The following is a 70733-nucleotide window of genomic DNA, read 5'->3' on the forward strand; positions in this document are numbered from 1 at the left end:
AGGTAGGTGGAGTTGTTTTGGCAGTGGAAGAGCTGTGCTGCTGCTTCGGTCAGTTGCCATTCACCAGCACACTCCCTTCCCTAGGTGTCATATCCACTTTCAGACATATGTGCTGCCAGAGCACTTGGTTTCCATGGCAGCGGGAAATGGCTTCGGCACTGAACTTGTCTTTGGCTGTGGAGTTTTGAGCGCCTTGAGTGAGGAGCTCCATGTTCGTTTTGTGTGGGTGCTGAAGCTGCTTGATTCCATCCCACTGGGCTCAATGGGCATGGGACCGGAAGTGACCCAACAGGGTTTCCTAGATAGCTGCCAGGACAGCTGATGGTATGTGAAGTTCATGAGGCAGGTGGAGTTGTTTTGGCAGTGGAAGAGCTGTGCTGCTGCTTCGGGCAGTTGCCATTCACCAGCACACTCCCTTCCCTAGGTGTCATATCCACTTTCAGACATATGTGCTGCCAGAGCACTTGTTTTCCATGGCAGCGGGAAATGGCTTGGGCACTGAACTTGTCTTTGGCTGTGGAGTTTTGAGCGCCTTGAGTGAGGAGCTCCATGTTCATTTTGTGTGGGTGCTCAAGCTGCTTGATTCCATCCCACTGGGCTCAATGGGCATGGGACCGGAAGTGACCCAACAGGGTTTCCTAGATAGCTGCCAGGACAGCTGATGGTATGTGAAGTTCATGAGGCAGGTGGAGTTGTTTTGGCACTGGAAGAGCTGTGCTGCTGCTTCGGGCAGTTGCCATTCACCAGCACACTCCCTTCCCTAGGTGTCATATCCACTTTCAGACATATGTGCTGCCAGAGCACTTGGTTTCCATGGCAGCGGGAAATGGCTTGGGCACTGAACTTGTCTTTTGCTGTGGAGCTTTGAGCACCTTGAGTGAGGAGCTCCATGTTCGTTTTGTGTGGGTGCTGAAGCTGCTTGATTCCATCCCACTGGGCCCAAAGGGCATGGGACCGGAAGTGACCCAACAGGGTTTCCTAGATAGCTGCCAGGACAGCTGATGGTATGTGAAGTTCATGAGGTAGGTGGAGTTGTTTTTTGCAGTGGAAGAGCTGTGCTGCTGCTTCGGGCAGTTGCCATTCACCAGCACACTCCCTTCCCTAGGTGTCATATCCACTTTCACACATATGTGCTGCCAGAGCACTTGGTTTCCATGGCAGCGGGAAATGGCCTGGGAACTGAACTTGTCTTTGGCTGTGGAGTTTCTAGCGCCTTGAGTGAGGAGCTCCATGTTCGTTTTGTGTGGGTGCTGAAGCTGCTTGATTCCATCCCACTGAGCTCGATGGCCATGGGACCGGAAGTGACCCAACAGGGTTTCCTAGATAGCTGCCAGGACAGCTGATGGTATGTGAAGTTCATGAGGCAGGTGGAGTTGTTTTGGCAGTGGAAGAGCTGTGCTGCTGCTTCGGTCAGTTGCCATTCACCAGCACACTCCCTTCCCTAGGTGTCATATCCACTTTCAGACATATGTGCTGCCATAGCACTTGGTTTAAATGGCAGCGGGAAATGGCTTGGGCACTGAACTTGTCTTTGGCTGTGGAGTTTTGAGCGCCTTGAGTGAGGAGCTCCATGTTCGTTTTGTGTGGGTGCTGAAGCTGCTTGATTCCATCCCACTGGGCTCAATGGGCATGGGACCGGAAGTGACCCAACAGGGTTTCCTAGATAGCTGCCAGGACAGCTGATGGTATGTGAAGTTCATGAGGCAGGTGGAGTTGTTTTGGCAGTGGAAGAGCTGTGCTGCTGCTTCGGGCAGTTGCCATTCACCAGCACACTCCCTTCCCTAGGTGTCATATCCACTTTCAGACATATGTGCTGCCAGAGCAGTTGGTGTCCATGGCAGCGGGAAATGGCTTGGGCACTGAACTTGTCTTTGGCCGTGGAGTTCTGAGCGCCTTGAGTGAGGAGCTCCATGTTCGTTTTGTGTGGGTGCTGAAGCTGCTTGATTCCATCCCACTGGGCTCAATGGGCATGGGACCGGAAGTGACCCAACAGGGTTTCCTAGATAGCTGCCAGGACAGCTGATGGTATGTGAAGTTCATGAGGCAGGTGGAGTTGTTTTGGCACTGGAAGAGCTGTGCTGCTGCTTCGGGCAGTTGCCATTCACCAGCACACTCCCTTCCCTAGGTGTCATATCCACTTTCAGACATATGTGCTGCCAGAGCACTTGGTTTCCATGGCAGCGGGAAATGGCTTGGGCACTGAACTTGTCTTTGGCTGTGGGCTTTTGAGCGCCTTGAGTGAGGAGCTCCATGTTCGTTTTGTGTGGGTGCTGAAGCTGCTTGATTCCATCCCACTGGGCTCAATGGACATGGGACCGGAAGTGATCCAACAGGGTTTCCTAGATAGCTGCCAGGACAGCTGATGGTATGTGAAGTTCATGAGGTAGGTGGAGTTGTTTTGGCAGTGGAAGAGCTGTGCTGCTGCTTCAGGCAGTTGCCATTCACCAGCACACTCCCTTCCCTAGGTGTCATATCCACTTTCAGACATATGTGCTGCCAGAGCACTTGGTTTCCATGGCAGCGGGAAATGGCTTGGGCACTGAACTTGTCTTTGGCTGTGGAGCTTTGAGCGCCTTGAGTGAGGAGCTACATGTTAGTTTTGTGTGAGTGCTGAAGCTGCTTGATTCCATCCCACTGGGCTCAATGGGCATGGGACCGGAAGTGACCCAACAGGGTTTCCTAGATAGCTGCCAGGACAGCTGATGGTATGTGAAGTTCATGAGGTAGGTGGAGTTGTTTTCTGCTGTGGAAGAGCTGTGCTGCTGCTTCGGGCAGTTGCCATTCACCAGCACACTCCCTTCCCTAGGTGTCATATTCACTTTCAGACATATGTGCTGCCAGAGCACTTGGTTTCCATGGCAGCGGGAAATGTCCTGGGCACTGAACTTGTCTTTGGCTGTGGAGTTTCTAGCGCCTTGAGTGAGGAGCTCCATGTTCGTTTTGTGTGGGTGCTGAAGCTGCTTGATTCCATCCCACTGAGCTCAATGGGCATGGGACCGGAAGTGACCCAACAGGGTTTCCTAGATAGCTGCCAGGACAGCTGATGGTATGTGAAGTTCATGAGGTAGGTGGAGTTGTTTTGGCAGTGGAAGAGCTGTACTGCTGCTTCGGGCAGTTGCCATTCACCAGCACACTCCCTTCCCTAGGTGTCATATCCACTTTCAGACATATGTGCTGCCAGAGCACTTGGTTTCCATGGCAGCGGGAAATGGCTTGGGCACTGAACTTGTCTTTGGCTGTGGAGTTTTGAGCGCCTTGAGTGAGGAGCTCCATGTTCGTTTTGTGTGGGTGCTGAAGCTGCTTGATTCCATCCCACTGGGCTCAATGGGCATGGGACCGGAAGTGACCCAACAGGGTTTCCTAGATAGCTGCCAGGACAGCTGATGGTATGTGAAGTTCATGAGGTAGGTGGAGTTGTTTTTTGCAGTAGAAGAGCTGTGCTGCTGCTTCGGGCAGTTCCCATTCACCAGCACACCCCCTTCCCTAGGTGTCATATCCACTTTCACACATATGTGCTGCCAGAGCACTTGGTTTCCATGGCAGCGGGAAATGGCCTGGGCACTGAACTTGTCTTTGGCTGTGGAGTTTCTAGCGCCTTGAGTGAGGAGCTCCATGTTCGTTTTGTGTGGGTGCTGAAGCTGCTTGATTCCATCCCACTGAGCTCAATGGCCATGGGACCGGAAGTGACCCAACAGGGTTTCCTAGATAGCTGCCAGGACAGCTGATGGTATGTGAAGTTCATGAGGTAGGTGGAGTTGTTTTGGCAGTGGAAGAGCTGTGCTGCTGCTTCGGTCAGTTGCCATTCACCAGCACACTCCCTTCCCTAGGTGTCATATCCACTTTGAGACATATGTGCTGCCAGAGCACTTGGTTTAAATGGCAGCGGGAAATGGCTTGGGCACTGAACTTGTCTTTGGCTGTGGAGCTTTGAGCGCCTTGAGTGAGGAGCTACATGTTAGTTTTGTGTGAGTGCTGAAGCTGCTTGATTCCATCCCACTGGGCTCAATGGGCATGGGACCGGAAGTGACCCAACAGGGTTTCCTAGATAGCTGCCAGGACAGCTGATGGTATGTGAAGTTCATGAGGTAGGTGGAGTTGTTTTTTGCAGTGGAAGAGCTGTGCTGCTGCTTCGGGCAGTTGCCATTCACCAGCACACTCCCTTCCCTAGGTGTCATATCCATTTTCACACAAATGTGCTGCCAGAGCACTTGGTTTCCATGGCAGCAGGAAATGGCCTGGGCACTGAACTTGTCTTTGGCTGCGGAGTTTCTAGCGCCTTAAGTGAGGAGCTCCATGTTTGTTTTGTGTGGGTGCTGAAGCTGCTTGATTCCATCCCACTGAGCTCAATGGGCATGGGACCGGAAGTGACCCAACAGGGTTTCCTAGATAGCTGCCAGGACAGCTGATGGTATGTGAAGTTCATGAGGCAGGTGGAGTTGTTTTTTGCAGTGGAAGAGCTGTGCTACTGCTTCGGGCAGTTGCCATTCACCAGCACACTCCCTTCCCTAGGTGTCATATCCACTTTGAGACATATGTGCTGCCAGAGCACTTGGTTTCCATGGCAGCGGGAAATGGCTTGGGCACTGAACTTGTCTTTGGCTGTGGAGTTTTGAGCGCCTTGAGTGAGGAGCTCCATGTTCGTTTTGTGTGGGTGCTCAAGCTGCTTGATTCCATCCCACTGGGCTCAATGGGCATGGGACCGGAAGTGACCCAACAGGGTTTCCTAGATAGCTGCCAGGACAGCTGATGGTATGTGAAGTTCATGAGGCAGGTGGAGTTGTTTTGGCAGTGGAAGAGCTGTGCTGCTGCTTCGGTCAGTTGCCATTCACCAGCACACTCCCTTCCCTAGGTGTCATATCCACTTTCAGACATATGTGCTGCCAGAGCACTTGGTTTAAATGGCAGCGGGAAATGGCTTGGGCACTGAACTAGTCTTTGGCTGTGGAGTTTTGAGCGCCTTGAGTGAGGAGCTCCATGTTCGTTTTGTGTGGGTGCTGAAGCTGCTTGATTCCATCCCACTGGGCTCAATGGGCATGGGACCGGAAGTGACCCAACAGGGTTTCCTAGATAGCTGCCAGGACAGCTGATGGTATGTGAAGTTCATGAGGCAGGTGGAGTTGTTTTGGCAGTGGAAGAGCTGTGCTGCTGCTTCAGGCAGTTGCCATTCACCAGCACACTCCCTTCCCTAGGTGTCATTTCCACTTTCAGACATATGTGCTGCCAGAGCACTTGGTTTCCATGGCAGCGGGAAATGGCTTGGGCACTGAACTTGTCTTTGGCTGTGGAGTTTCTAGGGCCTTGAGTGAGGAGCTCCATGTTCGTTTTGTGTGGGTGCTGAAGCTGCTTGATTCCATCCCACTGAGCTCAATGGCCATGGGACAGGAAGTGACCCAACAGGGTTTCCTAGATAGCTGCCAGGACAGCTGATGGTATGTGAAGTTCATGAGGTAGGTGGAGTTGTTTTGGCAGTGGAAGAGCTGTGCTGCTGCTTCGGTCAGTTGCCATTCACCAGCACACTCCCTTCCCTAGGTGTCATATCCACTTTCAGACATATGTGCTGCCAGAGCACTTGGTTTAAATGGCAGCGGGAAATGGCTTCGGCACTGAACTAGTCTTTGGCTGTGGAGTTTTGAGCGCCTTGAGTGAGGAGCTCCATGTTCGTTTTGTGTGGGTGCTGAAGCTGCTTGATTCCATCCCACTGAGCTCAATGGGCATGGGACCGGAAGTGACCCAACAGGGTTTCCTAGATAGCTGCCAGGACAGCTGATGGTATGTGAAGTTCATGAGGCAGGTGGAGTTGTTTTGGCACTGGAAGAGCTGTGCTGCTGCTTCGGTCAGTTGCCATTCACCAGCACACTCCCTTCCCTAGGTGTCATATCCACTTTCAGACATATGTGCTGCCAGAGCACTTGGTTTCCATGGCAGCGGGAAATGGCTTAGGCACTGAACTTGTCTTTCGCCGTGTAGTTTTGAGCGCCTTGAGTGAGGAGCTCCATGTTTGTTTTGTGTGGGTGCTGAAGCTGCTTGATTTCATCCCACTGAGCTCAATGAGCATGGGACCGGAAGTGACCCAACAGGGTTTCCTAGATAGCTGCCAGGACAGCTGATGGTATGTGAAGTTCATGAGGTAGGTGGAGTTGTTTTGGCAGTGGAAGAGCTGTGCTGCTGCTTCGGGCAGTTGCCATTCACCAGCACACTCCCTTCCCTAGGTGTCATATCCACTTTCAGACATATGTGCTGCCAGAGCAGTTGGTGTCCATGGCAGCGGGAAATGGCTTGGGCACTGAACTTGTCTTTGGCCGTGGAGTTCTGAGCGCCTTGAGTGAGGAGCTCCATGTTCGTTTTGTGTGGGTGCTGAAGCTGCTTGATTCCATCCCACTGGGCTCAATGGGCATGGGACCGGAAGTGACCCAACAGGGTTTCCTAGATAGCTGCCAGGACAGCTGATGGTATGTGAAGTTCATGAGGCAGGTGGAGTTGTTTTGGCACTGGAAGAGCTGTGCTGCTGCTTCGGGCAGTTGCCATTCACCAGCACACTCCCTTCCCTAGGTGTCATATCCACTTTCAGACATATGTGCTGCCAGAGCACTTGGTTTCCATGGCAGCGGGAAATGGCTTGGGCACTGAACTTGTCTTTGGCTGTGGGCTTTTGAGCGCCTTGAGTGAGGAGCTACATGTTAGTTTTGTGTGGGTGCTGAAGCTGCTTGATTCCATCCCACTGGGCTCAATGGACATGGGACCGGAAGTGACCCAACAGGGTTTCCTAGATAGCTGCCAGGACAGCTGATGGTATGTGAAGTTCATGAGGTAGGTGGAGTTGTTTTGGCAGTGGAAGAGCTGTGCTGCTGCTTCAGGCAGTTGCCATTCACCAGCACACTCCCTTCCCTAGGTGTCATATCCACTTTCACACATATGTGCTGCCAGAGCACTTGGTTTCCATGGCAGCGGGAAATGGCTTGGGCACTGAACTTGTCTTTGGCTGTGGAGCTTTGAGCGCCTTGAGTGAGGAGCTACATGTTCGTTTTGTGTGAGTGCTGAAGCTGCTTGATTCCATCCCACTGGGCTCAATGGGCATGGGACCGGAAGTGACCCAACAGGGTTTCCTAGATAGCTGCCAGGACAGCTGATGGTATGTGAAGTTCATGAGGTAGGTGGAGTTGTTTTTTGCAGTGGAAGAGCTGTGCTGCTGCTTCGGGCAGTTGCCATTCACCAGCACACTCCCTTCCCTAGGTGTCATATTCACTTTCAGACATATGTGCTGCCAGAGCACTTGGTTTCCATGGCAGCGGGAAATGTCCTGGGCACTGAACTTGTCTTTCGCCATGTAGTTTTGAGCGCCTTGAGTGAGGAGCTCCATGTTCGTTTTGTGTGGGTGCTGAAGCTGCTTGATTCCATCCCACTGGGCTCAATGGGCATGGGACCGGAAGTGACCCAACAGGGTTTCCTAGATAGCTGCCAGGACAGCTGATGGTATGTGAAGTTCATGAGGCAGGTGGAGTTGTTTTGGCACTGGAAGAGCTGTGCTGCTGCTTCGGGCAGTTGCCATTCACCAGCACACTCCCTTCCCTAGGTGTCATATCCACTTTCAGACATATGTGCTGCCAGAGCACTTGGTTTCCATGGCAGCGGGAAATGGCTTGGGCACTGAACTTGTCTTTGGCTGTGGGCGTTTGAGCGCCTTGAGTGAGGAGCTCCATGTTTGTTTTGTGTGGGTGCTGAAGCTGCTTGATTCCATCCCACTGGGCTCAATGGACATGGGACCGGAAGTGACCCAACAGGGTTTCCTAGATAGCTGCCAGGACAGCTGATGGTATGTGAAGTTCATGAGGTAGGTGGAGTTGTTTTGGCAGTGGAAGAGCTGTGCTGCTGCTTCAGGCAGTTGCCATTCACCAGCACACTCCCTTCCCTAGGTGTCATATCCACTTTCACACATATGTGCTGCCAGAGCACTTGGTTTCCATGGCAGCGGGAAATGGCTTGGGCACTGAACTTGTCTTTGGCTGTGGAGCTTTGAGCGCCTTGAGTGAGGAGCTACATGTTCGTTTTGTGTGAGTGCTGAAGCTGCTTGATTCCATCCCACTGGGCTCAATGGGCATGGGACCGGAAGTGACCCAACAGGGTTTCCTAGATAGCTGCCAGGACAGCTGATGGTATGTGAAGTTCATGAGGTAGGTGGAGTTGTTTTTTGCAGTGGAAGAGCTGTGCTGCTGCTTCGGGCAGTTGCCATTCACCAGCACACTCCCTTCCCTAGGTGTCATATTCACTTTCAGACATATGTGCTGCCAGAGCACTTGGTTTCCATGGCAGCGGGAAATGTCCTGGGCACTGAACTTGTCTTTCGCCATGTAGTTTTGAGCGCCTTGAGTGAGGAGCTCCATGTTCGTTTTGTGTGGGTGCTGAAGCTGCTTGATTCCATCCCACTGAGCTCAATGGGCATGGGACCGGAAGTGACCCAACAGGGTTTCCTAGATAGCTGCCAGGACAGCTGATGGTATGTGAAGTTCATGAGGTAGGTGGAGTTGTTTTGGCAGTGGAAGAGCTGTGCTGCTGCTTCAGGCAGTTGCCATTCACCAGCACACTCCCTTCCCTAGGTGTCATATCCACTTTGAGACATATGTGCTGCCAGAGCACTTGGTTTAAATGGCAGCGGGAAATGGCTTGGGCACTGAACTTGTCTTTGGCTGTGGAGCTTTGAGCGCCTTGAGTGAGGAGCTACATGTTAGTTTTGTGTGAGTGCTGAAGCTGCTTGATTCCATCCCACTGGGCTCAATGGGCATGGGACCGGAAGTGACCCAACAGGGTTTCCTAGATAGCTGCCAGGACAGCTGATGGTATGTGAAGTTCATGAGGTAGGTGGAGTTGTTTTTTGCAGTGGAAGAGCTGTGCTGCTGCTTCGGGCAGTTGCCATTCACCAGCACACTCCCTTCCCTAGGTGTCATATCCATTTTCACACAAATGTGCTGCCAGAGCACTTGGTTTCCATGGCAGCAGGAAATGGCCTGGGCACTGAACTTGTCTTTGGCTGCGGAGTTTCTAGCGCCTTAAGTGAGGAGCTCCATGTTTGTTTCGTGTGGGTACTGAAGCTGCTTGATTCCATCCCACTGAGCTCAATGGGCATGGGACCGGAAGTGACCCAACAGGGTTTCCTAGATAACTGCCAGGACAGCTGATGGTATGTGAAGTTCATGAGGCAGGTGGAGTTGTTTTTTGCAGTGGAAGAGCTGTGCTACTGCTTCGGGCAGTTGCCATTCACCAGCACACTCCCTTCCCTAGGTGTCATATCCACTTTGAGACATATGTGCTGCCAGAGCACTTGGTTTCCATGGCAGCGGGAAATGGCTTGGGCACTGAACTTGTCTTTGGCTGTGGAGTTTTGAGCGCCTTGAGTGAGGAGCTCCATGTTCGTTTTGTGTGGGTGCTCAAGCTGCTTGATTCCATCCCACTGGGCTCAATGGGCATGGGACCGGAAGTGACCCAACAGGGTTTCCTAGATAGCTGCCAGGACAGCTGATGGTATGTGAAGTTCATGAGGCAGGTGGAGTTGTTTTGGCAGTGGAAGAGCTGTGCTGCTGCTTCGGTCAGTTGCCATTCACCAGCACACTCCCTTCCCTAGGTGTCATTTCCAATTTCAGACATATGTGCTGCCAGAGCACTTGGTTTCCATGGCAGCGGGAAATGGCTTGGGCACTGAACTTGTCTTTGGCTGTGGAGTTTCTAGGGCCTTGAGTGAGGAGCTCCATGTTCGTTTTGTGTGGGTGCTCAAGCTGCTTAATTACATCCCACTGGGCTCAATGGGCATGGGACCGGAAGTGACCCAACAGGTTTTCCTAGATAGCTGCCAGGACAGCTGATGGTATGTGAAGTTCATGAGGTAGGCGGAGTTGTTTTTTGCAGTGGAAGAGCTGTGCTGCTGCTTCGGTCAGTTGCCATTCACCAGCACACTCCCTTCCCTAGGTGTCATATCCACTTTCACACATATGTGCTGCCAGAGCACTTGGTTTCCATGGCAGCGGGAAATGGCCTGGGCACTGAACTTGTCTTTGGCCATGGACTTTTGAGCGCCTTGAGTGAGGAGCTCCATGTTCGTTTTGTGTGGGTGCTGAAGCTGCTTGATTCCATCCCACTGAGCTCAATATCCATGGGACAGGAAGTGACCCAACAGGGTTTCCTAGATAGCTGCCAGGACAGCTGATGGTATGTGAAGTTCATGAGGTAGGTGGAGTTGTTTTTTGCAGTGGAAGAGCTGTGCTGCTGCTTCGGGCAGTTGCCATTCACCAGCACACTCCCTTCCCTAGGTGTCATATCCACTTTGAGACATATGTGCTGCCAGAGCACTTGGTTTCCATGGCAGCGGGAAATGGCTTGGGCACTGAACTTGTCTTTGGCTGTGGAGCTTTGAGCGCCTTGAGTGAGGAGCTACATGTTAGTTTTGTGTGAGTGCTGAAGCTGCTTGATTCCATCCCACTGAGCTCAATGGGCATGGGACCGGAAGTGACCCAACAGGGTTTCCTAGATAGCTGCCAGGACAGTTGATGGTATGTGAAGTTCATGAGGCAGGTGGATTTTTTTTTTTGCAGTGGAAGAGCTGTGCTGCTGCTTCGGGCAGTTGCCATTCACCAGCACACTCCCTTCCCTAGGTGTCATATCCATTTTCACACAAATGTGCTGCCAGAGCACTTGGTTTCCATGGCAGCAGGAAATGGCCTGGGCACTGAACTTGTCTTTGGCTGCGGAGTTTCTAGCGCCTTAAGTGAGGAGCTCCATGTTTGTTTTGTGTGGGTGCTGAAGCTGCTTGATTCCATCCCTCTGGGCTCAATGGCCATGGGACCGGAAGTGACCCAACAGGGTTTCCTAGATAGCTGCCAGGACAGCTGATGGTATGTGAAGTTCATGAGGTAGGTGGAGTTGTTTTGGCAGTGGAAGAGCTGTGCTGCTGCTTCGGTCAGTTGCCATTCACCAGCACACTCCCTTCCCTAGGTGTCATATCCACTTTCAGACATATGTGCTGCCAGAGCACTTGGTTTAAATGGCAGCGGGAAATGGCTTGGGCACTGAACTTGTCTTTGGCTGTGGAGTTTCTAGGGCCTTGAGTGAGGAGCTCCATGTTCGTTTTGTGTGGGTGCTGAAGCTGCATGATTCCATCCCACTGGGCTCAATGGGCATGGGACCGGAAGTGACCCAACAGGGTTTCCTAGATAGCTGCCAGGACAGCTGATGGTATGTGAAGTTCATGAGGCAGGTGGAGTTGTTTTGGCAGTGGAAGAGCTGTGCTGCTGCTTCAGGCAGTTGCCATTCACCAGCACACTCCCTTCCCTAGGTGTCATTTCCACTTTCAGACATATGTGCTGCCAGAGCACTTGGTTTCCATGGCAGCGGGAAATGGCTTGGGCACTGAACTTGTCTTTGGCTGTGGAGTTTCTAGGGCCTTGAGTGAGGAGCTCCATGTTCGTTTTGTGTGGGTGCTCAAGCTGCTTAATTCCATCCCACTGGGCTCAATGGGCATGGGACCGGAAGTGACCCAACAGGTTTTCCTAGATAGCTGCCAGGACAGCTGATGGTATGTGAAGTTCATGAGGTAGGTGGAGTTGTTTTTTGCAGTGGAAGAGCTGTGCTGCTGCTTCGGGCAGTTGCCATTCACCAGCACACTCCCTTCCCTAGGTGTCATATCCACTTTCACACATATGTGCTGCCAGAGCACTTGGTTTCCATGGCAGCGGGAAATGGCCTGGGCACTGAACTTGTCTTTGGCCATGGACTTTTGAGCGCCTTGAGTGAGGAGCTCCATGTTCGTTTTGTGTGGGTGCTGAAGCTGCTTGATTCCATCCCACTGAGCTCAATGGCCATGGGACAGGAAGTGACCCAACAGGGTTTCCTAGATAGCTGCCAGGACAGCTGATGGTATGTGAAGTTCATGAGGTATGTGGAGTTGTTTTGGCAGTGGAAGAGCTGTGCTGCTGCTTCGGGCAGTTGCCATTCACCAGCACACTCCCTTCCCTAGGTGTCATATCCACTTTCAGACATATGTGCTGCCAGAGCACTTGGTTTCCATGGCAGCGGGAAATGGCTTGGGCACTGAACTTGTCTTTGGCTGTGGAGTCTCTAGGGCCTTGAGTGAGGAGCTCCATGTTCGTTTTGTGTGGGTGCTCAAGCTGCTTGATTCCATCCCACTGGGCTCAATGGGCATGGGACCGGAAGTGACCCAACAGGGTTTCCTAGATAGCTGCCAGGACAGCTGATGGTATGTGAAGTTCATGAGGCAGGTGGAGTTGTTTTGGCAGTGGAAGAGCTGTGCTGCTGCTTCAGGCAGTTGCCATTCACCAGCACACTCCCTTCCCTAGGTGTCATATCCACTTTGAGACATATGTGCTGCCAGAGCACTTGGTTTCCATGGCAGCGGGAAATGGCCTGGGCACTGAACTTGTCTTTGGCTGCGGAGTTTCTAGCGCCTTGAGTGAGGAGCTCCATGTTTGTTTTGTGTGGGTGCTGAAGCTGCTTGATTCCATCCCACTGGGCTCAATGGGCATGGGACCGGAAGTGACCCAACAGGTTTTCCTAGATAGCTGCCAGGACAGCTGATGGTATGTGAAGTTCATGAGGTAGGCGGAGTTGTTTTTTGCAGTGGAAGAGCTGTGCTGCTGCTTCGGTCAGTTGCCATTCACCAGCACACTCCCTTCCCTAGGTGTCATATCCACTTTCACACATATGTGCTGCCAGAGCACTTGGTTTCCATGGCAGCGGGAAATGGCCTGGGCACTGAACTTGTCTTTGGCCATGGACTTTTGAGCGCCTTGAGTGAGGAGCTCCATGTTCGTTTTGTGTGGGTGCTGAAGCTGCTTGATTCCATCCCACTGAGCTCAATATCCATGGGACAGGAAGTGACCCAACAGGGTTTCCTAGATAGCTGCCAGGACAGCTGATGGTATGTGAAGTTCATGAGGTAGGTGGAGTTGTTTTTTGCAGTGGAAGAGCTGTGCTGCTGCTTCGGGCAGTTGCCATTCACCAGCACACTCCCTTCCCTAGGTGTCATATCCACTTTGAGACATATGTGCTGCCAGAGCACTTGGTTTCCATGGCAGCGGGAAATGGCTTGGGCACTGAACTTGTCTTTGGCTGTGGAGCTTTGAGCGCCTTGAGTGAGGAGCTACATGTTAGTTTTGTGTGAGTACTGAAGCTGCTTGATTCCATCCCACTGAGCTCAATGGGCATGGGACCGGAAGTGACCCAACAGGGTTTCCTAGATAGCTGCCAGGACAGTTGATGGTATGTGAAGTTCATGAGGCAGGTGGATTTTTTTTTTGCAGTGGAAGAGCTGTGCTGCTGCTTCGGGCAGTTGCCATTCACCAGCACACTCCCTTCCCTAGGTGTCATATCCATTTTCACACAAATGTGCTGCCAGAGCACTTGGTTTCCATGGCAGCAGGAAATGGCCTGGGCACTGAACTTGTCTTTGGCTGCGGAGTTTCTAGCGCCTTAAGTGAGGAGCTCCATGTTTGTTTTGTGTGGGTGCTGAAGCTGCTTGATTCCATCCCTCTGGGCTCAATGGCCATGGGACCGGAAGTGACCCAACAGGGTTTCCTAGATAGCTGCCAGGACAGCTGATGGTATGTGAAGTTCATGAGGTAGGTGGAGTTGTTTTGGCAGTGGAAGAGCTGTGCTGCTGCTTCGGTCAGTTGCCATTCACCAGCACACTCCCTTCCCTAGGTGTCATATCCACTTTCAGACATATGTGCTGCCAGAGCACTTGGTTTAAATGGCAGCGGGAAATGGCTTGGGCACTGAACTTGTCTTTGGCTGTGGAGTTTTGAGCGGCTTGAGTGAGGAGCTCCATGTTCGTTTTGTGTGGGTGCTGAAGCTGCATGATTCCATCCCACTGGGCTCAATGGGCATGGGACCGGAAGTGACCCAACAGGGTTTCCTAGATAGCTGCCAGGACAGCTGATGGTATGTGAAGTTCATGAGGCAGGTGGAGTTGTTTTGGCAGTGGAAGAGCTGTGCTGCTGCTTCAGGCAGTTGCCATTCACCAGCACACTCCCTTCCCTAGGTGTCATTTCCACTTTCAGACATATGTGCTGCCAGAGCACTTGGTTTCCATGGCAGCGGGAAATGGCTTGGGCACTGAACTTGTCTTTGGCTGTGGAGTTTCTAGGGCCTTGAGTGAGGAGCTCCATGTTCGTTTTGTGTGGGTGCTCAAGCTGCTTAATTCCATCCCACTGGGCTCAATGGGCATGGGACCGGAAGTGACCCAACAGGTTTTCCTAGATAGCTGCCAGGACAGCTGATGGTATGTGAAGTTCATGAGGTAGGTGGAGTTGTTTTTTGCAGTGGAAGAGCTGTGCTGCTGCTTCGGGCAGTTGCCATTCACCAGCACACTCCCTTCCCTAGGTGTCATATCCACTTTCACACATATGTGCTGCCAGAGCACTTGGTTTCCATGGCAGCGGGAAATGGCCTGGGCACTGAACTTGTCTTTGGCCATGTAGTTTTGAGCGCCTTGAGTGAGGAGCTCCATGTTCGTTTTGTGTGGGTGCTGAAGCTGCTTGATTCCATCCCCCTGAGCTCAATGGCCATGGGACAGGAAGTGACCCAACAGGGTTTCCTAGATAGCTGCCAGGACAGCTGATGGTATGTGAAGTTCATGAGGCAGGTGGAGTTGTTTTGGCAGTGGAAGAGCTGTGCTGCTGCTTCGGGCAGTTGCCATTCACCAGCACACTCCCTTCCCTAGGTGTCATATCCACTTTCAGACATATGTGCTGCCAGAGCACTTGGTTTCCATGGCAGCGGGAAATGGCTTGGGCACTGAACTTGTCTTTGGCTGTGGAGTCTCTAGGGCCTTGAGTGAGGAGCTCCATGTTCGTTTTGTGTGGGTGCTCAAGCTGCTTGATTCCATCCCACTGGGCTCAATGGGCATGGGACCGGAAGTGACCCAACAGGGTTTCCTAGATAGCTGCCAGGACAGCTGATGGTATGTGAAGTTCATGAGGCAGGTGGAGTTGTTTTGGCAGTGGAAGAGCTGTGCTGCTGCTTCAGGCAGTTGCCATTCACCAGCACACTCCCTTCCCTAGGTGTCATATCCACTTTGAGACATATGTGCTGCCAGAGCACTTGGTTTCCATGGCAGCGGGAAATGGCCTGGGCACTGAACTTGTCTTTGGCTGCGGAGTTTCTAGCGCCTTGAGTGAGGAGCTCCATGTTTGTTTTGTGTGGGTGCTGAAGCTGCTTGATTCCATCCCACTGAGCTCAATGGCCATGGGACCCGAATTGACCCAACAGGGTTTCCTAGATAGCTGCCAGGACAGCTGATGGTATGTGAAGTTCATGAGGTAGGTGGAGTTGTTTTGGCAGTGGAAGAGCTGTGCTGCTGCTTCGGTCAGTTGCCATTCACCAGCACACTCCCTTCCCTAGGTGTCATATCCACTTTGAGACATATGTGCTGCCAGAGCACTTGGTTTAAATGGCAGCGGGAAATGGCTTGGGCACTGAACTAGTCTTTGGCTGTGGAGTTTCTAGCGCCTTGATTGACGAGCTCCATGTTCGTTTTGTGTGGGTGCTGAAGCTGCTTGATTCCATCCCACTGAGCTCAATGGGCATGGGACCGGAAGTGACCCAACAGGGTTTCCTAGATAGCTGCCAGGACAGCTGATGGTATGTGAAGTTCATGAGGCAGGTGGAGTTGTTTTGGCAGTGGAAGAGCTGTGCTGCTGCTTCGGGCAGTTGCCATTCACCAGCACACTCCCTTCCCTAGGTGTCATATCCACTTTCAGACATATGTGCTGCCAGAGCACTTGGTTTAAATGGCAGCGGGAAATGGCCTGGGCACTGAACTTGTCTTTGGCTGTGGAGTTTTGAGCGCCTTGAGTGAGGAGCTCCATGTTCGTTTTGTGTGGGTGCTGAAGCTGCTTGATTCCATCCCACTGAGCTCAATGGGCATGGGACCGGAAGTGAGCCAACAGGGTTTCCTAGATAGCTGCCAGGACAGCTGATGGTATGTGAAGTTCATGAGGCAGGTGGAGTTGTTTTGGCACTGGAAGAGCTGTGCTGCTGCTTCGGGCAGTTGCCATTCACCAGCACACTCCCTTCCCTAGGTGTCATATCCACTTTCAGACATATGTGCTGCCAGAGCACTTGGTTTCCATGGCAGCGGGAAATGGCTTGGGCACTGAACTTGTCTTTGGCTGTGGAGTTTCTAGGGCCTTGAGTGAGGAGCTCCATGTTCGTTTTGTGTGGGTGCTCAAGCTGCTTGATTCCATCCCACTGGGCTCAATGGGCATGGGACCGGAAGTGACCCAACAGGGTTTCCTAGATAGCTGCCAGGACAGCTGATGGTATGTGAAGTTCATGAGGCAGGTGGAGTTGTTTTGGCAGTGGAAGAGCTGTGCTGCTGCTTCAGGCAGTTGCCATTCACCAGCACACTCCCTTCCCTAGGTGTCATATCCACTTTCACACATATGTGCTGCCAGAGCACTTGGTTTCCATGGCAGCGGGAAATGGCTTGGGCACTGAACTTGTCTTTGGCTGTGGAGCTTTGAGCGCCTTGAGTGAGGAGCTACATGTTAGTTTTGTGTGAGTGCTGAAGCTGCTTGATTCCATCCCACTGGGCTCAATGGGCATGGGACCGGAAGTGACCCAACAGGGTTTCCTAGATAGCTGCCAGGACAGCTGATGGTATGTGAAGTTCATGAGGTAGGTGGAGTTGTTTTTTGCAGTGGAAGAGCTGTGCTGCTGCTTCGGGCAGTTGCCATTCACCAGCACACTCCCTTCCCTAGGTGTCATATCCACTTTCACACATATGTGCTGCCAGAGCACTTGGTTTCCATGGCAGCGGGAAATGGCTTGGGCACTGAACTTGTCTTTGGCTGTGGAGTTTCTAGCGCCTTGAGTGAGGAGCTCCACGTTTGTTTTGTGTGGGTGCTGAAGCTGCTTGATTCCATCCCACTGAGCTCAATGGCCATGGGACCGGAAGTGACCCAACAGGGTTTCCTAGATAGCTGCCAGGACAGCTGATGGTATGTGAAGTTCGTGAGGTAGGTGGAGTTGTTTTGGCAGTGGAAGAGCTGTGCTGCTGCTTCGGTCAGTTGCCATTCACCAGCACACTCCCTTCCCTAGGTGTCATATCCACTTTCAGACATATGTGCTGCCAGAGCACTTGGTTTAAATGGCAGCGGGAAATGGCTTCGGCACTGAACTAGTCTTTGGCTGTGGAGTTTCTAGCGCCTTGAGTGAGGAGCTCCATGTTCGTTTTGTGTGGGTGCTGAAGCTGCTTGATTCCATCCCACTGAGCTCAATGGGCATGGGACCGGAAGTGACCCAACAGGGTTTCCTAGATAGCTGCCAGGACAGCTGATGGTATGTGAAGTTCATGAGGCAGGTGGAGTTGTTTTGGCACTGGAAGAGCTGTGCTGCTGCTTCGGGCAGTTGCCATTCACCAGCACACTCCCTTCCCTAGGTGTCATATCCACTTTCAGACATATGTGCTGCCAGAGCACTTGGTTTCCATGGCAGCGGGAAATGGCTTGGGCACTGAACTTGTCTTTGGCTGTGGAGTTTCTAGGGCCTTGAGTGAGGAGCTCCATGTTCGTTTTGTGTGGGTGCTGAAGCTGCTTGATTCCATCCCACTGGGCTCAATGGGCATGGGACCGGAAGTGACCCAACAGGGTTTCCTAGATAGCTGCCAGGACAGCTGATGGTATGTGAAGTTCATGAGGCAGGTGGAGTTGTTTTGGCACTGGAAGAGCTGTGCTGCTGCTTCGGGCAGTTGCCATTCACCAGCACACTCCCTTCCCTAGGTGTCATATCCACTTTCAGACATATGTGCTGCCAGAGCACTTGGTTTCCATGGCAGCGGGAAATGGCTTGGGCACTGAACTTGTCTTTGGCTGTGGAGTTTTGAGCGCCTTGAGTGAGGAGCTCCATGTTCGTTTTGTGTGGGTGCTGAAGCTGCTTGATTCCATCCCACTGGGCTCAATGGGCATGGGACCGGAAGTGACCCAACAGGGTTTCCTAGATAGCTGCCAGGACAGCTGATGGTATGTGAAGTTCATGAGGCAGGTGGAGTTGTTTTGGCAGTGGAAGAGCTGTGCTGCTGCTTCGGGCAGTTGCCATTCACCAGCACACTCCCTTTCCTAGGTGTCATATCCACTTTCAGACATATGTGCTGCCAGAGCACTTCGTTTCCATGGCAGCGGGAAATGGCTTCGGCACTGAACTAGTCTTTGGCTGTGGAGTTTGTAGGGCCTTGAGTGAGGAGCTCCATGTTCGTTTTTGTGTGGGTGCTGAAGCTGCTTGATTCCAACCCACTGGGCTCAATGGGCCATGGGACCGGAAGTGACCCAACAGGGTTTCCTAGATAGCTGCCAGGACAGCTGATGGTATGTGAAGTTCATGAGGCAGGTGGAGTTGTTTTGGCAGTGGAAGAGCTGTGCTGCTGCTTCAGGCAGTTGCCATTCACCAGAACACTCCCTTCCCTAGGTGTCATATCCACTTTGAGACATATGTGCTGCCAGAGCACTTGGTTTCCATGGCAGCGGGAAATGGCTTGGGCACTGAACTTGTCTTTGGCTGTGGAGCTTTGAGCGCCTTGAGTGAGGAGCTCCATGTTCGTTTTGTGTGGGTGCTGAAGCTGCTTGATTCCATCCCACTGGGCTCAATGGGCATGGGACCGGAAGTGACCCAACAGGGTTTCCTAGATAGCTGCCAGGACAGCTGATGGTATGTGAAGTTCATGAGGCAGGTGGAGTTGTTTTGGCAGTGGAAGAGCTGTGCTGCTGCTTCGGGCAGTTGCCATTCACCAGCACACTCCCTTCCCTAGGTGTCATATCCACTTTCAGACATATGTGCTGCCAGAGCACTTGGTTTCCATGGCAGCGGGAAATGGCTTGGGCACTGAACTTGTCTTTGGCTGTGGGCTTTTGAGCGCCTTGAGTGAGGAGCTCCATGTTCGTTTTGTGTGGGTGCTGAAGCTGCTTGATTCCATCCCATTGGGCTCAATGGGCATGGGACCGGAAGTGACCCAACAGGGTTTCCTAGATAGCTGCCAGGACAGCTGATGGTATGTGAAGTTCATGAGGCAGGTGGAGTTGTTTTGGCACTGGAAGAGCTGTGCTGCTGCTTCGGGCAGTTGCCATTCACCACAACACTCCCTTCCTTAGGTGTCATATCCACTTTCAGACATATGTGCTGCCAGAGCACTTGGTTTCCATGGCAGCGGGAAATGGCTTGGGCACTGAACTTGTCTTTGGCTGTGGAGTTTCTAGGGCCTTGAGTGAGGAGCTCCATGTTCGTTTTGTGTGGGTGCTGAAGCTGCTTGATTCCATCCCACTGGGCTCAATGGGCATGGGACCGGAAGTGACCCAACAGGGTTTCCTAGATAGCTGCCAGGACAGCTGATGGTATGTGAAGTTCATGAGGCAGGTGGAGTTGTTTTGCACTGGAAGAGCTGTGCTGCTGCTTCGGGCAGTTGCCATTCACCAGCACACTCCCTTTCCTAGGTGTCATATCCACTTTCAGACATATGTGCTGCCAGAGCACTTCGTTTCCATGGCAGCGGGAAATGGCTTCGGCACTGAACTAGTCTTTGGCTGTGGAGTTTGTAGGGCCTTGAGTGAGGAGCTCCATGTTCGTTTTGTGTGGGTGCTGAAGCTGCTTGATTCCAACCCACTGGGCTCAATGGGCCATGGGACCGGAAGTGACCCAACAGGGTTTCCTAGATAGCTGCCAGGACAGCTGATGGTATGTGAAGTTCATGAGGCAGGTGGAGTTGTTTTGGCAGTGGAAGAGCTGTGCTGCTGCTTCAGGCAGTTGCCATTCACCAGAACACTCCCTTCCCTAGGTGTCATATCCACTTTGAGACATATGTGCTGCCAGAGCACTTGGTTTCCATGGCAGCGGGAAATGGCTTGGGCACTGAACTTGTCTTTGGCTGTGGAGCTTTGAGCGCCTTGAGTGAGGAGCTCCATGTTCGTTTTGTGTGGGTGCTGAAGCTGCTTGATTCCATCCCACTGGGCTCAATGGGCATGGGACCGGAAGTGACCCAACAGGGTTTCCTAGATAGCTGCCAGGACAGCTGATGGTATGTGAAGTTCATGAGGCAGGTGGAGTTGTTTTGGCAGTGGAAGAGCTGTGCTGCTGCTTCGGGCAGTTGCCATTCACCAGCACACTCCCTTCCCTAGGTGTCATATCCACTTTCAGACATATGTGCTGCCAGAGCACTTGGTTTCCATGGCAGCGGGAAATGGCTTGGGCACTGAACTTGTCTTTGGCCATGTAGTTTTGAGCGCCTTGAGTGAGGAGCTCCATGTTCGTTTTGTGTGGGTGCTGAAGCTGCTTGATTCCATCCCATTGGGCTCAATGGGCATGGGACCGGAAGTGACCCAACAGGGTTTCCTAGATATCTGCCAGGACAGCTGATGGTATGTGAAGTTCATGAGGCAGGTGGAGTTGTTTTGGCACTGGAAGAGCTGTGTTGCTGCTTCGGGCAGTTGCCATTCACCACAACACTCCCTTCCTTAGGTGTCATATCCACTTTCAGACATATGTGCTGCCAGAGCACTTGGTTTCCATGGCAGCGGGAAATGGCTTGGGCACTGAACTTGTCTTTGGCTGTGGAGTTTCTAGGGCCTTGATTGAGGAGCTCCATGTTCGTTTTGTGTGGGTGCTGAAGCTGCTTGATTCCATCCCTCTGGGCTCAATGGGCATGGGACCGGAAGTGACCCAACAGGGTTTCCTAGATAGCTGCCAGGACAGCTGATGGTATGTGAAGTTCATGAGGCAGGTGGAGTTGTTTTGGCAGTGGAAGAGCTGTGCTGCTGCTTCGGTCAGTTGCCATTCACCAGCACACTCCCTTCCCTAGGTGTCATATCCACTTTCAGACATATGTGCTGCCAGAGCACTTGGTTTCCATGGCAGCGGGAAATGGCTTGGGCACTGAACTTGTCTTTGGCTGTGGAGCTTTGAGCGCCTTGAGTGAGAAGCTCCATGTTCGTTTTGTGTGGGTGCTGAAGCTGCTTGATTCCATCCCACTGAGCTCAATGGGCATGGGACCGGAAGTGACCCAACAGGGTTTCCTAGATAGCTGCCAGGACAGCTGATGGTATGTGAAGTTCATGAGGCAGGTGGAGTTGTTTTGGCACTGGAAGAGCTGTGCTGCTGCTTCGGGCAGTTGCCATTCACCAGCACACTCCCTTCCCTAGGTGTCATATCCACTTTCAGACATATGTGCTGCCAGAGCACTTGGTTTCCATGGCAGCGGGAAATGGCTTGGGCACTGAACTTGTCTTTGGCTGTGGAGTTTCTAGGGCCTTGAGTGAGGAGCTCCATGTTCGTTTTGTGTGGGTGCTGAAGCTGCTTGATTCCATCCCACTGGGCTCAATGGGCATGGGACCGGAAGTGACCCAACAGGGTTTCCTAGATAGCTGCCAGGACAGCTGATGGTATGTGAAGTTCATGAGGCAGGTGGAGTTGTTTTGGCACTGGAAGAGCTGTGCTGCTGCTTCGGGCAGTTGCCATTCACCAGCACACTCCCTTCCCTAGGTGTGATATCCACTTTCAGACATATGTGCTGCCAGAGCACTTGGTTTCCATGGCAGCGGGAAATGGCCTGGGCACTGAACTTGTCTTTGGCTGTGGAGTTTCTAGGGCCTTGAGTGAGGAGCTCCATGTTCGTTTTGTGTGGGTGCTCAAGCTGCTTGATTCCATCCCACTGGGCTCAATGGGCATGGGACCGGAAGTGACCCAACAGGGTTTCCTAGATAGCTGCCAGGACAGCTGATGGTATGTGAAGTTCATGAGGTAGGTGGAGTTGTTTTTTGCAGTGGAAGAGCTGTGCTGCTGCTTCGGGCAGTTGCCATTCACCAGCACACTCCCTTCCCTAGGTGTCATATCCACTTTCAGACATATGTGCTGCCAGAGCACTTGGTTTCCATGGCAGCGGGAAATGGCTTAGGCACTGAACTTGTCTTTCGCCGTGTAGTTTTGAGCGCCTTGAGTGAGGAGCTCCATGTTCGTTTTGTGTGGGTGCTGAAGCTGCTTGATTCCATCCCACTGAGCTCAATGGCCATGGGACCGGAAGTGACCCAACAGGGTTTCCTAGATAGCTGCCAGGACAGCTGATGGTATGTGAAGTTCATGAGGTAGGTGGAGTTGTTTTGGCAGTGGAAGAGCTGTGCTGCTGCTTCGGTCAGTTGCCATTCACCAGCACACTCCCTTCCCTAGGTGTCATATCCACTTTCAGACATATGTGCTGCCAGAGCACTTGGTTTAAATGGCAGCGGGAAATGGCTTCGGCACTGAACTAGTCTTTGGCTGTGGAGTTTTGAGCGCCTTGAGTGAGGAGCTCCATGTTCGTTTTGTGTGGTTGCTGAAGCTGCTTGATTCCATCCCACTGAGCTCAATGGGCATGGGACCGGAAGTGAACCAACAGGGTTTCCTAGATAGCTGCCAGGACAGCTGATGGTATGTGAAGTTCATGAGGTAGGTGGAGTTGTTTTTTGCAGTGGAAGAGCTGTGCTGCTGCTTCGGGCAGTTGCCATTCACCAGCACACTCCCTTCCCTAGGTGTCATATCCACTTTCAGACATATGTGCTGCCAGAGCACTTGGTTTCCATGGCAGCGGGAAATGGCCTGGGCACTGAACTTGTCTTTGGCTGTGGAGTTTCTAGCACCTTGAGTGAGGAGCTCCATGTTCGTTTTGTGTGGGTGCTGAAGCTGCTTGATTCCATCCCACTGAGCTCAATGGCCATGGGACCGGAAGTGACCCAACAGGGTTTCCTAGATAGCTGCCAGGACAGCTGATGGTATGTGAAGTTCATGAGGTAGGTGGAGTTGTTTTGGCAGTGCTGCTGCTTCGGGCAGTTGCCATTCACCAGCACACTCCCTTCCCTAGGTGTCATATCCACTTTCAGAGATATGTGCTGCCAGAGCACTTGGTTTAAATGGCAGCGGGAAATGGCTTCGGCACTGAACTAGTCTTTGGCTGTGGAGTTTCTAGCGCCTTGAGTGAGGAGCTCCATGTTCGTTTTGTGTGGGTGCTCAAGCTGCTTGATTCCATCCCACTGAGCTCAATGGGCATGGGACCGGAAGTGACCCAAAAGGGTTTCCTAGATAGCTGCCAGGACAGCTGATGGTATGTGAAGTTCATGAGGCAGGTGGAGTTGTTTTGGCACTGGAAGAGCTGTGCTGATGCTTCGGCAGTTGCCATTCACCAGCACACTCCCTTCCCTAGGTGTCATATCCACTTTCAGACATATGTGCTGCCTGAGCACTTGGTTTCCATGGCAGCGGGAAATGGCCTGGGCACTGAACTTGTCTTTGGCTGTGGAGTTTCTAGGGCCTTGAGTGAGGAGCTCCATGTTCGTTTTGTGTGGGTGCTGAAGCTGCTTGATTCCATCCCACTGAGCTCAATGGGCATGGGACCGGAAGTGACCCAACAGGGTTTCCTAGATAGCTGCCAGGACAGCTGATGGTATGTGAAGTTCATGAGGTAGGTGGAGTTGTTTTGGCAGTGGAAGAGCTGTGCTGCTGCTTCGGGCAGTTGCCATTCACCAGCACACTCCCTTCCCTAGGTGTCATATCCACTTTCACACATATGTGCTGCCAGAGCACTTGGTTTAAATGGCAGCGGGAAATGGCTTCGGCACTGAACTAGTCTTTGGCTGTGGAGTTTCTAGCGCCTTGAGTGAGGAGCTCCATGTTCGTTTTGTGTGGGTGCTGAAGCTGCTTGATTCCATCCCACTGAGCTCAATGGGCATGGGACCGGAAGTGACCCAACAGGGTTTCCTAGATAGCTGCCAGGACAGCTGATGGTATGTGAAGTTCATGAGGCAGGTGGAGTTGTTTTGGCACTGGAAGAGCTGTGCTGCTGCTTCGGGCAGTTGCCATTCACCAGCACACTCCCTTCCCTAGGTGTCATATCCACTTTCAGACATATGTGCTGCCAGAGCACTTGGTTTCCATGGCAGCGGGAAATGGCTTGGGCACTGAACTTGTCTTTGGCTGTGGAGTTTCTAGGGCCTTGAGTGAGGAGCTCCATGTTCGTTTTGTGTGGGTGCTGAAGCTGCTTGATTCCATCCCACTGGGCTCAATGGGCATGGGACCGGAAGTGACCCAACAGGGTTTCCTAGATAGCTGCCAGGACAGCTGATGGTATGTGAAGTTCATGAGGCAGGTGGAGTTGTTTTGGCACTGGAAGAGCTGTGCTGCTGCTTCGGGCAGTTGCCATTCACCAGCACACTCCCTTCCCTAGGTGTCATATCCACTTTCAGACATATGTGCTGCCAGAGCACTTGGTTTCCATGGCAGCGGGAAATGGCTTGGGCACTGAACTTGTCTTTGGCTGTGGAGTTTTGAGCGCCTTGAGTGAGGAGCTCCATGTTCGTTTTGTGTGGGTGCTGAAGCTGCTTGATTCCATCCCACTGGGCTCAATGGGCATGGGACCGGAAGTGACCCAACAGGGTTTCCTAGATAGCTGCCAGGACAGCTGATGGTATGTGAAGTTCATGAGGCAGGTGGAGTTGTTTTGGCAGTGGAAGAGCTGTGCTGATGCTTCGGGCAGTTGCCATTCACCAGCACACTCCCTTTCCTAGGTGTCATATCCACTTTCAGACATATGTGCTGCCAGAGCACTTCGTTTCCATGGCAGCGGGAAATGGCTTCGGCACTGAACTAGTCTTTGGCTGTGGAGTTTGTAGGGCCTTGAGTGAGGAGCTCCATGTTCGTTTTGTGTGGGTGCTGAAGCTGCTTGATTCCAACCCACTGGGCTCAATGGGCCATGGGACCGGAAGTGACCCAACAGGGTTTCCTAGATAGCTGCCAGGACAGCTGATGGTATGTGAAGTTCATGAGGCAGGTGGAGTTGTTTTGGCAGTGGAAGAGCTGTGCTGCTGCTTCAGGCAGTTGCCATTCACCAGAACACTCCCTTCCCTAGGTGTCATATCCACTTTGAGACATATGTGCTGCCAGAGCACTTGGTTTCCATGGCAGCGGGAAATGGCTTGGGCACTGAACTTGTCTTTGGCTGTGGAGCTTTGAGCGCCTTGAGTGAGGAGCTCCATGTTCGTTTTGTGTGGGTGCTGAAGCTGCTTGATTCCATCCCACTGGGCTCAATGGGCATGGGACCGGAAGTGACCCAACAGGGTTTCCTAGATAGCTGCCAGGACAGCTGATGGTATGTGAAGTTCATGAGGCAGGTGGAGTTGTTTTGGCAGTGGAAGAGCTGTGCTGCTGCTTCGGGCAGTTGCCATTCACCAGCACACTCCCTTCCCTAGGTGTCATATCCACTTTCAGACATATGTGCTGCCAGAGCACTTGGTTTCCATGGCAGCGGGAAATGGCTTGGGCACTGAACTTGTCTTTGGCCATGTAGTTTTGAGCGCCTTGAGTGAGGAGCTCCATGTTCGTTTTGTGTGGGTGCTGAAGCTGCTTGATTCCATCCCACTGGGCTCAATGGGCATGGGACCGGAAGTGACCCAACAGGGTTTCCTAGATAGCTGCCAGGACAGCTGATGGTATGTGAAGTTCATGAGGCAGGTGGAGTTGTTTTGGCACTGGAAGAGCTGTGTTGCTGCTTCGGGCAGTTGCCATTCACCACAACACTCCCTTCCTTAGGTGTCATATCCACTTTCAGACATATGTGCTGCCAGAGCACTTGGTTTCCATGGCAGCGGGAAATGGCTTGGGCACTGAACTTGTCTTTGGCTGTGGAGTTTCTAGGGCCTTGATTGAGGAGCTCCATGTTCGTTTTGTGTGGGTGCTGAAGCTGCTTGATTCCATCCCTCTGGGCTCAATGGGCATGGGACCGGAAGTGACCCAACAGGGTTTCCTAGATAGCTGCCAGGACAGCTGATGGTATGTGAAGTTCATGAGGCAGGTGGAGTTGTTTTGGCAGTGGAAGAGCTGTGCTGCTGCTTCGGTCAGTTGCCATTCACCAGCACACTCCCTTCCCTAGGTGTCATATCCACTTTCAGACATATGTGCTGCCAGAGCACTTGGTTTCCATGGCAGCGGGAAATGGCTTGGGCACTGAACTTGTCTTTGGCTGTGGAGCTTTGAGCGCCTTGAGTGAGAAGCTCCATGTTCGTTTTGTGTGGGTGCTGAAGCTGCTTGATTCCATCCCACTGAGCTCAATGGGCATGGGACCGGAAGTGACCCAACAGGGTTTCCTAGATAGCTGCCAGGACAGCTGATGGTATGTGAAGTTCATGAGGCAGGTGGAGTTGTTTTGGCACTGGAAGAGCTGTGCTGCTGCTTCGGGCAGTTGCCATTCACCAGCACACTCCCTTCCCTAGGTGTCATATCCACTTTCAGACATATGTGCTGCCAGAGCACTTGGTTTCCATGGCAGCGGGAAATGGCTTGGGCACTGAACTTGTCTTTGGCTGTGGAGTTTCTAGCACCTTGAGTGAGGAGCTCCATGTTCGTTTTGTGTGGGTGCTGAAGCTGCTTGATTCCATCCCACTGGGCTCAATGGGCATGGGACCGGAAGTGACCCAACAGGGTTTCCTAGATAGCTGCCAGGACAGCTGATGGTATGTGAAGTTCATGAGGCAGGTGGAGTTGTTTTGGCACTGGAAGAGCTGTGCTGCTGCTTCGGGCAGTTGCCATTCACCAGCACACTCCCTTCCCTAGGTGTCATATCCACTTTCAGACATATGTGCTGCCAGAGCACTTGGTTTCCATGGCAGCGGGAAATGGCCTGGGCACTGAACTTGTCTTTGGCTGTGGAGTTTCTAGGGCCTTGAGTGAGGAGCTCCATGTTCGTTTTGTGTGGGTGCTCAAGCTGCTTGATTGCATCCCACTGGGCTCAATGGGCATGGGACCGGAAGTGACCCAACAGGGTTTCCTAGATAGCTGCCAGGACAGCTGATGGTATGTGAAGTTCATGAGGTAGGTGGAGTTGTTTTTTGCAGTGGAAGAGCTGTGCTGCTGCTTCGGGCAGTTGCCATTCACCAGCACACTCCCTTCCCTAGGTGTCATATCCACTTTCAGACATATGTGCTGCCAGAGCACTTGGTTTCCATGGCAGCGGGAAATGGCTTAGGCACTGAACTTGTCTTTCGCCGTGTAGTTTTGAGCGCCTTGAGTGAGGAGCTCCATGTTCGTTTTGTGTGGGTGCTGAAGCTGCTTGATTCCATCCCACTGAGCTCAATGGCCATGGGACCGGAAGTGACCCAACAGGGTTTCCTAGATAGCTGCCAGGACAGCTGATGGTATGTGAAGTTCATGAGGTAGGTGGAGTTGTTTTGGCAGTGGAAGAGCTGTGCTGCTGCTTCGGTCAGTTGCCATTCACCAGCACACTCCCTTCCCTAGGTGTCATATCCACTTTCAGACATATGTGCTGCCAGAGCACTTGGTTTAAATGGCAGCGGGAAATGGCTTCGGCACTGAACTAGTCTTTGGCTGTGGAGTTTTGAGCGCCTTGAGTGAGGAGCTCCATGTTCGTTTTGTGTGGTTGCTGAAGCTGCTTGATTCCATCCCACTGAGCTCAATGGGCATGGGACCGGAAGTGAACCAACAGGGTTTCCTAGATAGCTGCCAGGACAGCTGATGGTATGTGAAGTTCATGAGGTAGGTGGAGTTGTTTTTTGCAGTGGAAGAGCTGTGCTGCTGCTTCGGGCAGTTGCCATTCACCAGCACACTCCCTTCCCTAGGTGTCATATCCACTTTCAGACATATGTGCTGCCAGAGCACTTGGTTTCCATGGCAGCGGGAAATGGCCTGGGCACTGAACTTGTCTTTGGCTGTGGAGTTTCTAGCACCTTGAGTGAGGAGCTCCATGTTCGTTTTGTGTGGGTGCTGAAGCTGCTTGATTCCATCCCACTGAGCTCAATGGCCATGGGACCGGAAGTGACCCAACAGGGTTTCCTAGATAGCTGCCAGGACAGCTGATGGTATGTGAAGTTCATGAGGTAGGTGGAGTTGTTTTGGCAGTGCTGCTGCTTCGGGCAGTTGCCATTCACCAGCACACTCCCTTCCCTAGGTGTCATATCCACTTTGAGACATATGTGCTGCCAGAGCACTTGGTTTAAATGGCAGCGGGAAATGGCTTGGGCACTGAACTAGTCTTTGGCTGTGGAGTTTCTAGCGCCTTGAGTGAGGAGCTCCATGTTCGTTTTGTGTGGGTGCTCAAGCTGCTTGATTCCATCCCACTGAGCTCAATGGGCATGGGACCGGAAGTGACCCAAAAGGGTTTCCTAGATAGCTGCCAGGACAGCTGATGGTATGTGAAGTTCATGAGGCAGGTGGAGTTGTTTTGGCAGTGGAAGAGCTGTGCTGCTGCTTCGGCAGTTGCCATTCACCAGCACACTCCCTTCCCTAGGTGTCATATCCACTTTCAGACATATGTGCTGCCAGAGCACTTGGTTTCCATGGCAGCGGGAAATGGCTTAGGCACTGAACTTGTCTTTCGCCGTGTAGTTTTGAGCGCCTTGAGTGAGGAGCTCCATGTTCGTTTTGTGTGGGTGCTGAAGCTGCTTGATTCCATCCCACTGAGCTCAATGGGCATGGGACCGGAAGTGACCCAACAGGGTTTCCTAGATAGCTGCCAGGACAGCTGATGGTATGTGAAGTTCATGAGGTAGGTGGAGTTGTTTTGGCAGTGGAAGAGCTGTGCTGCTGCTTCGGGCAGTTGCCATTCACCAGCACACTCCCTTCCCTAGGTGTCATATCCACTTTCAGACATATGTGCTGCCAGAGCACTTGGTTTAAATGGCAGCGGGAAATGGCTTGGGCACTGAACTTGTCTTTGGCTGTGGAGTTTCTAGGGCCTTGAGTGAGGAGCTCCATGTTCGTTTTGTGTGGGTGCTGAAGCTGCTTGATTCCATCCCACTGGGCTCAATGGGCATGGGACCGGAAGTGACCCAAAAGGGTTTCCTAGATAGCTGCCAGGACAGCTGATGGTATGTGAAGTTCATGAGGCAGGTGGAGTTGTTTTGGCAGTGGAAGAGCTGTGCCGCTGCTTCGGGCAGTTGCCATTCACCAGCACACTCCCTTCCCTAGGTGTCATATCCACTTTCACACATATGTGCTGCCAGAGCACTTGGTTTCCATGGCAGCGGGAAATGGCTTAGGCACTGAACTTGTCTTTCGCCGTGTAGTTTTGAGCGCCTTGAGTGAGGAGCTCCATGTTCGTTTTGTGTGGGTGCTGAAGCTGCTTGATTCCATCCCACTGGGCTCAATGAGCATGGGACCGGAAGTGATCCAACAGGGTTTCCTAGATAGCTGCCAGGACAGCTGATGGTATGTGAAGTTCATGAGGTAGGTGGAGTTGTTTTGGCAGTGGAAGAGCTGTGCTGCTGCTTCGGGCAGTTGCCATTCACCAGCACACTCCCTTTCCTAGGTGTCATATCCACTTTCAGACATATGTGCTGCCAGAGCACTTGGTTTCCATGGCAGCGGGAAATGGCTTGGGCACTGAACTTGTCTTTCGCCCTGTAGTTTTGAGCGCCTTGAGTGAGGAGCTCCATGTTCGTTTTGTGTGGGTGCTGAAGCTGCTTGTTTCCATCCCACTGGGCTCAATGGGCATGGGACCGGAAGTGACCCAACAGGGTTTCCTAGATAGCTGCCAGGACAGCTGATGGTATGTGAAGTTCATGAGGTAGGTGGAGTTGTTTTTTGCAGTGGAAGAGCTGTGCTGCTGCTTCGGGCAGTTGCCATTCACCAGCACACTCCCTTCCCTAGGTGTCATATCCACTTTCACACATATGTGCTGCCAGAGCACTTGGTTTCCATGGCAGCGGGAAATGGCCTGGGCACTGAACTTGTCTTTGGCTGTGGAGTTTTGAGCGCCTTGAGTGAGAAGCTCCATGTTCGTTTTGTGTGGGTGCTGAAGCTGCTTGATTCCATCCCACTGAGCTCAATGGGCATGGGACCGGAAGTGACCCAACAGGGTTTCCTAGATAGCTGCCAGGACAGCTGATGGTATGTGAAGTTCATGAGGTAGGTGGAGTTGTTTTGGCAGTGGAAGAGCTGTGCTGCTGCTTCGGGCAGTTGCCATTCACCAGCACACTCCCTTCCGTAGGAGTCATATCCACTTTCAGACATATGTGCTGCCAGAGCACTTGGTTTCCATGGCAGCGGGAAATGGCTTCGGCACTGAACTAGTCTTTGGCTGTGGAGTTTTGAGCGCCTTGAGTGAGGAGCTCCATGTTCGTTTTGTGTGGGTGCTGAAGCTGCTTGATTCCATCCCACTGAGCTCAATGGGCATGGGACCGGAACTGACCCAACAGGGTTTCCTAGATAGCTGCCAGGACAGCTGATGGTATGTGAAGTTCATGAGGTAGGTGGAGTTGTTTTTTGCAGTGGAAGAGCTGTGCTGCTGCTTCGGGCAGTTGCCATTCACCAGCACACTCCCTTCCCTAGGTGTCATATCCACTTTCACACATATGTGCTGCCAGAGCACTTGGTTTCCATGGCAGCGGGAAATGGCCTGGGCACTGAACTTGTCTTTGGCTGTGGAGTTTCTAGCGCCTTGAGTGAGGAGCTCCATGTTCGTTTTGTGTGGGTGCTGAAGCTGCTTGATTCCATCCCACTGAGCTCAATGGGCATGGGACCGGAAGTCACCCCACAGGGTTTCCTAGATAGCTGCCAGGACAGCTGATGGTATGTGAAGTTCATAAGGCAGGTGGAGTTGTTTTGGCAGTGGAAGAGCTGTGCTGCTGCTTCGGTCAGTTGCCATTCACCAGCACACTCCCTTCCCTAGGTGTCATATCCACTTTCAGACATATGTGCTGCCAGAGCACTTGGTTTAAATGGCAGCGGGAAATGGCTTCGGCACTGAACTAGTCTTTGGCTGTGGAGTTTTGAGCGCCTTGAGTGAGGAGCTCCATGTTCGTTTTGTGTGGGTGCTGAAGCTTCTTGATTCCATCCCACTGAGCTCAATGGGCATGGGACCGGAAGTCACCCCACAGGGTTTCCTAGATAGCTGCCAGGACAGCTGATGGTATGTGAAGTTCATGAGGCAGGTGGAGTTGTTTTGGCACTGGAAGAGCTGTGCTGCTGTTTCGGGCAGTTGCCATTCACCAGCACACTCCCTTCCCTAGGTGTCATATCCACTTTCACACATATGTGCTGCCAGAGCACTTGGTTTCCATGGCAGCGGGAAATGGCTTAGGCACTGAACTTGTCTTTCGCCGTGTAGTTTTGAGCGCCTTGAGTGAGGAGCTCCATGTTCGTTTTGTGTGGGTGCTGAAGCTGCTTGATTCCATCCCACTGGGCTCAATGGGCATGGGACCGGAAGTGAGCCAGCAGGGTTTCCTAGATAGCTGCCAGGACAGCTGATGGTATGTGAAGTTAATGAGGCAGGTGGAGTTGTTTTGGCAGTGGAAGAGCTGTGCTGCTGCTTCGGTCAGTTGCCATTCACCAGCACACTCCCTTCCCTAGGTGTCATATCCACTTTCAGACATATGTGCTGCCAGAGCACTTGGTTTAAATGGCAGCGGGAAATGGCTTCGGCACTGAACTAGTCTTTGGCTGTGGAGTTTCTAGCGCCTTGAGTGAGGAGCTCCATGTTCGTTTTGTGTGGTTGCTGAAGCTGCTTGATTCCATCCCACTGAGCTCAATGGCCATGGGACCGGAAGTGAACCAACAGGGTTTCCTAGATAGCTGCCAGGACAGCTGATGGTATGTGAAGTTCATGAGGTAGGTGGAGTTGTTTTTTGCAGTGGAAGAGCTGTGCTGCTGCTTCGGGCAGTTGCCATTCACCAGCACACTCCCTTCCCTAGGTGTCATATCCACTTTCAGACATATGTGCTGCCAGAGCACTTGGTTTAAATGGCAGCGGGAAATGGCTTCGGCACTGAACTAGTCTTTGGCTGTGGAGTTTTGAGCGCCTTGAGTGAGGAGCTCCATGTTCGTTTTGTGTGGGTGCTGAAGCTGCTTGATTCCATCCCACTGAGCTCAATGGGCATGGGACCGGAAGTGACCCAACAGGGTTTCCTAGATAGCTGCCAGGACAGCTGATGGTATGTGAAGTTCATGAGGCAGGTGGAGTTGTTTTGGCAGTGGAAGAGCTGTGCTGCTGCTTCGGGCAGTTGCCATTCACCAGCACACTCCCTTCCCTAGGTGTCATATCCACTTTCAGACATATGTGCTGCCAGAGCACTTGGTTTCCATGGCAGCGGGAAATGGCTTAGGCACTGAACTTGTCTTTGGCTGTGGAGTTTTCAGCGCCTTGAGTGAGGAGCTCCATGTTCGTTTTGTGTGGGTGCTGAAGCTGCTTGATTCCATCCCACTGGGCTCAATGGGCATGGGACCGGAAGTGACCCAACAGGCAATCCTAGATAGCTGCCAGGACAGCTGATGGTATGTGAAGTTCATGAGGCAGGTGGAGTTGTTTTGGCAGTGGAAGAGCTGTGCTGCTGCTTCGGGCAGTTGCCATTCACCAGCACACTCCCTTCCCTAGGTGTCATATCCACTTTCAGACATATGTGCTGCCAGAGCACTTGGTTTCCATGGCAGCGGGAAATGGCCTGGGCACTGAACTTGTCTTTGGCTGTGGAGTTTCTAGCGCCTTGAGTGAGGAGCTCCATGTTCGTTTTGTGTGGGTGCTCAAGCTGCTTGATTCCATCCCACTGAGCTCAATGGGCATGGGACCGGAAGTGACCCAACAGGGTTTCCTAATAGCTGCCAGGACAGCTGATGGGATGTGAAGTTCATGAGGTAGGTGGAGTTGTTTTGGCACTGGAAGAGCTGTGCTGCTGCTTCGGTCAGTTGCCATTCACCAGCACACTCCCTTCCCTAGGTGTCATATCCACTTTCAGACATATGTGCTGCCAGAGCACTTGGTTTCCATGGCAGCGGGAAATGGCTTGGGCACTGAACTAGTCTTTGGCTGTGGAGTTTTGAGCGCCTTGAGTTAGGAGCTCCATGTTCGTTTTGTGTGGGTGCTGAAGCTGCTTGATTCCATCCCACTGGGCTCAATGGGCATGGGACCGGAAGTGACCCAACAGGGTTTCCTAGATAGCTGCCAGGACAGCTGATGGTATGTGAAGTTCATGAGGCAGGTGGAGTTGTTTTGGCAGTGGAAGAGCTGTGCTGCTGCTTCGAGCAGTTGCCATTCACCAGCACACTCCCTTCCCTAGGTGTCATATCCACTTTCAGACATATGTGCTGCCAGAGCACTTGCTTTCCATGGCAGCGGGAAATGGCTTAGGCACTGAACTTGTCTTTCGCCGTGTAGTTTTGAGCGCCTTGAGTGAGGAGCTCCATGTTCGTTTTGTGTGGGTGCTGAAGCTGCTTGATTCCATCCCACTGGGCTCAATGAGCATGGGACCGGAAGTGACCCAACAGGGTTTCCTAGATAGCTGCCAGGACAGCTGATGGTATGTGAAGTTCATGAGGTAGGTGGAGTTGTTTTTTGCAGTGGAAGAGCTGTGCTGCTGCTTCGGGCAGTTGCCATTCACCAGCACACTCCCTTCCCTAGGTGTCATATCCACTTTCACACATATGTGCTGCCAGAGCACTTGGTTTAAATGGCAGCGGGAAATGGCTTCGGCACTGAACTAGTCTTTGGCTGTGGAGTTTTGAGCGCCTTGAGTGAGGAGCTCCATGTTCGTTTTGTGTGGGTGCTCAAGCTGCTTGATTCCATCCCACTGGGCTCAATGAGCATGGGACCGGAAGTGACCCAACAGGGTTTCCTAGATAGCTGCCAGGACAGCTGATGGTATGTGAAGTTCATGAGGCAGGTGGAGTTGTTTTGGCAGTGGAAGAGCTGTGCTGCTGCTTCGGGCAGTTGCCATTCACCAGCACACTCCCTTCCCTAGGTGTCATATCCACTTTCACACATATGTGCTGCCAGAGCACTTGGTTTCCATGGCAGCGGGAAATGGCTTAGGCACTGAACTTGTCTTTCGCCGTGTAGTTTTGAGCGCCTTGAGTGAGGAGCTCCATGTTCGTTTTGTGTGGGTGCTGAAGCTGCTTGATTCCATCCCACTGGGCTAAATGGGTATGGGACCGGAAGTGACCCAACAGGGTTTCCTAGATAGCTGCCAGGACAGCTGATGGTATGTGAAGTTCATGAGGTAGGTGGAGTTGTTTTGGCAGTGGAAGAGCTGTGCTGCTGCTTCAGGCAGTTGCCATTCACCAGCACACTCCCTTCCCTAGGTGTCATATCCACTTTGAGACATATGTGCTGCCAGAGCACTTGGTTTCCATGGCAGCGGGAAATGGCTTGGGCACTGAACTTGTCTTTCGCCCTGTAGTTTTGAGCGCCTTGAGTGAGGAGCTCCATGTTCGTTTTGTGTGGGTGCTGAAGCTGCTTGTTTCCATCCCACTGGGCTCAATGGGCATGGGACCGGAAGTGACCCAACAGGGTTTCCTAGATAGCTGCCAGGACAGCTGATGGTATGTGAAGTTCATGAGGTAGGTGGAGTTGTTTTTTGCAGTGGAAGAGCTGTGCTGCTGCTTCGGGCAGTTGCCATTCACCAGCACACTCCCTTCCCTTGGTGTCATATCCACTTTCACACATATGTGTTGCCAGAGCACTTGGTTTCCATGGCAGCGGGAAATGGCTTGGGCACTGAACTTGTCTTTGGCCGTGAAATTTTGAGCGCCTTGAGTGAGGAGCTCCATGTTCGTTTTGTGTGGGTGCTGAAGCTGCTTGATTCCATCCCACTGAGCTCAATGGCCATGGGACCGGAACTGACCCAACAGGGTTTCCTAGATAGCTGCCAGGACAGCTGATGGTATGTGAAGTTCATGAGGTAGGTGGAGTTGTTTTGGCAGTGGAAGAGCTGTGCTGCTGCTTCGGGCAGTTGCCATTCACCAGCACACTCCCTTCCCTAGGTGTCATATCCACTTTCACACATATGTGCTGCCAGAGCACTTGGTTTCCATGGCAGCGGGAAATGGCCTGGGCACTGAACTTGTCTTTGGCTGTGAAGTTTCTAGCGCCTTGAGTGAGGAGCTCCATGTTCGTTTTGTGTGGGTGCTGAAGCTGCTTGATTCCATCCCACTGAGCTCAATGGGCATGGGACCGGAAGTGACCCAACAGGGTTTCCTAGATAGCTGCCAGGACAGCTGATGGTATGTGAAGTTCATAAGGTAGGTGGAGTTGTTTTGGTAGTGGAAGAGCTGTGCTGCTGCTTCGGTCAGTTGCCATTCACCAGCACACTCCCTTCCCTAGGTGTCATATCCACTTTCAGACATATGTGCTGCCAGAGCACTTGGTTTCCATGGCAGCGGGAAATGGCTTCGGCACTGAACTAGTCTTTGGCTGTGGAGTTTTGAGCGCCTTGAGTGAGGAGCTCCATGTTAGTTTTGTGTTTGTGCTGAAGCTGCTTGATTCCATCCCACTGAGCTCAATGGGCATGGGACCGGAAGTGACCCAAAAGGGTTTCCTAGATAGCTGCCAGGACAGCTGATGGTATGTGAAGTTCATGAGGCAGGTGGAGTTGTTTTGGCAGTGGAAGAGCTGTGCTGCTGCTTCGGGCAGTTGCCATTCACCAGCACACTCCCTTCCCTAGGTGTCATATCCACTTTCACACATATGTGCTACCAGAGCACTTGGTTTCCATGGCAGCGGGAAATGGCTTAGGCACTGAACTTGTCTTTCGCCGTGTAGTTTTGAGCGCCTTGAGTGAGGAGCTCCATGTTCGTTTTGTGTGGGTGCTGAAGCTGCTTGATTCCATCCCACTGGGCTCAATGGGCATGGGACCGGAAGTGACCCAACAGGGTTTCCTAGATAGCTGCCAGGACAGCTGATGGTATGTGAAGTTCATGAGGTAGGTGGAGTTGTTTTGGCAGTGGAAGAGCTGTGCTGCTGCTTCGGGCAGTTGCCATTCACCAGCACACTCCCTTCCCTAGGTGTGATATCCACTTTGAGACATATTTGCTGCCAGAGCACTTGGTTTCCATGGCAGCAGGAAATGGCTTGGGCACTGAACTTGTCTTTGGCTGTGGAGTTTCTAGGGCCTTGAGTGAGGAGCTCCATGTTCGTTTTGTGTGGGTGCTCAAGCTGCTTGATTCCATCCCACTGGGTTCAATGGGCATGGGACCGGAAGTGACCCAACAGGGTTTCCTAGATAGCTGCCAGGACAGCTGATGATATGTGAAGTTCATGAGGTAGGTGGAGTTGTTTTGGCACTGGAAGAGCTGTGCTGCTGCTTCGGGCAGTTGCCATTCACCAGCACACTCCCTTCCCTAGGTGTCATATCCACTTTCAGACATATGTGCTGCCAGAGCACTTGGTTTCCATGGCAGCGGGAAATGGCCTGGGCACTGAACTTGTCTTTGGCTGTGGAGTTTTGAGCGCCTTGAGTGAGGAGCTCCATGTTCGTTTTGTGTGGGTGCTCAAGCTGCTTGATTCCATCCCACTGACCTCAATGGCCATGGGACCGGAAGTGACCCAACAGGGTTTCCTAGATAGCTGCCAGGACAGCTGATGGTATGTGAAGTTCATGAGGTAGGTGGAGTTGTTTTGGCAGTGGAAGAGCTGTGCTGCTGCTTCGGGCAGTTGCCATTCACCAGCACACTCCCTTCCCTAGGTGTCATATCCACTTTCAGACATATGTGCTGCCAGAGCACTTGGTTTAAATGGCAGCGGGAAATGGCTTCGGCACTGAACTAGTCTTTGGCTGTGGAGTTTTGAGCGCCTTGAGTGAGGAGCTCCATGTTCGTTTTGTGTGGGTGCTGAATCTGCTTGATTCCATCCCACTGAGCTCAATGGGCATGGGACCGGAAGTGACCCAACAGGGTTTCCTAGATAGCTGCCAGGACAGCTGATGGTATGTGAAGTTCATGAGGTAGGTGGAGTTGTTTTTTGCAGTGGAAGAGCTGTGCTGCTGCTTCGGGCAGTTGCCATTCACCAGCACACTCCCTTCCCTAGGTGTCATATCCACTTTCAGACATATGTGCTGCCAGAGCACTTGGTTTCCATGGCAGCGGGAAATGGCCTGGGCACTGAACTTGTCTTTGGCTGTGGAGTTTCTAGCGCCTTGAGTGAGGAGCTCCATGTTCGTTTTGTGTGGGTGCTCAAGCTGCTTGATTCCATCCCACTGAGCTCAATGGCCATGGGACCGGAAGTGACCCAACAGGGTTTCCTAGATAGCTGCCAGGACAGCTGATGGGATGTGAAGTTCATGAGGTAGGTGGAGTTGTTTTGGCAGTGGAAGAGCTGTGCTGCTGCTTCGGTCAGTTGCCATTCACCACCACACTCCCTTCCCTAGGTGTCATATCCACTTTCAGACATATGTGCTGCCAGAGCACTTGGTTTCCATGGCAGCGGGAAATGGCTTCGGCACTGAACTAGTCTTTGGCTGTGGAGTTTTGAGCGCCTTGAGTTAGGAGCTCCATGTTCGTTTTGTGTGGGTGCTGAAGCTGCTTGATTCCATCCCACTGGGCTCAATGGGTATGGGACCGGAAGTGACCCAAAAGGGTTTCCTAGATAGCTGCCAGGACAGCTGATGGTATGTGAAGTTCATGAGGCAGGTGGAGTTGTTTTGGCAGTGGAAGAGCTGTGCTGCTGCTTCGAGCAGTTGCCATTCACCAGCACACTCCCTTCCCTAGGTGTCATATCCACGTTCAGACTTATGTGCTGCCAGAGCACTTGGTTTCCATGGCAGCGGGAAATGGCTTAGGCACTGAACTTGTCTTTCGCGGTGTAGTTTTGAGCGCCTTGAGTGAGGAGCTCCATGTTCGTTTTGTGTGGGTGCTGAAGCTGCTTGATTCCATCCCACTGGGCTCAATGACCATGGGACCGGAAGTGACCCAACAGGGTTTCCTAGATAGCTGCCAGGACAGCTGATGGTATGTGAAGTTCATGAGGTAGGTGGAGTTGTTTTTTGCAGTGGAAGAGCTGTGCTGCTGCTTCGGGCAGTTGCCATTCACCAGCACACTCCCTTCCCTAGGTGTCATATCCACTTTCACACATATGTGCTGCCAGAGCACTTGGTTTAAATGGCAGCGGGAAATGGCTTCGGCACTGAACTAGTCTTTGGCTGTGGAGTTTTGAGCGCCTTGAGTGAGGAGCTCCATGTTCGTTTTGTGTGGGTGCTGAAGCTGCTTGATTCCATCCCACTGGGCTCAATGGGCATGGGACCGGAAGTGACCCAACAGGGTTTCCTAGATAGCTGCCAGGACAGCTGATGGTATGTGAAGTTCATGAGGCAGGTGGAGTTGTTTTGTCAGTGGAAGAGCTGTGCTGCTGCTTCGGGCAGTTGCCATTCACCAGCACACTCCCTTCCCTAGGTGTCATATCCACTTTCAGACATATGTGCTGCCAGAGCACTTGGTTTCCATGGCAGCGGGAAATGGCTTGTTCACTGAACTTGTCTTTCGCCATGTAGTTTTGAGCGCCTTGAGTGAGGAGCTCCATGTTCGTTTTGTGTGGGTGCTGAAGCTGCTTGTTTCCATCCCACTGGGCTCAATGGGCATGGGACCGGAAGTGACCCAACAGGGTTTCCTAGATAGCTGCCAGGACAGCTGATGGTATGTGAAGTTCATGAGGTAGGTGGAGTTGTTTTTTGCAGTGGAAGAGCTGTGCTGCTGCTTCAGGCAGTTGCCATTCACCAGCACACTCCCTTCCCTAGGTGTCATATCCACTTTCACACATATGTGTTGCCAGAGCACTTGGTTTCCATGGCAGCGGGAAATGGCTTGGGCACTGAACTTGTCTTTGGCCGTGAAATTTTGAGCGCCTTGAGTGAGGAGCTCCATGTTCGTTTTGTGTGGGTGCTGAAGCTGCTTGATTCCATCCCACTGAGCTCAATGGCCATGTGACCGGAACTGACCCAACAGGGTTTCCTAGATAGCTGCCAGGACAGCTGATGGTATGTGAAGTTCATGAGGTAGGTGGAGTTGTTTTGGCAGTGGAAGAGCTGTGCTGCTGCTTCGGGCAGTTGCCATTCACCAGCACACTCCCTTCCCTAGGTGTCATATCCACTTTCACACATATGTGCTGCCAGAGCACTTGGTTTCCATGGCAGCGGGAAATGGCCTGGGCACTGAACTTGTCTTTGGCTGTGAAGTTTCTAGCGCCTTGAGTGAGGAGCTCCATGTTCGTTTTGTGTGGGTGCTGAAGCTGCTTGATTCCATCCCACTGGGCTCAATGGGCATGGGACCGGAAGTGACCCAACAGGGTTTCCTAGATAGCTGCCAGGACAGCTGATGGTATGTGAAGTTCATAAGGTAGGTGGAGTTGTTTTGGTAGTGGAAGAGCTGTGCTGCTGCTTCGGTCAGTTGCCATTCACCAGCACACTCCCTTCCCTAGGTGTCATATCCACTTTCAGACATATGTGCTGCCAGAGCACTTGGTTTAAATGGCAGCGGGAAATGGCTTCGGCACTGAACTAGTCTTTGGCCATGTAGTTTTGAGCGCCTTGAGTGAGGAGCTCCATGTTCGTTTTGTGTGGGTGCTGAAGCTGCTTGATTCCATCCCTCTGAGCTCAATGGGCATGGGACCGGAAGTGACCCAAAAGGGTTTCCTAGATAGCTGCCAGGACAGCTGATGGTATGTGAAGTTCATGAGGCAGGTGGAGTTGTTTTGGCAGTGGAAGAGCTGTGCTGCTGCTTCGGGCAGTTGCCATTCACCAGCACACTCCCTTCCCTAGGTGTCATATCCACTTTCACACATATGTGCTACCAGAGCACTTGGTTTCCATGGCAGCGGGAAATGGCTTAGGCACTGAACTTGTCTTTCGCCGTGTAGTTTTGAGCGCCTTGAGTGAGGAGCTCCATGTTCGTTTTGTGTGGGTGCTGAAGCTGCTTGATTCCATCCCACTGGGCTCAATGGGCATGGGACCGGAAGTGACCCAACAGGGTTTCCTAGATAGCTGCCAGGACAGCTGATGGTATGTGAAGTTCATGAGGTAGGTGGAGTTGTTTTGGCAGTGGAAGAGCTGTGCTGCTGCTTCGGGCAGTTGCCATTCACCAGCACACTCCCTTCCCTAGGTGTCATATCCAATTTGAGACATATGTGCTGCCAGAGCACTTGGTTTCCATGGCAGCAGGAAATGTCTTGGGCACTGAACTTGTCTTTGGCTGTGGAGTTTCTAGGGCCTTGAGTGAGGAGCTCCATGTTCGTTTTGTGTGGGTGCTCAAGCTGCTTGATTCCATCCCACTGGGCTGAATGGGCATGGGACCGGAAGTGACCCAACAGGGTTTCCTAGATAGCTGCCAGGACAGCTGATGGTATGTGAAGTTCATGAGGCAGGTGGAGTTGTTTTGGCACTGGAAGAGCTGTGCTGCTGCTTCGGGCAGTTGCCATTCACCAGCACACTCCCTTTCCTAGGTGTCATATCCACTTTGAGACATATGTGCTGCCAGAGCACTTGGTTTCCATGGCAGCGGGAAATGGCTTGGGCACTGAACTTGTCTTTGGCTGTGGAGTTTCTAGGGCCTTGAGTGAGGAGCTCCATGTTCGTTTTGTGTGGGTGCTGAAGCTGCTTGATTCAATCCCACTGGGCTGAAAGGGCATGGGACCGGAAGTGAACCAACAGGGTTTCCTAGATAGCTGCCAGGACAGCTGATGGTATGTGAAGTTTATGAGGCAGGATGAGTTGTTTTGGCAGTGGAAGAGCTGTGCTGCTGCTTCGGGCAGTTGCCATTCACCAGCACACTCCCTTCCCTAGGTGTCATATCCACTTTCAGACATATGTGCTGCCAGAGCACTTGGTTTCCATGGCAGCGGGAAATGGCTTGGGCACTGAACTTGTCTTTGGCTGTGGAGCTTTGAGCGCCTTGAGTGAGGAGCTCCATGTTCGTTTTGTGTGGGTGCTGAAGCTGCTTGATTCCATCCCACTGGGCTCAATGGGCATGGTACCGGAAGTGACCCAACAGGGTTTCCTAGATAGCTGCCAGGACAGCTGATGGTATGTGAAGTTCATGAGGTAGGTGGAGTTGTTTTTTGCAGTGGAAGAGCTGTGCTGCTGCTTCGGTCAGTTGCCATTCACCAGCACACTCCCTTCCCTAGGTGTCATATCCACTTTCAGACATATGTGCTGCCAGAGCACTTGGTTTCCATGGCAGCGGGAAATGGCTTGGGCACTGAACTTGTCTTTGGCTGTGGAGTTTTGAGCGCCTTGAGTGAGGAGCTCCATGTTCGTTTTGTGTGGGTGCTGAAGCTGCTTGATTCCATCCCACTGAGCTCAATGGGCATGGGACCGGAAGTGACCCAACAGGGTTTCCTAGATAGCTGCCAGGACAGCTGATGGTATGTGAAGTTCATGAGGTAGGTGGAGTTGTTTTTTGTAGTGCAAGAGCTGTGCTGCTGCTTCGGGCAGTTGCCATTCACCAGCACACTCCCTTCCCTAGGTGTTATATCCACTTTGAGACATATGTGCTGCCAGAGCACTTGGTTTCCATGGCAGCGGGAAATGGCCTGGGCACTGAACTTGTCTTTGGCTGTGGAGTTTCTAGCGCCTTGAGTGAGGAGCTCCATGTTCGTTTTGTGTGGGTGCTGAAGCTGCTTGATTCCATCCCACTGGGCTCAATGGGCATGGGACCGGAAGTGACCCAACAGGGTTTCCTAGATAGCTGCCAGGACAGCTGATGGTATGTGAAGTTCATGAGGTAGGTGGAGCTGTTTTGGCACTGGAAGAGCTGTGCTGCTGCTTCGGGCAGTTGCCATTCACCAGCACACTCCCTTCCCTAGGTGTCATATCCACTTTCAGACATATGTGCTGCCAGAGCACTTGGTTTCCATGGCAGCGGGAAATGGCTTGGGCACTGAACTTGTCTTTCGCCATGTAGATTTGAGCGCCTTGAGTGAGGAGCTCCATGTTCGTTTTGTGTGGGTGCTCAAGCTGCTTGATTCCATCCCACTGGGCTCAATGGGCATGGGACCGGAAGTGACCCAACAGGGTTTCCTAGATAGCTGCCAGGACAGCTGATGATATGTGAAGTTCATGAGGTAGGTGGAGTTGTTTTGGCAGTGAAGAGCTGTGCTGCTGCTTCTGACAGTTGCCATTCACCACCACACTCCCTTCCCTAGGTGTCATATCCACTTTCAGACATATGTGCTGCCAGAGCACTTGGTTTCCATGGCAGCGGGAAATGGCCTGGGCACTGAACTTGTCTTTGGCCGTGTAGCTTTGAGCGCCTTGATTGAGGAGCTCCATGTTCGTTTTGTGTGGGTGCTGAAGCTGCTTGATTCCATCCCCCTGGGCTCAATGAGCATGGGACCGGAAGTGACCCAACAGGGTTTCCTAGATAGCTGCCAGGACAGCTGATGGTATGTGAAGTTCATGAGGCAGGTGGAGTTGTTTTGGCAGTGGAAGAGCTGTGCTGCTGCTTCGGGCAGTTGCCATTCACCAGCACACTCCCTTCCCTAGGTGTCATATCCACTTTGAGACATATGTGCTGCCAGAGCACTTGGTTTCCATGGCAGCGGGAAATGGCTTGGGCACTGAACTTGTCTTTGGCTGTGGAGTTTTGAGCGCCTTGAGTGAGGAGCTCCATGTTCGTTTTGTGTGGGTGCTGAAGCTGCTTGATTCCATCCCACTGGGCTCAATGGGCATGGGACCGGAAGTGACCCAACAGGGTTTCCTAGATAGCTGCCAGGACAGCTGATGGTATGTGAAGTTCATGAGGCAGGTGGAGTTGTTTTGGCAGTGGAAGAGCTGTGCTGCTGCTTCGGGCAGTTGCCATTCACCAGCACACTCCCTTCCCTAGGTGTCATATCCACTTTCACACATATGTGCTGCCAGAGCACTTGGTTTCCATGGCAGCGGGAAATGGCTTAGGCACTGAACTTGTCTTTCGCCGTGTAGTTTTGAGCGCCTTGAGTGAGGAGCTCCATGTTCGTTTTGTGTGGGTGCTGAAGCTGCTTGATTCCATCCCACTGGGCTCAATGGGCATGGGACCGGAAGTGACCCAACAGGGTTTCCTAGATAGCTGCCAGGACAGCTGATGGTATGTGAAGTTCATGAGGTAGGTGGAGTTGTTTTGGCAGTGGAAGAGCTGTGCTGCTGCTTCGGGCAGTTGCCATTCACCAGCACACTCCCTTCCCTAGGTGTCATATCCACTTTGAGACATATGTGCTGCCAGAGCACTTGGTTTCCATGGCAGCGGGAAATGGCTTGGGCACTGAACTTGTCTTTCGCCATGTAGTTTTGAGCGCCTTGAGTGAGGAGCTCCATGTTCGTTTTGTGTGGGTGCTGAAGCTGCTTGTTTCCATCCCACTGGGCTCAATGGGCATGGGACCGGAAGTGACCCAACAGGGTTTCCTAGATAGCTGCCAGGACAGCTGATGGTATGTGAAGTTCATGAGGTAGGTGGAGTTGTTTTTTGCAGTGGAAGAGCTGTGCTGCTGCTTCGGGCAGTTGCCATTCACCAGCACACTCCCTTCCCTAGGTGTCATATCCACTTTCACACATATGTGTTGCCAGAGCACTTGGTTTCCATGGCAGCGGGAAATGGCTTGGGCACTGAACTTGTCTTTGGCCGTGAAATTTTGAGCGCCTTGAGTGAGGAGCTCCATGTTCGTTTTGTGTGGGTGCTGAAGCTGCTTGATTCCATCCCACTGGGCTCAATGGGCATGGGACCGGAACTGACCCAACAGGGTTTCCTAGATAGCTGCCAGGACAGCTGATGGTATGTGAAGTTCATGAGGTAGGTGGAGTTGTTTTGGCAGTGGAAGAGCTGTGCTGCTGCTTCGGGCAGTTGCCATTCACCAGCACACTCCCTTCCCTAGGTGTCATATCCACTTTCAGACATATGTGCTGCCAGAGCACTTGGTTTCCATGGCAGCGGGAAATGGCCTGGGCACTGAACTTGTCTTTGGCTGTGAAGTTTCTAGCGCCTTGAGTGAGGAGCTCCATGTTCGTTTTGTGTGGGTGCTGAAGCTGCTTGATTCCATCCCACTGAGCTCAATGGGCATGGGACCGGAAGTGACCCAACAGGGTTTCCTAGATAGCTGCCAGGACAGCTGATGGTATGTGATGTTCATAAGGTAGGTGGAGTTGTTTTGGTAGTGGAAGAGCTGTGCTGCTGCTTCGGTCAGTTGCCATTCACCAGCACACTCCCTTCCCTAGGTGTCATATCCACTTTCACACATATGTGCTGCCAGAGCACTTGGTTTCCATGGCAGCGGGAAATGACCTGGGCACTGAACTTGTCTTTGGCTGTGGAGTTTCTAGCGCCTTGAGTGAGGAGCTCCATGTTCGTTTTGTGTGGGTGCTGAAGCTGCTTGATTCCATCCCACTGGGCTCAATGGGCATGGGACCGGAAGTGACCCAACAGGGTTTCCTAGATAGCTGCCAGGACAGCTGATGGTATGTGAAGTTCATGAGGTAGGTGGAGCTGTTTTGGCAGTGGAAGAGCTGTGCTGCTGCTTCGGGCAGTTGCCATTCACCAGCACACTCCCTTCCCTAGGTGTCATATCCACTTTCAGACATATGTGCTGCCAGAGCACTTGGTTTCCATGGCAGCGGGAAATGGCTTGGGCACTGAACTTGTCTTTGGCCGTGTAGCTTTGAGCGCCTTGAGTGAGGAGCTCCATGTTCGTTTTGTGTGGGTGCTGAAGCTGCTTGATTCCATCCCACTGGGCTCAATGGGCATGGGACCGGAAGTGACCCAACAGGGTTTCCTAGATAGCTGCCAGGACAGCTGATGGTATGTGAAGTTCATGAGGTAGGTGGAGTTGTTTTGGCAGTGGAAGAGCTGTGCTGCTGCTTCGGGCAGTTGCCATTCCACAGCACACTCCCTTCCCTAGGTGTGATATCCACTTTCAGACATATTTGCTGCCAGAGCACTTGGTTTCCATGGCAGCAGGAAATGGCTTGGGCACTGAACTTGTCTTTGGCTGTGGAGTTTCTAGGCCCTTGAGTGAGGAGCTCCATGTTCGTTTTGTGTGGGTGCTCAAGCTGCTTGATTCCATCCCACTGGGCTGAATGGGCATGGGACCGGAAGTGACCCAACAGGGTTTCCTAGATAGCTGCCAGGACAGCTGATGGTATGTGAAGTTCATGAGGCAGGTGGAGTTGTTTTGGCACTGGAAGAGCTGTGCTGCTGCTTCGGGCAGTTGCCATTCACCAGCACACTCCCTTCCCTAGGTGTCATATCCACTTTCACACATATGTGCTGCCAGAGCACTTGGTTTCCATGGCAGCGGGAAATGGCTTGGGCACTGAACTTGTCTTTGGCTGTGGAGTTTCTAGGGCCTTGAGTGAGGAGCTCCATGTTCGTTTTGTGTGGGTGCTGAAGCTGCTTGATTCAATCCCACTGGGCTCAATGGGCATGGGACCGGAAGTGACCCAACAGGGTTTCCTAGAGAGCTGCCAGGACAGCTGATGGTATGTGAAGTTCATGAGGTAGGTGGAGTTGTTTTGGCAGTGGAAGAGCTGTGCTGCTGCTTCGGGCAGTTGCCATTCACCAGCACACTCCCTTCCCTAGGTGTCATATCCACTTTGAGACATATGTGCTGCCAGAGCACTTGGTTTCCATGGCAGCGGGAAATGGCCTGGGCACTGAACTTGTCTTTGGCTGTGGAGTTTCTAGCGCCTTGAGTGAGGAGCTCCATGTTCGTTTTGTGTGGGTGCTGAAGCTGCTTGATTCCATCCCACTGGGCTCAATGGGCATGGGACCGGAAGTGACCCAACAGGGTTTCCTAGATAGCTGCCAGGACAGCTGATGGTATGTGAAGTTCATAAGGTAGGTGGAGCTGTTTTGGCACTGGAAGAGCTGTGCTGCTGCTTCGGGCAGTTGCCATTCACCAGCACACTCCCTTCCCTAGGTGTCATATCCACTTTCAGACATATGTGCTGCCAGAGCACTTGGTTTCCATGGCAGCGGGAAATGGCCTGGGCACTGAACTTGTCTTTGACTGTGGAGTTTCTAGGGCCTTGAGTGAGGAGCTCCATGTTCGTTTTGTGTGGGTGCTCAAGCTGCTTGATTCCATCCCACTGGGCTCAATGGGCATGGGACCGGAAGTGACCCAACAGGGTTTCCTAGATAGCTGCCAGGACAGCTGATGGTATGTGAAGTTCATGAGGCAGGTGGAGTTGTTTTGGCAGTGGAAGAGCTGTGCTGCTGCTTCGGGCAGTTGCCATTCACCAGCACACTCCCTTCCCTAGGTGTCATATCCACTTTGAGACATATGTGCTGCCAGAGCACTTGGTTTCCATGGCAGCGGGAAATGGCTTGGGCACTGAACTTGTCTTTGGCCATGGAGTTTTGAGCGCCTTGAGTGAGGAGCTCCATGTTCGTTTTGTGTGGGTGCTGAAGCTGCTTGATTCCATCCCACTGGGCTCAATGGGCATGGGACCGGAAGTGAACCAACAGGGTTTCCTAGATAGCTGCCAGGACAGCTGATGGTATGTGAAGTTCATGAGGCAGGTGGAGTTGTTTTGGCAGTGGAAGAGCTGTGCTGCTGCTTCGGGCAGTTGCCATTCACCAGCACACTCCCTTCCCTAGGTGTCATATCCACTTTCACACATATGTGCTGCCAGAGCACTTGGTTTCCATGGCAGCGGGAAATGGCTTAGGCACTGAACTTGTCTTTCGCCGTGTAGTTTTGAGCGCCTTGAGTGAGGAGCTCCATGTTCGTTTTGTGTGGGTGCTGAAGCTGCTTGATTCCATCCCACTGAGCTCAATGGGCATGAGACCGGAAGTGACCCAACAGGTTTCCTAGATAGCTGATAGGACAGCTGATGGTATGTGAAGTTCATGAGGTAGGTGGAGTTGTTTTGGCAGTGGAAGAGCTGTGCTGCTGCTTCGGGCAGTTGCCATTCACCAGCACACTCCCTTCCGTAGGAGTCATATCCACTTTCAGACATATGTGCTGCCAGAGCACTTGGTTTCCATGGCAGCGGGAAATGGCTTGGGCACTGAACTTGTCTTTCGCCATGTAGTTTTGAGCGCCTTGAGTGAGGAGCTCCATGTTCGTTTTGTGTGGGTGCTGAAGCTGCTTGATTCCATCCCACTGAGCTCAATGGGCATGGGACCGGAACTGACCCAACAGGGTTTCCTAGATAGCTGCCAGGACAGCTGATGGTATGTGAAGTTCATGAGGTAGGTGGAGTTGTTTTTTGCAGTGGAAGAGCTGTGCTGCTGCTTCGGGCAGTTGCCATTCACCAGCACACTCCCTTCCCTAGGTGTCATATCCACTTTCACACATATGTGCTGCCAGAGCACTTGGTTTCCATGGCAGCGGGAAATGGCCTGGGCACTGAACTTGTCTTTGGCTGTGGAGTTTCTAGCGCCTTGAGTGAGGAGCTCCATGTTCGTTTTGTGTGGGTGCTGAAGCTGCTTGATTCCATCCCACTGAGCTCAATGGGCATGGGACCGGAAGTGACCCAACCCAACAGGGTTTCCTAGATAGCTGCCAGGACAGCTGATGGTATGTGAAGTTCATGAGGTAGGTGGAGTTGTTTTGGCAGTGGAAGAGCTGTGCTGCTTCTTCGGTCAGTTGCCATTCACCAGCATACTCCCTTCCCTAGGTGTCATATCCACTTTCAGACATATGTGCTGCCAGAGCACTTGGTTTAAATGGCAGCGGGAAATGGCTTCGGCACTGAACTAGTCTTTGGCTGTGGAGTTTTGAGCGCCTTGAGTGAGGAGCTCCATGTTCGTTTTGTGTGGGTGTTGAAGCTGCTTGATTCCATCCCACTGTGCTCAATGGGCATGGGACCGGAAGTGACCCAACAGGGTTTCCTAGATAGCTGCCAGGACAGCTGATGGTATGTGAAGTTCATGAGGCAGGTGGAGTTGTTTTGGCCCTGGAAGAGCTGTGCTGCTGCTTCGGGCAGTTGCCATTCACCAGCACACTCCCTTCCCTAGGTGTCATATCCACTTTCACACATATGTGCTGCCAGAGCACTTGGTTTCCATGGCAGCGGGAAATGGCTTAGGCACTGAACTTGTCTTTCGCCGTGTAGTTTTGAGCGCCTTGAGTGAGGAGCTCCATGTTCGTTTTGTGTGGGTGCTGAAGCTGCTTGATTCCATCCCACTGAGCTCAATGGCCATGGGACCGGAAGTGACCCAACAGGGTTTCCTAGATAGCTGCCAGGACAGCTGATGGTATGTGAAGTTCATGAGGTAGGTGGAGTTGTTTTGGCAGTGGAAGAGCTGTGCTGCTGCTTCGGTCAGTTGCCATTCACCAGCACACTCCCTTCCCTAGGTGTCATATCCTCTTTCAGACATATGTGCTGCCAGAGCACTTGGTTTAAATGGCAGCGGGAAATGGCCTGGGCACTGAACTTGTCTTTGGCCGTGTAGCTTTGAGCGCCTTGATTGAGGAGCTCCATGTTCGTTTTGTGTGGGTGCTGAAGCTGCTTGATTCCATCCCCCTGGGCTCAATGAGCATGGGACCGGAAGTGACCCAACAGGGTTTCCTAGATAGCTGCCAGGACAGCTGATGGTATGTGAAGTTCATGAGGCAGGTGGAGTTGTTTTGGCAGTGGAAGAGCTGTGCTGCTGCTTCGGGCAGTTGCCATTCACCAGCACACTCCCTTCCCTAGGTGTGATATCCACTTTCAGACATATTTGCTGCCAGAGCACTTGGTTTCCATGGCAGCAGGAAATGGCTTGGGCACTGAACTTGTCTTTGGCTGTGGAGTTTCTAGGCCCTTGAGTGAGGAGCTCCATGTTCGTTTTGTGTGGGTGCTCAAGCTGCTTGATTCCATCCCACTGGGCTCAATGGGCATGGGACCGGAAGTGACCCAACAGGGTTTCCTAGATAGCTGCCAGGACAGCTGATGGTATGTGAAGTTCATGAGGCAGGTGGAGTTGTTTTGGCACTGGAAGAGCTGTGCTGCTGCTTCGGGCAGTTGCCATTCACCAGCACACTCCCTTCCCTAGGTGTCATATCCACTTTCACACATATGTGCTGCCAGAGCACTTGGTTTCCATGGCAGCGGGAAATGGCTTGGGCACTGAACTTGTCTTTGGCTGTGGAGTTTCTAGGGCCTTGAGTGAGGAGCTCCATGTTCGTTTTGTGTGGGTGCTGAAGCTGCTTGATTCAATCCCACTGGGCTCAATGGGCATGGGACCGGAAGTGACCCAACAGGGTTTCCTAGAGAGCTGCCAGGACAGCTGATGGTATGTGAAGTTCATGAGGTAGGTGGAGTTGTTTTGGCAGTGGAAGAGCTGTGCTGCTGCTTCGGGCAGTTGCCATTCACCAGCACACTCCCTTCCCTAGGTGTCATATCCACTTTGAGACATATGTGCTGCCAGAGCACTTGGTTTCCATGGCAGCGGGAAATGGCCTGGGCACTGAACTTGTCTTTGGCTGTGGAGTTTCTAGCGCCTTGAGTGAGGAGCTCCATGTTCGTTTTGTGTGGGTGCTGAAGCTGCTTGATTCCATCCCACTGGGCTCAATGGGCATGGGACCGGAAGTGACCCAACAGGGTTTCCTAGATAGCTGCCAGGACAGCTGATGGTATGTGAAGTTCATAAGGTAGGTGGAGCTGTTTTGGCACTGGAAGAGCTGTGCTGCTGCTTCGGGCAGTTGCCATTCACCAGCACACTCCCTTCCCTAGGTGTCATATCCACTTTCAGACATATGTGCTGCCAGAGCACTTGGTTTCCATGGCAGCGGGAAATGGCCTGGGCACTGAACTTGTCTTTGACTGTGGAGTTTCTAGGGCCTTGAGTGAGGAGCTCCATGTTCGTTTTGTGTGGGTGCTCAAGCTGCTTGATTCCATCCCACTGGGCTCAATGGGCATGGGACCGGAAGTGACCCAACAGGGTTTCCTAGATAGCTGCCAGGACAGCTGATGGTATGTGAAGTTCATGAGGCAGGTGGAGTTGTTTTGGCAGTGGAAGAGCTGTGCTGCTGCTTCGGGCAGTTGCCATTCACCAGCACACTCCCTTCCCTAGGTGTCATATCCACTTTGAGACATATGTGCTGCCAGAGCACTTGGTTTCCATGGCAGCGGGAAATGGCTTGGGCACTGAACTTGTCTTTGGCCATGGAGTTTTGAGCGCCTTGAGTGAGGAGCTCCATGTTCGTTTTGTGTGGGTGCTGAAGCTGCTTGATTCCATCCCACTGGGCTCAATGGGCATGGGACCGGAAGTGAACCAACAGGGTTTCCTAGATAGCTGCCAGGACAGCTGATGGTATGTGAAGTTCATGAGGCAGGTGGAGTTGTTTTGGCAGTGGAAGAGCTGTGCTGCTGCTTCGGGCAGTTGCCATTCACCAGCACACTCCCTTCCCTAGGTGTCATATCCACTTTCACACATATGTGCTGCCAGAGCACTTGGTTTCCATGGCAGCGGGAAATGGCTTAGGCACTGAACTTGTCTTTCGCCGTGTAGTTTTGAGCGCCTTGAGTGAGGAGCTCCATGTTCGTTTTGTGTGGGTGCTGAAGCTGCTTGATTCCATCCCACTGAGCTCAATGGGCATGAGACCGGAAGTGACCCAACAGGTTTCCTAGATAGCTGATAGGACAGCTGATGGTATGTGAAGTTCATGAGGTAGGTGGAGTTGTTTTGGCAGTGGAAGAGCTGTGCTGCTGCTTCGGGCAGTTGCCATTCACCAGCACACTCCCTTCCGTAGGAGTCATATCCACTTTCAGACATATGTGCTGCCAGAGCACTTGGTTTCCATGGCAGCGGGAAATGGCTTGGGCACTGAACTTGTCTTTCGCCATGTAGTTTTGAGCGCCTTGAGTGAGGAGCTCCATGTTCGTTTTGTGTGGGTGCTGAAGCTGCTTGATTCCATCCCACTGAGCTCAATGGGCATGGGACCGGAACTGACCCAACAGGGTTTCCTAGATAGCTGCCAGGACAGCTGATGGTATGTGAAGTTCATGAGGTAGGTGGAGTTGTTTTTTGCAGTGGAAGAGCTGTGCTGCTGCTTCGGGCAGTTGCCATTCACCAGCACACTCCCTTCCCTAGGTGTCATATCCACTTTCACACATATGTGCTGCCAGAGCACTTGGTTTCCATGGCAGCGGGAAATGGCCTGGGCACTGAACTTGTCTTTGGCTGTGGAGTTTCTAGCGCCTTGAGTGAGGAGCTCCATGTTCGTTTTGTGTGGGTGCTGAAGCTGCTTGATTCCATCCCACTGAGCTCAATGGGCATGGGACCGGAAGTGACCCAACCCAACAGGGTTTCCTAGATAGCTGCCAGGACAGCTGATGGTATGTGAAGTTCATGAGGTAGGTGGAGTTGTTTTGGCAGTGGAAGAGCTGTGCTGCTTCTTCGGTCAGTTGCCATTCACCAGCATACTCCCTTCCCTAGGTGTCATATCCACTTTCAGACATATGTGCTGCCAGAGCACTTGGTTTAAATGGCAGCGGGAAATGGCTTCGGCACTGAACTAGTCTTTGGCTGTGGAGTTTTGAGCGCCTTGAGTGAGGAGCTCCATGTTCGTTTTGTGTGGGTGTTGAAGCTGCTTGATTCCATCCCACTGTGCTCAATGGGCATGGGACCGGAAGTGACCCAACAGGGTTTCCTAGATAGCTGCCAGGACAGCTGATGGTATGTGAAGTTCATGAGGCAGGTGGAGTTGTTTTGGCCCTGGAAGAGCTGTGCTGCTGCTTCGGGCAGTTGCCATTCACCAGCACACTCCCTTCCCTAGGTGTCATATCCACTTTCACACATATGTGCTGCCAGAGCACTTGGTTTCCATGGCAGCGGGAAATGGCTTAGGCACTGAACTTGTCTTTCGCCGTGTAGTTTTGAGCGCCTTGAGTGAGGAGCTCCATGTTCGTTTTGTGTGGGTGCTGAAGCTGCTTGATTCCATCCCACTGGGCTCAATGGCCATGGGACCGGAAGTGACCCAACAGGGTTTCCTAGATAGCTGCCAGGACAGCTGATGGTATGTGAAGTTCATGAGGTAGGTGGAGTTGTTTTGGCAGTGGAAGAGCTGTGCTGCTGCTTCGGTCAGTTGCCATTCACCAGCACACTCCCTTCCCTAGGTGTCATATCCTCTTTCAGACATATGTGCTGCCAGAGCACTTGGTTTAAATGGCAGCGGGAAATGGCCTGGGCACTGAACTTGTCTTTGGCCGTGTAGCTTTGAGCGCCTTGATTGAGGAGCTCCATGTTCGTTTTGTGTGGGTGCTGAAGCTGCTTGATTCCATCCCCCTGGGCTCAATGAGCATGGGACCGGAAGTGACCCAACAGGGTTTCCTAGATAGCTGCCAGGACAGCTGATGGTATGTGAAGTTCATGAGGCAGGTGGAGTTGTTTTGGCAGTGGAAGAGCTGTGCTGCTGCTTCGGGCAGTTGCCATTCACCAGCACACTCCCTTCCCTAGGTGTCATATCCACTTTGAGACATATGTGCTGCCAGAGCACTTGGTTTCCATGGCAGCGGGAAATGGCTTGGGCACTGAACTTGTCTTTGGCTGTGGAGTTTTGAGCGCCTTGAGTGAGGAGCTCCATGTTCGTTTTGTGTGGGTGCTGAAGCTGCTTGATTCCATCCCACTGGGCTCAATGGGCATGGGACCGGAAGTGACCCAACAGGGTTTCCTAGATAGCTGCCAGGACAGCTGATGGTATGTGAAGTTCATGAGGCAGGTGGAGTTGTTTTGGCAGTGGAAGAGCTGTGCTGCTGCTTCGGGCAGTTGCCATTCACCAGCACACTCCCTTCCCTAGGTGTCATATCCACTTTCACACATATGTGCTGCCAGAGCACTTGGTTTCCATGGCAGCGGGAAATGGCTTGGGCACTGAACTTGTCTTTGGCTGTGGAGTTTCTAGGGCCTTGAGTGAGGAGCTCCATGTTCGTTTTGTGTGGGTGCTGAAGCTGCTTGATTCAATCCCACTGGGCTCAATGGGCATGGGACCGGAAGTGACCCAACAGGGTTTCCTAGATAGCTGCCAGGACAGCTGATGGTATGTGAAGTTCATGAGGTAGGTGGAGTTGTTTTGGCAGTGGAAGAGCTGTGCTGCTGCTTCGGGCAGTTGCCATTCACCAGCACACTCCCTTCCCTAGGTGTCATATCCACTTTGAGACATATGTGCTGCCAGAGCACTTGGTTTCCATGGCAGCGGGAAATGGCCTGGGCACTGAACTTGTCTTTGGCTGTGGAGTTTCTAGCGCCTTGAGTGAGGAGCTCCATGTTCGTTTTGTGTGGGTGCTGAAGCTGCTTGATTCCATCCCACTGGGCTCAATGGGCATGGGACCGGAAGTGACCCAACAGGGTTTCCTAGATAGCTGCCAGGACAGCTGATGGTATGTGAAGTTCATAAGGTAGGTGGAGCTGTTTTGGCACTGGAAGAGCTGTGCTGCTGCTTCGGGCAGTTGCCATTCACCAGCACACTCCCTTCCCTAGGTGTCATATCCACTTTCAGACATATGTGCTGCCAGAGCACTTGGTTTCCATGGCAGCGGGAAATGGCCTGGGCACTGAACTTGTCTTTGACTGTGGAGTTTCTAGGGCCTTGAGTGAGGAGCTCCATGTTCGTTTTGTGTGGGTGCTCAAGCTGCTTGATTCCATCCCACTGGGCTCAATGGGCATGGGACCGGAAGTGACCCAACAGGGTTTCCTAGATAGCTGCCAGGACAGCTGATGGTATGTGAAGTTCATGAGGCAGGTGGAGTTGTTTTGGCAGTGGAAGAGCTGTGCTGCTGCTTCGGGCAGTTGCCATTCACCAGCACACTCCCTTCCCTAGGTGTCATATCCACTTTGAGACATATGTGCTGCCAGAGCACTTGGTTTCCATGGCAGCGGGAAATGGCTTGGGCACTGAACTTGTCTTTGGCCATGGAGTTTTGAGCGCCTTGAGTGAGGAGCTCCATGTTCGTTTTGTGTGGGTGCTGAAGCTGCTTGATTCCATCCCACTGGGCTCAATGGGCATGGGACCGGAAGTGAACCAACAGGGTTTCCTAGATAGCTGCCAGGACAGCTGATGGTATGTGAAGTTCATGAGGCAGGTGGAGTTGTTTTGGCAGTGGAAGAGCTGTGCTGCTGCTTCGGGCAGTTGCCATTCACCAGCACACTCCCTTCCCTAGGTGTCATATCCACTTTCACACATATGTGCTGCCAGAGCACTTGGTTTCCATGGCAGCGGGAAATGGCTTAGGCACTGAACTTGTCTTTCGCCGTGTAGTTTTGAGCGCCTTGAGTGAGGAGCTCCATGTTCGTTTTGTGTGGGTGCTGAAGCTGCTTGATTCCATCCCACTGAGCTCAATGGGCATGAGACCGGAAGTGACCCAACAGGTTTCCTAGATAGCTGATAGGACAGCTGATGGTATGTGAAGTTCATGAGGTAGGTGGAGTTGTTTTGGCAGTGGAAGAGCTGTGCTGCTGCTTCGGGCAGTTGCCATTCACCAGCACACTCCCTTCCGTAGGAGTCATATCCACTTTCAGACATATGTGCTGCCAGAGCACTTGGTTTCCATGGCAGCGGGAAATGGCTTGGGCACTGAACTTGTCTTTCGCCATGTAGTTTTGAGCGCCTTGAGTGAGGAGCTCCATGTTCGTTTTGTGTGGGTGCTGAAGCTGCTTGATTCCATCCCACTGAGCTCAATGGGCATGGGACCGGAACTGACCCAACAGGGTTTCCTAGATAGCTGCCAGGACAGCTGATGGTATGTGAAGTTCATGAGGTAGGTGGAGTTGTTTTTTGCAGTGGAAGAGCTGTGCTGCTGCTTCGGGCAGTTGCCATTCACCAGCACACTCCCTTCCCTAGGTGTCATATCCACTTTCACACATATGTGCTGCCAGAGCACTTGGTTTCCATGGCAGCGGGAAATGGCCTGGGCACTGAACTTGTCTTTGGCTGTGGAGTTTCTAGCGCCTTGAGTGAGGAGCTCCATGTTCGTTTTGTGTGGGTGCTGAAGCTGCTTGATTCCATCCCACTGAGCTCAATGGGCATGGGACCGGAAGTGACCCAACCCAACAGGGTTTCCTAGATAGCTGCCAGGACAGCTGATGGTATGTGAAGTTCATGAGGTAGGTGGAGTTGTTTTGGCAGTGGAAGAGCTGTGCTGCTTCTTCGGTCAGTTGCCATTCACCAGCATACTCCCTTCCCTAGGTGTCATATCCACTTTCAGACATATGTGCTGCCAGAGCACTTGGTTTAAATGGCAGCGGGAAATGGCTTCGGCACTGAACTAGTCTTTGGCTGTGGAGTTTTGAGCGCCTTGAGTGAGGAGCTCCATGTTCGTTTTGTGTGGGTGTTGAAGCTGCTTGATTCCATCCCACTGTGCTCAATGGGCATGGGACCGGAAGTGACCCAACAGGGTTTCCTAGATAGCTGCCAGGACAGCTGATGGTATGTGAAGTTCATGAGGCAGGTGGAGTTGTTTTGGCCCTGGAAGAGCTGTGCTGCTGCTTCGGGCAGTTGCCATTCACCAGCACACTCCCTTCCCTAGGTGTCATATCCACTTTCACACATATGTGCTGCCAGAGCACTTGGTTTCCATGGCAGCGGGAAATGGCTTAGGCACTGAACTTGTCTTTCGCCGTGTAGTTTTGAGCGCCTTGAGTGAGGAGCTCCATGTTCGTTTTGTGTGGGTGCTGAAGCTGCTTGATTCCATCCCACTGAGCTCAATGGCCATGGGACCGGAAGTGACCCAACAGGGTTTCCTAGATAGCTGCCAGGACAGCTGATGGTATGTGAAGTTCATGAGGTAGGTGGAGTTGTTTTGGCAGTGGAAGAGCTGTGCTGCTGCTTCGGTCAGTTGCCATTCACCAGCACACTCCCTTCCCTAGGTGTCATATCCTCTTTCAGACATATGTGCTGCCAGAGCACTTGGTTTCCATGGCAGCGGGAAATGGCCTGGGCACTGAACTTGTCTTTGGCCGTGTAGCTTTGAGCGCCTTGATTAAGGAGCTCCATGTTCGTTTTGTGTGGGTGCTGAAGCTGCTTGATTCCATCCCCCTGGGCTCAATGAGCATGGGACCGGAAGTGACCCAACAGGGTTTCCTAGATAGCTGCCAGGACAGCTGATGATATGTGAAGTTCATGAGGCAGGTGGAGTTGTTTTGGCAGTGGAAGAGCTGTGCTGCTGCTTCGGGCAGTTGCCATTCACCAGCACACTCCCTTCCCTAGGTGTCATATCCACTTTGAGACATATGTGCTGCCAGAGCACTTGGTTTCCATGGCAGCGGGAAATGGCTTGGGCACTGAACTTGTCTTTGGCTGTGGAGTTTTGAGCGCCTTGAGTGAGGAGCTCCATGTTCGTTTTGTGTGGGTGCTGAAGCTGCTTGATTCCATCCCACTGGGCTCAATGGGCATGGGACCGGAAGTGACCCAACAGGGTTTCCTAGATAGCTGCCAGGACAGCTGATGGTATGTGAAGTTCATGAGGCAGGTGGAGTTGTTTTGGCAGTGGAAGAGCTGTGCTGCTGCTTCGGGCAGTTGCCATTCACCAGCACACTCCCTTCCCTAGGTGTCATATCCACTTTCACACATATGTGCTGCCAGAGCACTTGGTTTCCATGGCAGCGGGAAATGGCTTAGGCACTGAACTTGTCTTTCGCCGTGTAGTTTTGAGCGCCTTGAGTGAGGAGCTCCATGTTCGTTTTGTGTGGGTGCTGAAGCTGCTTGATTCCATCCCACTGGGCTAAATGAGCATGGGACCGGAAGTGACCCAACAGGGTTTCCTAGATAGCTGCCAGGACAGCTGATGGTATGTGAAGTTCATGAGGTAGGTGGAGTTGTTTTGGCAGTGGAAGAGCTGTGCTGCTGCTTCGGGCAGTTGCCATTCACCAGCACACTCCCTTCCCTAGGTGTCATATCCACTTTGAGACATATGTGCTGCCAGAGCACTTGGTTTCCATGGCAGCGGGAAATGGCTTGGGCACTGAACTTGTCTTTCGCCATGTAGTTTTGAGCGCCTTGAGTGAGGAGCTCCATGTTCGTTTTGTGTGGGTGCTGAAGCTGCTTGTTTCCATCCCACTGGGCTCAATGGGCATGGGACCGGAAGTTACCCAACAGGGTTTCCTAGATAGCTGCCAGGACAGCTGATGGTATGTGAAGTTCATGAGGTAGGTGGAGTTGTTTTTTGCAGTGGAAGAGCTGTGCTGCTGCTTCGGGCAGTTGCCATTCACCAGCACACTCCCTTCCCTAGGTGTCATATCCACTTTCACACATATGTGTTGCCAGAGCACTTGGTTTCCATGGCAGCGGGAAATGGCCTGGGCACTGAACTTGTCTTTGGCTGTGAAGTTTCTAGCGCCTTGAGTGAGGAGCTCCATGTTCGTTTTGTGTGGGTGCTGAAGCTGCTTGATTCCATCCCACTGAGCTCAATGGGCATGGGACCGGAAGTGACCCAACAGGGTTTCCTAGATAGCTGCCAGGACAGCTGATGGTATGTGAAGTTCATAAGGTAGGTGGAGTTGTTTTGGTAGTGGAAGAGCTGTGCTGCTGCTTCGGTCAGTTGCCATTCACCAGCACACTCCCTTCCCTAGGTGTCATATCCACTTTCAGACATATGTGCTGCCAGAGCACTTGGTTTAAATGGCAGCGGGAAATGGCTTGGCCACTGAACTTGTCTTTGGCCGTGTAGTTTTGAGCGCCTTGAGTGAGGAGCTCCATGTTCGTTTTGTGTGGGTGCTGAAGCTGCTTGATTCCATCCCACTGAGCTCAATGGGCATGGGACCGGAAGTGACCCAACAGGGTTTCCTAGATAGCTGCCAGGACAGCTGATGGTATGTGAAGTTCATGAGGTAGGTGGAGTTGTTTTTTGCAGTGGAAGAGCTGTGCTGCTGCTTCGGGCAGTTGCCATTCACCAGCACACTCCCTTCCCTAGGTGTCATATCCACTTTCAGACATATGTGCTGCCAGAGCACTTGGTTTCCATGGCAGCGGGAAATGACCTGGGCACTGAACTTGTCTTTGGCTGTGGAGTTTTGAGCGCCTTGAGTGAGGAGCTCCATGTTCGTTTTGTGTGGGTGCTGAAGCTGCTTGATTCCATCCCACTGGGCTCAATGGGCATGGGACCGGAAGTGACCCAACAGGGTTTCCTAGATAGCTGCCAGGACAGCTGATGGTATGTGAAGTTCATGAGGTAGGTGGAGCTGTTTTGGCAGTGGAAGAGCTGTGCTGCTGCTTCGGGCAGTTGCCATTCACCAGCACACTCCCTTCCCTAGGTGTCATATCCACTTTCAGACATATGTGCTGCCAGAGCACTTGGTTTCCATGGCAGCGGGAAATGGCTTGGGCACTGAACTTGTCTTTCGCCATGTAGATTTGAGCGCCTTGAGTGAGGAGCTCCATGTTAGTTTTCTGTGGGTGCTCAAACTGCTTGATTCCATCCCACTGGGCTCAATGTGCATGGGACCGGAAGTGACCCAACAGGGTTTCCTAGATAGCTGCCAGGACAGCTGATGGTATGTGAAGTTCATGAGGTAGGTGGAGTTGTTTTTTGCAGTGGAAGAGCTGTGCTGCTGCTTCGGGCAGTTGCCATTCACCAGCACACTCCCTTCCCTAGGTGTCATATCCACTTTCACACATATGTGTTGCCAGAGCACTTGGTTTCCATGGCAGCGGGAAATGGCCTGGGCACTGAACTTGTCTTTGGCTGTGAAGTTTCTAGCGCCTTGAGTGAGGAGCTCCATGTTCGTTTTGTGTGGGTGCTGAAGCTGCTTGATTCCATCCCACTGAGCTCAATGGGCATGGGACCGGAAGTGACCCAACAGGGTTTCCTAGATAGCTGCCAGGACAGCTGATGGTATGTGAAGTTCATAAGGTAGGTGGAGTTGTTTTGGTAGTGGAAGAGCTGTGCTGCTGCTTCGGTCAGTTGCCATTCACCAGCACACTCCCTTCCCTAGGTGTCATATCCACTTTCAGACATATGTGCTGCCAGAGCACTTGGTTTAAATGGCAGCGGGAAATGGCTTGGCCACTGAACTTGTCTTTGGCCGTGTAGTTTTGAGCGCCTTGAGTGAGGAGCTCCATGTTCGTTTTGTGTGGGTGCTGAAGCTGCTTGATTCCATCCCACTGAGCTCAATGGGCATGGGACCGGAAGTGACCCAACAGGGTTTCCTAGATAGCTGCCAGGACAGCTGATGGTATGTGAAGTTCATGAGGTAGGTGGAGTTGTTTTTTGCAGTGGAAGAGCTGTGCTGCTGCTTCGGGCAGTTGCCATTCACCAGCACACTCCCTTCCCTAGGTGTCATATCCACTTTCACACATATGTGCTGCCAGAGCACTTGGTTTCCATGGCAGCGGGAAATGACCTGGGCACTGAACTTGTCTTTGGCTGTGGAGTTTCTAGCGCCTTGAGTGAGGAGCTCCATGTTCGTTTTGTGTGGGTGCTGAAGCTGCTTGATTCCATCCCACTGGGCTCAATGGGCATGGGACCGGAAGTGACCCAACAGGGTTTCCTAGATAGCTGCCAGGACAGCTGATGGTATGTGAAGTTCATGAGGTAGGTGGAGCTGTTTTGGCAGTGGAAGAGCTGTGCTGCTGCTTCGGGCAGTTGCCATTCACCAGCACACTCCCTTCCCTAGGTGTCATATCCACTTTCACACATATGTGCTGCCAGAGCACTTGGTTTCCATGGCAGCGGGAAATGGCTTGGGCACTGAACTTGTCTTTCGCCATGTAGATTTGAGCGCCTTGAGTGAGGAGCTCCATGTTAGTTTTCTGTGGGTGCTCAAACTGCTTGATTCCATCCCACTGGGCTCAATGTGCATGGGACCGGAAGTGACCCAACAGGGTTTCCTAGATAGCTGCCAGGACAGCTGATGATATGTGAAGTTCATGAGGTAGGTGGAGTTGTTTTGGCAGTGAAGAGCTGTGCTGCTGCTTCTGACAGTTGCCATTCACCACCACACTCCCTTCCGTAGGTGTCATATCCACTTTCAGACATATGTGCTGCCAGAGCACTTGGTTTCCATGGCAGCGGGAAATGGCCTGGGCACTGAACTTGTCTTTGGCCGTGTAGCTTTGAGCGCCTTGAGTGAGGAGCTCCATGTTCGTTTTGTGTGGGTGCTGAAGCTGCTTGATTCCATCCCCCTGGGCTCAATGAGCATGGGACCGGAAGTGACCCAACAGGGTTTCCTAGATAGCTGCCAGGACAGCTGATGGTATGTGAAGTTCATAAGGTAGGTGGAGCTGTTTTGGCACTGGAAGAGCTGTGCTGCTGCTTCGGGCAGTTGCCATTCACCACCACACTCCCTTCCCTAGGTGTCATATCCACTTTCAGACATATGTGCTGCCAGAGCACTTGGTTTCCATGGCAGCGGGAAATGGCTTAGGCACTGAACTTGTCTTTCGCCATGTAGTTTTGAGCGCCTTGAGTGAGGAGCTCCATGTTCGTTTTGTGTGGGTGCTGAAGCTGCTTGATTCCATTACACTGAGCTCAATGGCCATGGGACCGGAACTGACCCAACAGGGTTTCCTAGATAGCTGCCAGGACAGCTGATGGTATGTGAAGTTCATGAGGTAGGTGGAGTTGTTTTTTGCAGTGGAAGAGCTGTGCTGCTGCTTCGGGCAGTTGCCATTCACCAGCACACTCCCTTCCCTAGGTGTCATATCCACTTTCACACATATGTGCTGCCAGAGCACTTGGTTTCCATGGCAGCGGGAAATGGCCTGGGCACTGAACTTGTCTTTGGCTGTGGAGTTTCTAGCGCCTTGAGTGAGGAGCTCCATGTTCGTTTTGTGTGGGTGCTGAAGCTGCTTGATTCCATCCCACTGAGCTCAATGGGCATGGGACCGGAAGTGACCCAACCCAACAGGGTTTCCTAGATAGCTGCCAGGACAGCTGATGGTATGTGAAGTTCATGAGGTAGGTGGAGTTGTTTTGGCAGTGGAAGAGCTGTGCTGCTGCTTCGGGCAGTTGCCATTCACCAGCATACTCCCTTCCCTAGGTGTCATATCCACTTTCAGACATATGTGCTGCCAGAGCACTTGGTTTAAATGGCAGCGGGAAATGACTTCGGCACTGAACTAGTCTTTGGCTGTGGAGTTTTGAGCGCCTTGAGTGAGGAGCTCCATGTTCGTTTTGTGTGGGTGCTGAAGCTGCTTGATTCCATCCCACTGGGCTAAATGAGCATGGGACCGGAAGTGACCCAACAGGGTTTCCTAGATAGCTGCCAGGACAGCTGATGGTATGTGAAGTTCATGAGGTAGGTGGAGTTGTTTTGGCAGTGGAAGAGCTGTGCTGCTGCTTCGGGCAGTTGCCATTCACCAGCACACTCCCTTCCCTAGGTGTCATATCCACTTTGAGACATATGTGCTGCCAGAGCACTTGGTTTCCATGGCAGCGGGAAATGGCTTGGGCACTGAACTTGTCTTTCGCCATGTAGTTTTGAGCGCCTTGAGTGAGGAGCTCCATGTTCGTTTTGTGTGGGTGCTGAAGCTGCTTGTTTCCATCCCACTGGGCTCAATGGGCATGGGACCGGAAGTGACCCAACAGGGTTTCCTAGATAGCTGCCAGGACAGCTGATGGTATGTGAAGTTCATGAGGTAGGTGGAGTTGTTTTTTGCAGTGGAAGAGCTGTGCTGCTGCTTCGGGCAGTTGCCATTCACCAGCACACTCCCTTCCCTAGGTGTCATATCCACTTTCACACATATGTGTTGCCAGAGCACTTGGTTTCCATGGCAGCGGGAAATGGCTTGGGCACTGAACTTGTCTTTGGCCGTGAAATTTTGAGCGCCTTGAGTGAGGAGCTCCATGTTCGTTTTGTGTGGGTGCTGAAGCTGCTTGATTCCATCCCACTGAGCTCAATGGCCATGGGACCGGAACTGACCCAACAGGGTTTCCTAGATAGCTGCCAGGACAGCTGATGGTATGTGAAGTTCATGAGGTAGGTGGAGTTGTTTTGGCAGTGGAAGAGCTGTGCTGCTGCTTCGGGCAGTTGCCATTCACCAGCACACTCCCTTCCCTAGGTGTCATATTCACTTTCAGACATATGTGCTGCCAGAGCACTTGGTTTCCATGGCAGCGGGAAATGGCCTGGGCACTGAACTTGTCTTTGGCTGTGAAGTTTCTAGCGCCTTGAGTGAGGAGCTCCATGTTCGTTTTGTGTGGGTGCTGAAGCTGCTTGATTCCATCCCACTGAGCTCAATGGGCATGGGACCGGAAGTGACCCAACAGGGTTTCCTAGATAGCTGCCAGGACAGCTGATGGTATGTGAAGTTCATAATGTAGGTGGAGTTGTTTTGGTAGTGGAAGAGCTGTGCTGCTGCTTCGGGCAGTTGCCATTCACCAGCACACTCCCTTCCCTAGGTGTCATATCCACTTTCAGACATATGTGCTGCCAGAGCACTTGGTTTAAATGGCAGCGGGAAATGGCTTGGCCACTGAACTTGTCTTTGGCCGTGTAGTTTTGAGCGCCTTGAGTGAGGAGCTCCATGTTCGTTTTGTGTGGGTGCTGAAGCTGCTTGATTCCATCCCACTGAGCTCAATGGGCATGGGACCGGAAGTGACCCAACAGGGTTTCCTAGATAGCTGCCAGGACAGCTGATGGTATGTGAAGTTCATGAGGTAGGTGGAGTTGTTTTTTGCAGTGGAAGAGCTGTGCTGCTGCTTCGGGCAGTTGCCATTCACCAGCACACTCCCTTCCCTAGGTGTCATATCCACTTTCACACATATGTGCTGCCAGAGCACTTGGTTTCCATGGCAGCGGGAAATGACCTGGGCACTGAACTTGTCTTTGGCTGTGGAGTTTCTAGCGCCTTGAGTGAGGAGCTCCATGTTCGTTTTGTGTGGGTGCTGAAGCTGCTTGATTCCATCCCACTGGGCTCAATGGGCATGGGACCGGAAGTGACCCAACAGGGTTTCCTAGATAGCTGCCAGGACAGCTGATGGTATGTGAAGTTCATGAGGTAGGTGGAGCTGTTTTGGCAGTGGAAGAGCTGTGCTGCTGCTTCGGGCAGTTGCCATTCACCAGCACACTCCCTTCCCTAGGTGTCATATCCACTTTCAGACATATGTGCTGCCAGAGCACTTGGTTTCCATGGCAGCGGGAAATGGCTTGGGCACTGAACTTGTCTTTCGCCATGTAGATTTGAGCGCCTTGAGTGAGGAGCTCCATGTTCGTTTTGTGTGGGTGCTCAAGCTGCTTGATTCCATCCCACTGGGCTCAATGTGCATGGGACCGGAAGTGACCCAACAGGGTTTCCTAGATAGCTGCCAGGACAGCTGATGATATGTGAAGTTCATGAGGTAGGTGGAGTTGTTTTGGCAGTGAAGAGCTGTGCTGCTGCTTCTGACAGTTGCCATTCACCAGCACACTCCCTTCCGTAGGTGTCATATCCACTTTCAGACATATGTGCTGCCAGAGCACTTGGTTTCCATGGCAGCGGGAAATGGCCTGGACACTGAACTTGTCTTTGGCCGTGTAGCTTTGAGCGCCTTGAGTGAGGAGCTCCATGTTCGTTTTGTGTGGGTGCTGAAGCTGCTTGATTCCATCCCCCTGGGCTCAATGAGCATGGGACCGGAAGTGACCCAACAGGGTTTCCTAGATAGCTGCCAGGACAGCTGATGGTATGTGAAGTTCATAAGGTAGGTGGAGCTGTTTTGGCACTGGAAGAGCTGTGCTGCTGCTTCGGGCAGTTGCCATTCACCAGCACACTCCCTTCCCTAGGTGTCATATCCACTTTCACACATATGTGCTGCCAGAGCACTTGGTTTCCATGGCAGCGGGAAATGGCTTAGGCACTGAACTTGTCTTTGGCTGTGGAGTTTTGAGCGCCTTGAGTGAGGAGCTCCATGTTCGTTTTGTGTGGGTGCTGAAGCTGCTTGATTCCATCCCACTGGGCTCAATGGGCATGGGACCGGAAGTGACCCAACAGGGTTTCCTAGATAGCTGCCAGGACAGCTGATGGTATGTGAAGTTCATGAGGCAGGTGGAGTTGTTTTGGCAGTGGAAGAGCTGTGCTGCTGCTTCGGGCAGTTGCCATTCACCAGCACACTCCCTTCCCTAGGTGTCATATCCACTTTGAGACATATGTGCTGCCAGAGCACTTGGTTTCCATGGCAGCGGGAAATGGCTTGGGCACTGAACTTGTCTTTGGCTGTGGAGTTTTGAGCGCCTTGAGTGAGGAGCTCCATGTTCGTTTTGTGTGGGTGCTGAAGCTGCTTGATTCCATCCCACTGGGCTCAATGGGCATGGGACCGGAAGTGAACCAACAGGGTTTCCTAGATGGCTGCCAGGACAGCTGATGGTATGTGAAGTTCATGAGGCAGGTGGAGTTGTTTTGGCAGTGGAAGAGCTGTGCTGCTGCTTCGGGCAGTTGCCATTCACCAGCACACTCCCTTCCCTAGGTGTCATATCCACTTTCACACATATGTGCTGCCAGAGCACTTGGTTTCCATGGCAGCGGGAAATGGCTTAGGCACTGAACTTGTCTTTCGCCGTGTAGTTTTGAGCGCCTTGAGTGAGGAGCTCCATGTTCGTTTTGTGTGGGTGCTGAAGCTGCTTGATTCCATCCCACTGAGATCAATGGGCATGAGACCGGAAGTGACCCAACAGGTTTCCTAGATAGCTGATAGGACAGCTGATGGTATGTGAAGTTCATGAGGTAGGTGGAGTTGTTTTGGCAGTGGAAGAGCTGTGCTGCTGCTTCGGGCAGTTGCCATTCACCAGCACACTCCCTTCCGTAGGAGTCATATCCACTTTCAGACATATGTGCTGCCAGAGCACTTGGTTTCCATGGCAGCGGGAAATGGCTTGGGCACTGAACTTGTCTTTCGCCATGTAGTTTTGAGCGCCTTGAGTGAGGAGCTCCATGTTCGTTTTGTGTGGGTGCTGAAGCTGCTTGATTCCATTACACTGAGCTCAATGGCCATGGGACCGGAACTGACCCAACAGGGTTTCCTAGATAGCTGCCAGGACAGCTGATGGTATGTGAAGTTCATGAGGTAGGTGGAGTTGTTTTTTGCAGTGGAAGAGCTGTGCTGCTGCTTCGGGCAGTTGCCATTCACCAGCACACTCCCTTCCCTAGGTGTCATATCCACTTTCACACATATGTGCTGCCAGAGCACTTGGTTTCCATGGCAGCGGGAAATGGCCTGGGCACTGAACTTGTCTTTGGCTGTGGAGTTTCTAGCGCCTTGAGTGAGGAGCTCCATGTTCGTTTTGTGTGGGTGCTGAAGCTGCTTGATTCCATCCCACTGAGCTCAATGGGCATGGGACCGGAAGTGACCCAACAGGGTTTCCTAGATAGCTGCCAGGACAGCTGATGGTATGTGAAGTGCATGAGGCAGGTGGAGTTGTTTTGGCCCTGGAAGAGCTGTGCTGCTGCTTCGGGCAGTTGCCATTCACCAGCACACTCCCTTCCCTAGGTGTCATATCCACTTTCACACATATGTGCTGCCAGAGCACTTGGTTTCCATGGCAGCGGGAAATGGCTTAGGCACTGAACTTGTCTTTCGCCGTGTAGTTTTGAGCGCCTTGAGTGAGGAGCTCCATGTTCGTTTTGTGTGGGTGCTGAAGCTGCTTGATTCCATCCCACTGAGCTCAATGGCCATGGGACCGGAAGTGACCCAACAGGGTTTCCTAGATAGCTGCCAGGACAGCTGATGGTATGTGAAGTTCATGAGGTAGGTGGAGTTGTTTTGGCAGTGGAAGAGCTGTGCTGCTGCTTCGGTCAGTTGCCATTCACCAGCACACTCCCTTCCCTAGGTGTCATATCCTCTTTCAGACATATGTGCTGCCAGAGCACTTGGTTTCCATGGCAGCGGGAAATGGCTTGGGCACTGAACTTGTCTTTCGCCATGTAGATTTGCGCGCCTTGAGTGAGGAGCTCCATGTTCGTTTTCTGTGGGTGCTGAAGCTGCTTGATTCCATCCCTCTGGGCTCAATGGGCATGGGACCGGAAGTGACCCAACAGGGTTTCCTAGATAGCTGCCAGGACAGCTGATGGTATGTGAAGTTCATGAGGTAGGCGGAGTTGTTTTTTGCAGTGGAAGAGCTGTGCTGCTGCTTCGGGCAGTTGCCATTCACCAGCACACTCCCTTCCCTAGGTGTCATATCCACTTTCAGACATATGTGCTGCCAGAGCACTTGGTTTCCATGGCAGCGGGAAATGGCTTGGGCACTGAACTTGTCTTTGGCTGTGGAGCTTTGAGCGCCTTGAGTGAGGAGCTCGATGTTCGTTTTGTGTGGGTGCTGAAGCTGCTTGATTCCATCCCACTGGGCTCAATGGGCATGGGACCGGAAGTGACCCAACAGGGTTTCCTAGATAGCTGCCAGGACAGCTGATGGTATGTGAAGTTCATGAGGTAGGTGGAGTTGTTTTGGCAGTGGAAGAGCTGTGCTGCTGCTTTGGGCAGTTGCCATTCACCAGCACACTCCCTTCCCTAGGTGTCATATCCACTTTCACACATATCTGCTGCCAGAGCACTTGGTTTCCATGGCAGCGGGAAATGGCCTGGGCACTGAACTTGTCTTTGGCTGTGGAGTTTCTAGCGCCTTGAGTGAGGAGCTCCATGTTCGTTTTGTGTGGGTGCTGAAGCTGCTTGATTCCATCCCACTGGGCTCAATGGGCATGGGACCGGAAGTGACACAACAGGGTTTCCTAGATAGCTGCCAGGACAGCTGATGGTATGTGAAGTTCATGAGGTAGGTGGAGTTGTTTTGGCAGTGGAAGAGCTGTGCTGCTGCTTCGGTCAGTTGCCATTCACCAGCACACTCCCTTCCCTAGGTGTCATATCCACTTTCGGACATATGTGCTGCCCGAGCACTTGGTTTCCATGGCAGCGGGAAATGGCTTCGGCACTGAACTAGTCTTTGGCTGTGGAGTTTTGAGCGCCTTGAGTGTGGAGCTCCATGTTCGTTTTGTGTGGATGCTGAAGCTGCTTGATTCCATCCCACTGGGCTCAATGGGCATGGGACCGGAAGTGACCCAACAGGGTTTCCTAGATAGCTGCCAGGACAGCTGATGGTATGTGAAGTTTATGAGGCAGGTGGAGTTGTTTTGGCAGTGGAAGAGCTGTGCTGCTGCTTCGGGCAGTTGCCATTCACCAACACACTCCCTTCCCTAGGTGTCATATCCACTTTCAGACATATGTACTGCCAGAGCACTTGGTTTCCATGGCAGCGGGAAATGGCTTAGGCACTGAACTTGTCTTTCGCCGTGTAGTTTTGAGCGCCTTGAGTGAGGAGCTCCATGTTCGTTTTGTGTGGGTGCTGAAGTTGCTTGATTCCATCCCACTGAGCTCAATGGGCATGGGACCGGAAGTGACCCAACAGGGTTTCCTAGATAGCTGCCAGGACAGCTGATGGTATGTGAAGTTCATGAGGCAGGTGGAGTTGTTTTGGCACTGGAAGAGCTGTGCTGCTGCTTCGGGCAGTTGCCATTCACCAGCACACTCCCTTCCCTAGGTGTCATATCCACTTTCACACATATGTGCTGCCAGAGCACTTGGTTTCCATGGCAGCGGGAAATGGCTTGGGCACTGAACTTGTCTTTGGCTGTGGAGCTTTGAGCGCCTTGAGTGAGGAGCTCCATGTTCGTTTTGTGTGGGTGCTCAAGCTGCTTGATTCCATCCCACTGGGCTCAATGGGCATGGGACCGGAAGTGACCCAAAAGGGTTTCCTAGATAGCTGCCAGGACAGCTGATGGTATGTGAAGTTCATGAGGCAGTTGGAGTTGTTTTGGCAGTGGAAGAGCTGTGCTGCTGCTTCGGGCAGTTGCCATTCACCAGCACACTCCCTTCCCTAGGTGTCATATCCACTTTCACACATATGTGCTGCCAGAGCACTTGGTTTCCATGGCAGCGGGAAATGGCTTAGGCACTGAACTTGTCTTTCGCCGTGTAGTTTTGAGCGCCTTGAGTGAGGAGCTCCATGTTCGTTTTGTGTGGGTGCTGAAGCTGCTTGATTCCATCCCACTGGGCTCAATGGGCATGGGACCGGAAGTGACCCAACAGGGTTTCCTAGATAGCTGCCAGGACAGCTGATGGTATGTGAAGTTCATGAGGCAGGTGGAGTTGTTTTTTGCAGTGGAAGAGCTGTGCTGCTGCTTCGGGCAGTTGCCATTCACCAGCACACTCCCTTCCCTAGGTGTCATATCCACTTTCACACATATGTGCTGCCAGAGCACTTGGTTTCCATGGCAGCGGGAAATGGCCTGGGCACTGAACTTGTCTTTGGCTGTGGAGTTTCTAGCGCCTTGAGTGAGGAGCTCCATGTTCGTTTTCTGTGGGTGCTGAAGCTGCTTGATTCCATCCCACTGAGCTCAATGGGCATGGGACCGGAAGTGACACAACAGGGTTTCCTAGATAGCTGCCAGGACAGCTGATGGTATGTGAAGTTCATGAGGCAGGTGGAGTTGTTTTGGCACTGGAAGAGCTGTGCTGCTGCTTCGGGCAGTTGCCATTCACCAGCACACTCCCTTCCCCAGGTGTCATATCCACTTTCAGACATATGTGCTGCCAGAGCACTTGGTTTCCATGGCATCGAGAAATGGCTTGGGCACTGAACTTGTCTTTGGCTGTGGAGCTTTGAGCGCCTTGAGTGAGGAGCTCCATGTTCGTTTTGTGTGGGTGCTGAAGCTGCTTGATTCCATCCCACTGGGCTCAATGGGCATGGGACCGGAAGTGACCCAACAGGGTTTCCTAGATAGCTGCCAGGACAGCTGATGGTATGTGAAGTTCATGAGGTAGGTGGAGTTGTTTTTTGCAGTGGAAGAGCTGTGCTGCTGCTTCGGGCAGTTGCCATTCACCAGCACACTCCCTTCCCTAGGTGTCATATCCACTTTCACACATATGTGCTGCCAGAGCACTTGGTTTCCATGGCAGCGGGAAATGGCCTGGGCACTGAACTTGTCTTTGGCTGTGGAGTTTCTAGGGCCTTGTGTGAGGAGCTCCATGTTCGTTTTGTGTGGGTGCTGAAGCTGCTAGATTCCATCCCACTGGGCTCAATGGGCATGGGACCGGAAGTGACCCAACAGGGTTTCCGAGATAGCTGCCAGGACAGCTGATGGTATGTGAAGTTCATGAGGCAGGTGGAGTTGTTTTGGCAGTGGAAGAGCTGTTGTGCTGCTTCGGGCAGTTGCCATTCACCAACACACTCCCTTCCCTAGGTGTCATATCCACTTTCAGACATATGTGCTGCCAGAGCACTTGGTTTCCATGGCAGCGGGAAATGGCCTGGGCACTGAACTTGTCTTTGGCTGTGGAGTTTCTAGCGCCTTGAGTGAGGAGCTCCATGTTCGTTTTGTGTGGGTGCTGAAGCTGCTTGATTCCATCCCACTGAGCTCAATGGGCATGGGACCGGAAGTGACCCAACAGGGTTTCCTAGATAGCTGCCAGGACAGCTGATGGTATGTGAAGTTCATGAGGCAGGTGGAGTTGTTTTGGCACTGGAAGAGCTGTGCTGCTGCTTCGGGCAATTGCCATTCACCAGCACACTCCCTTCCCTAGGTGTCATATCCACTTTCAGACATATGTGCTGCCAGAGCACTTGGTTTCCATGGCAGCGGGAAATGGCTTGGGCACTGAACTTGTCTTTGGCTGTGGAGCTTTGAGCGCCTTGAGTGAGGAGCTCCATGTTAGTTTTGTGTGGGTGCTCAAGCTGCTTGATTCCATCCCACTGGGCTCAATGGGCATGGGACCGGAAGTGACCCAAAAGGGTTTCCTAGATAGCTGCCAGGACAGCTGATGGTATGTGAAGTTCATGAGGCAGTTGGAGTTGTTTTGGCAGTGGAAGAGCTGTGCTGCTGCTTCGGGCAGTTGCCATTCACCAGCACACTCCCTTCCCTAGGTGTCATATCCACTTTCACACATATGTGCTGCCAGAGCACTTGGTTTCCATGGCAGCGGGAAATGGCTTAGGCACTGAACTTGTCTTTCGCCGTGTAGTTTTGAGCGCCTTGAGTGAGGAGCTCCATGTTCGTTTTGTGTGGGTGCTGAAGCTGCTTGATTCCATCCCACTGGGCTCAAATAGCATGGGACCGGAAGTGACAAAACAGGTTTTCCTAGATAGCTGCCAGGACAGCTGATGGTATGTGAAGTTCATGAGGTAGGTGGAGTTGTTTTGGCAGTGGAAGAGCTGTGCTGCTGCTTCGGGCAGTTGCCATTCACCAGCACACTCCCTTCCCTAGGTGTCATATCCACTTTCACACATATGTGCTGCCAGAGCACTTGGTTTCCATGGCAGCGGGAAATGGCTTGGGCACTGAACTTGTCTTTGGCTGTGGAGTTTTGAGCGCCTTGAGTGAGGAGCTCCATGTTTGTTTTGTGTGGGTGCTGAAGCTGCTTGATTCCATCCCACTGAGCTCAATGGGCATGGGACCGGAAGTGACCCAAAAGGGTTTCCTAGATAGCTGCCAGGACAGCTGATGGTATGTGAAGTTCATGAGGCAGGTGGAGTTGTTTTGGCACTGGAAGAGCTGTGCTGCTGCTTCGGGCAGTTGCCATTCACCAGCACACTCCCTTCCCCAGGTGTCATATCCACTTTCAGACATATGTGCTGCCAGAGCACTTGGTTTCCATGGCAGCGGGAAATGGCATGTGCACTGAACTTGTCTTTGGCTGTGGAGTTTCTAGGGCCTTGAGTGAGGAGCTCCATGTTCGTTTCGTGTTTGTGATCAAGCTGTTTGATTCCATCCCACTGGGCTCAATGGGCATGGGACCGGAAGTGACCCAACAGGGTTTCCTAGATAGCTGCCAGGACAGCTGATGGTATGTGAAGTTCATGAGGCAGGTGGAGTTGTTTTGGCAGTGGAAGAGCTGTGTTGCTGCTTCGGGCAGTTGCCATTCACCAGCACACTCCCTTCCCTAGGTGTCATATCCACTTTCAGACATATGTGCTGCCAGAGCACTTGGTTTCCATGGCAGCGGGAAATGGCTTGGGCACTGAACTTGTCTTTGGCTGTGGAGTTTCTAGGGCCTTGAGTGTGGAGCTCCATGTTTGTTTTGTGTGGGTGCTGAAGCTGCTTGATTCCATCCCACTGGGCTCAATGGGCATGGGAACGGAAGTGACCCAACAGGGTTTCCTAGATAGCTGCCAGG

This window comes from Ochotona princeps, chromosome 1, assembly GCF_030435755.1.
Source record: "Ochotona princeps isolate mOchPri1 chromosome 1, mOchPri1.hap1, whole genome shotgun sequence".
Taxonomy (NCBI): Eukaryota; Metazoa; Chordata; class Mammalia; order Lagomorpha; family Ochotonidae; genus Ochotona; species Ochotona princeps.